General features: G+C 40.9%; 1 protein-coding gene and 1 long non-coding RNA gene across 2 annotated transcripts in view; one reads left to right on the forward strand and one right to left on the reverse strand.

Moving 5' to 3' along the window:
• LOC146499756 (uncharacterized) overlaps positions 1-1,241 on the reverse strand; it is a 4,119-nt gene extending 2,878 nt beyond the window's left edge. Inside the window, exons 1-2 of the mRNA XM_085137995.1 lie at positions 318-1,241; positions 75-213 (exon numbers count right to left, since the gene is read on the reverse strand). Of these exons, the coding sequence (XP_084994121.1) occupies positions 75-213; positions 318-663 (485 nt within the window). The 5' untranslated portion in view covers positions 664-1,241. The remainder of the gene's footprint in view (positions 1-74; positions 214-317) is intronic.
• Positions 1,242-18,774: 17,533 nt separating this feature from the next.
• On the forward strand, positions 18,775-54,885 carry LOC146499757 (uncharacterized). Its single transcript, XR_014870206.1, has 2 exons — positions 18,775-25,483; positions 53,979-54,885. It is a non-coding gene; the product is annotated as an uncharacterized LOC146499757 (long non-coding RNA).
• The last annotated feature ends 608 nt before the right edge of the window (positions 54,886-55,493 follow it).

Here is a 55,493-nt window from a genome sequence, read left to right on the forward strand (position 1 = left end):
ATGAGCATGGATAACACATGAAATGGCTTCTGCAATGAATAAACACTGTAGATAGGAATAACCCTGTGTCCTACCTTTGCTGCACTTCAAGGGCCTGCATCATTGATGTGTCAATGCCTGTTGGCAGCCCGGTGACACTGACCTCAGAGCGTCCCAGGACTTGAAAGACAGTGTCGGCCACCTGGGACAGCCGCTTTGCAGGTGGTCCATCCCCTAGAAAGAAACAGTCAATGAACACAGTACTTAGGCATGTAAATTAACTTTGCCAGCAGGAGCAAGTTGCCAGATTATGTGGTAGGCTATAATATTTTGCTCACCTGTGAGTGAGGATTCCCGCTTGTGTGCTGCAATCTCATCTTTTGCCTTGGACTGCAGCACATACCACCTTTTCTCACAATCGTCGCCTGTCCGCACCACCAGTGGAAAAGAGGCATTGATTGTTTGGGATATTGTGTCCCAGGTGCGCCTCTTGCCTTGGCTAGTGACAGTTGGGCCAAATTTTCCTCGTAACATACCTTTATGTTCATTCACCAACTGGGCCAGCAACAAACCTTGCTCCTCAGTCCAGTTCGGCTTGCGAGTCCTTTTTTTCTCCATTTTCTGTGTTTGTAGGATATTTGTTAACAAGCCTTTATAAATAGACCAGCCAGCAATCACAGACATTGATAAAAGCTGAGCCGTGTTACCCTCGTTAAGACCACACTGGACTTGTAACGTTGTGATTTCTACTTCATTAAGGACAGCCCCTTGAGATAGGCCATCTTGTTTTCAATGGGGTCCATATGGGAGTGAAAGTACAAAATATGCCAGCTAGGATATTAATATGAGCAAATAAGACACAAATTATTATTTGAACAGGGTGTAATGAGTTTAAGTTTTCACATATTTTAGATTCTAATGTTAGGCTATAACCCCTACAGCTTACTATTTATTTTCCAGATATTTTCTTGAATGTGAAATATTATTTACAATTACAGTCAGCATAAGATTAGAGTGTATAATTATGTTTATTGATTTGAGGGTACATCCTTTGCTCATTATCACCAAAAGCTCATTTCCATCAAACTTGTAGGATCAACCAATCACGGCTTTTGAAATGATGACTCATACCTAGCAACGGGGTCAACCACACCTCCTCACTAAGATAGGATTTTCCATCCATTTCTTGCTCAGAGTTCACTGAAAATGTTCTGGAATCACTTCTAAGCTAAAACTCCTGGCGAGGAATTTTTAGGTTAAGTTAGGAGCTCTCTGAGAGGATTCTCAGAATCTTTAGGGATTTTTTATTTTTATTTGAAAAGTGTCCTTGATCCAACACAGCTGGTTCAAATGGCTAAATGAACTCCGCAACATCTCTCGAAGTTCTCCAGAGGCCTGGTGATGAACTGATCATTTGATTCAGGTGTGTTGACCCAGTGTGAGATCTAAAACCTGCAGGACACCGGCCCTCGAGGGCTGGAGTTCGACACCCCTGCACTAGGATGATGTCGGGGTAAATGTGCAGTCATACTCATTGTGTTCCCAGTAGCGCTGTCAGCGTTAATCTCGTCAAAATGAAATTAACGCCGCAAATCTCCGTTAACGAGTTACCGCGGATCGCCCCGTGCGTGGGGCTGTACAGCGTCAATACGTTAACGAGCTAACTGCGCTAACGCACTAGTTCCCACCAGTGTAATTGAGCATTGCGTGGCACATCCGACATACTGTTTTACTTCTGTCCATGACGCGCTTACCATCAGGGTCATACTTCACATGAAAACCAAGATGGTTCCAAACGCCAGATCTGAATGAGGGTGGGGGAGGTTCAAGCGTTGAGGCAGTTGCCATGTTGCAACGTCTTGCTAGCTTGCCCTGCGTTCAGTGGATCTGCGCTCGACAGTGCAGCCTAGGCGGAGTAGTCGAACGCAGATCCGCTGAGCGCTCAACACAGACAGCATCGTCAGAAGAAAAGTTGATAAAATAAAATAAAAATTTTGTATTGATCGATACATATGCGTACCAAACCGAAAGCACTGTATCGAACGGTTCAATATCGATACGAGTATCGTTGCACCCCTACAAAACACATCACCTTTATCAGTGATGGATTTTGATTCACTTGGATTTCACTTGGTTCTCTGTGTGTAAAAACAAGCCAAACCACATGGAAAAGCTACTGCTGATTTGGGCCAGAGTAAACAAACTATAGGTGTGAAAACACTCAGACTTTCCAGGAGCCCTGGACAGTCAGACCTAGCCTCTGTTTGCAGCCTCTCCATGGTGGTGTCTCACTCCCTTTTCACTTGTTGGTCTTAAGAGTGGAGCTTTAATCTATTAGTGTGTACTATGTAGTCCAGGCAACATAATGTCATGTTCATATATTTAAAGATAATATAATATTACTTTGACATTTCTTTTGTCTTGTGCAGAGATGGAAAAAAATATTTGAAAGCTACTTAAGAGTTTACATAGAAATGTCCACAAGATGGCGACACAACCCACTAAAAGAAAGTAGTACCCACATAGCTCCTCCAGGCTGGCAGAAAGCTCACCACAGGGTACAGAAATAATCCCATTCAGCATTTATTATTTGTGATATTAATGCCTATTAGCATAGATTTCTATATTTAAAACAAAGGCATCTCAGTAATATGCCTTGTGTTGAACATCTACACTCAAATGTACAGGAAAACAGTACATTTCTTTTTCTCTTCTTTTTTTATGTCTTTTCCTGTCTGGAAGCACTTGCAATCAAATTTATGATCTGATTGCACTATTGTGGCGAACACATTTCGCTTTTCCGAGATGTTTTCTATAAGTTCTCTATAGGCTCCTCTTGTTCAGGGTTTATCTGCTTATTTCGTCATTTCAATTTGTGTTATTTCAGTTATTACATTATATGTAGTATATTCTGTGACAATGTCTAAGGTAGGACAGACAGGAGAAAAGGAGGAGGGGGGCACAGTAAATAGAAATACACAGCGTATCGCCAACTGCCACATCTGTAAGAAGAAAACAAACATTCAACACCTGGAGTGCAAAAATTAAAAAGCGCACAGGTACATAAATTAACAATCTTCTTGTGGTGTGTGTGTATCTGTGTTTGCATGTGTGTGAGAGAGAAAGATGGAGTATGTTTGTGTCTTTGACATGAAATGTGGGTGAGAAGCTGCAATAACGCCACCTAGGAGCCAGAAGCAGACAGAGATGGATCCGGGAGAACCAGGCCATCCGAAGCCCCCGAGAGTACTGAAGACCTCAGGCCACACATCTCAGCAATATCTGCGGGGCATGGAAAGATCAGGGTCCCAGTGTTCTAGGAGCCCAAGAACCACACTGTTTGCATTTGGTCACTCACTTACCCACTAATGACACAGAGACACATATATCACACATGCACACACATTGACCCTCCCCTTTGAGGTGCCAGCAAGCAGATGCCCCCCGAATAAGCAGTGAACTGAGACGCTGCCAGAGCATCGCATCAAACCACCTGTAGGCCTCCGTACCTGGCAGGGTGTATGAAACGGGTGCAGGAAGATGCTGACCATCCCCACTAAGTAATAGAATTGATCACTGGGGACCAGAGGGAAACAAATTCATCCAGTTAGTTTTGTGAGTTTAGTTTTTCTTTATTGAACAATACATAAAATGTTTCCATTTCCAGTTCATGAGCACAGTTTTCCTAGTGATGCATAAGGCAGTATGTATTTCACATATATCACCTATAATGCACAGCTGGGGTGAGGTTGGGATACAGTGACTAGACCATGTGGATGGGTAGGGTGTGCAGACCCATATAACATGCATATAGTTGTGAGCAGAGTTGTCTTTGCAATGGGTGCATGTATTTGAGTGTGTTCCACACCTTGGCTCAGGCGATTAGAGGATCATCAGGGGGTCTTTTTGTCCCTCTGTGGGGGGACACTCCCACCAGGTTTATATCTGGGACTCTCCACCATTTGACCTTAGAACTGAAGAAGCCTCTCGGATGAGAGGTGAAACGTCTTCAAGTAACTTAAAGAAGTCCAGACGCTTTTTTTTGCAAGCTCCTTTGACTACGATGAGCTGGATGACTGAGAACCTTCACAGACATTTGAGTGTGTGAGACCCATTTGGAACAACCGTTCTCCTATATAGTTTGTTCTGTAGACAATTTTATATTGTAAGTTGTAAGTTGGGGATTTCAGTTATTTTGAAGGTGTTCAGACAGTTTTGATCTGGACTGATGGAAAGATCTCGCTCCCAATTTATGGTTGGGAGGGGAAATAATTCATTAGTTTTAAATAAAAGTTTCCTTTTTTTGATCACCATTTGAGGGTACAAATATATATATTTTTTTACCCAAGTAGATTTTTCTGGATTTAGTTGATTGGGATTGAATTTGTCCTGTATGATGGATTTCAGCTGCTGATATCCAAGAAATGTATTATTGCTTATTCCATATTTTGATAAAAGTTCTTCAAATGTAATCAAATTTTTAGCATAGCATCTTAGCATAGCATCTTTATTTATAACGCACTTTACATCCAACAATGTTGACCAAAGTGCTACAAATATAAAACAGAGAGGAAACAGTTTAAATTACATATAAAATATCTTAAAATTAAAAATAATATAATTAATAAGAAAACATATTAAGAGACATCAACAAGCCCTGCTGTGCTAAAAGCCAAGGTAAGTAAATATGTTTTAAGACGTGATTCAGACCCTCTGAGCTTACGATTAGTCCTGGGTACACTCAGGAGGAGCTGGTCTGCCGACCTGAGGGACCGGGAAGGTATGTATGGATGAAGAAGCTCAGAGAGGTACAGAGGGGCAGCATTGGACAAACATTTAAAAACAAATAAAAGCAGTTTAAAAATCATTCTTTTATAACATGTTCTAGATTTCTTATCCCTTTCTTTTTCTGACACATTTCTGAATCGTTCCAAATGGGTGTTAGTTTACATGGATAAGTGAAGGTTTAGTTATTTTTAAGAAGCTATTTCTAAGAATTCCCACCAGGCTGTCAGATAAGTGTTTATGTTGAGGGGTTTAAAGCAGTTATGATGATCTGTAGCTGATGAAAAGCAAATGAGAGATTTTTACTTTTCCACAGAATGCTTGTTCTAAGTCCAGCCATGGGACGCCTAATAAGCTTGGTTTAATCCATTTTGAAACATATAACAATCTATTGGATAAGAAGTTGTGATAAAAATTTGGTAGTTTCAACTCCTTTGATAGGAGTTGAAACTACCAAATTTTGCCGTTAGTGGCTTGATGAAATTAAAAAAACAAAAAAAACAAACTTTTTTACTGGTGAAAAAAAGGTGTGATCCCTGACAGTTGGGTGATGTGAACGCCAAGCACCGCAAAGAGCAAAATCACCCATGTATTGTTTAAGAGTATCTGCCATTTACTTTGACTCACTGCTATATCGATCCCGTCAATTTCTGAATTAAATACCAGGTTGAAGTCTCCTCTTATTATAAGTGTGGTGTTAAAGCAGGGGTGGGCAATTTCAGGCCTCGAGAGTGTCCTGTAGGTTTTAGATCTCACCTTGGGTCAACACACCTGAATCACATGATTAGTTCGTTACCAGGCCTCTGGAGAACTTCAGGAGTTAATTTAGCCATTTAAATCAGCTGTGTTGGTTCAAGGACGCATCTAAAACCTGCAGGGACACCAGCCCTCGAGGCCTGGAGTTGTCCACCCCTGTGTTAGAGTGATCTGAGAGTGAAGAAAAGAAGGTATGAAAAAGCAGGGGTCATCAACATTTGGTCCATATATACTAGCAATACACAGATCCATATTTTGAATACATAAATTAAGTATTATAAATCTACCTTCTGGATCTATAATAGTGTTGCTAACAGTGAAGTGAATTTTGAGTTGTAACAGGCAGAGAGCGTGTGAAGGAACTGTGGAGAAGTGAGTGTGTGTCTTGGACTGTAGAAAGTAAAATCCTGTAGAAAGACAATGTTTATCGGTAAGACATTTAACCGATTAGTACTTTAAAACTTGACCTAAGCGGCTAAAGAATGGCAGGAGACAGATGCCGTCCAGTGTAGCGAGTGACTTTACAAAAAATAAATAAGAAACTCAACTCCATAGTTAACTCAGTTCAAATAAACATAAGTGAAATTAAGTTGAACATGCACACAGCTACACTGATCTGGTCCTTTTCCCTGAACACCTATGTTCATCTGCTTAAATAGTTTATTTACGCCTGGACTATTTCATTAGGTAGGTGAGACAAACATTTCTATACTGCTACTCCTTCCTAGCAGTAAAACTCTGCAGTGTATAGTCGATACATATTACAACAAATCCATTTCTCTATAAACACACTCTAAAATCAGCTTTATTAAATTACCAATATTCTCCCCCTTCTTCACCTGTGAACTCAGATTAGCCAGTAAGCTATAAATACAGGAAGTGAAACTATATTTCCTCCTTTTGTTCCTGGAACACAGGTAGGTAAGGTGAGTTCAAACTAAACCAATTAACAGGTGAAGTAAATAACATGTTAACTTAACAAACTTTGTCAAAATTGATTTAAACCAATATGTTATATAATCTGTAAAAGTGTAAAACATAAACAAATCTGGGATATTAGATGTTTGCCTACTACAGAATACATATGAGATATGGCTAAATCGAAAACAAGAATGTTGACTAATACTACAGACAAATGGTGTTCTCATCCACTTTGTCACAAACCTCTTTTCCCTGGAACCAACTCCACGTGTGACAAACCTCAGTGTGATCATGTTTAAACTAATTATTGGAGTGTTGAATGTTTCCTAAAGTGATAGTTTGAGTACCTAAAATCAAATATGACAACAAAAAAACAAAACGGGGCATGGCTGATTAAACCGGTGTTATTTGATCTATGTAGACATTTCTATTAGTGGGAAAGGAGAGCAAAGTAGAACGAGGAGTTGTCTGTATATACAGATTACCCCAGTTAATACAGCCATGGTGTGGTGTTTTGGTTGCGATAAAAGCGGGTCGTTGACGTACAGTTTATCGACTGTGATGACAGCTTGGGAGCCTCCTTGGATGAAATTCTTTCTTCTTCTTTGCGTCTCTCCAGGATCTCTTTTGGAAACTGGTCGTTGACGCTGAAGTCGATTCCTCTCAGCCATAGCTGGACTGGCCACCGGGCGTACCAGGCATTTTCCCGGTGGGCCGGTGGTGATGTTTTGTTTTTATGGGCCGATGATTTTTATTTATTTTTTTGGGTAATGGCATGGACAATGAGAGGTGGTGGATTGGCCAATGCTGGCCGATGTGTAAAAATAACTCAGTTGTTTGGTGTTGGCTATGGCTGAGCTTCCACAGAGGCCAGCGGGTGGATGAGGGGAGGCAGGAGGAGGAGAGACCCGAGACGGCCACCGGTCCGAGTGTCAGGTGACCTGAACTTCAGGTAAGAAGCTATGACCTGCAGTCTATCTGGGTCAGATATAAACCAAGTTTAGGTGGAGTTTATTTTCGTTGTGCTGACTTTTTACAATCAGTTACAATAACTCGTACTGCATACCAGCTAGCATGACGGAGTTTCTATACAGCTGGGTGGTGCTATGATGTTACTGATAGTGAACTTTATTCATAAGGTTAATTAAGAGTTGTCGTCCCATAAAAAGCGTAATCGTCCCGTATTCAGAGAAAATATTACACGTTTCGTTTCGTATTGAGCTGAAAAGGAACAGTTTGTCCCGGACTTCAGCTAGAATGGAAAAAGACACAAAGCTGGATTTATTCTGTTATGGAAATGTTAACAATAACCTGCAACACACCCAGTGAGCTTGATTTGAAGTGGGTTTAATAAACACATTGCAATGTGGAGAGAGCATCCCAGTGAAACACCAGGACCATCTCTGAATTGTGGCCACCGCCCTTACATCTTATATACAGACAAAGAACATTCCTCAAACTCTTACATGTTGGCCCCTCTCATGTGGGGGGGGGCTATACCTTCTCCCTCACTGAGAGAATTATGACCTTGTTTTCTGCTTAGCCATCACCTAAGGACTTACATCCCTGATAAGCAGAAGGAGCCTAACTATTTGTTTAACGTCTCCCATTACAATGGCCTCACTGTGTTAACTTTCCACATGCATGTAAACTGGTGATGGGAGTGCTCTTACTATACTAAGTGAGAAAGTGATATTACTATAACTAATGTAATATGATTAAATATGTGATTAATATATGAGAAAAGAAATCTGCCACCACAATTCTGTGTCTTTACGCTGTCGGCTGCTTCTTCTCTCCCTCTCCCCCTCCCTCTCCTGCTGCTACTTCAATCATGAAACTGATCAATGATCAGCTGATCGGCTTTTGTGTCTTGTTTGTTTATCGCCCACTTTGCACCACAAAGAGGAAACCAGTGGATGTCGTGCTAAACAACAGCAGCACGTTTAAGCTTGATCAGCTGTTGTTAAAATTTATTTAATTTTACTTTCTAGTATCAGCTGATGTTTGCTGGAGCCACAGCTGTAAAGCTGCTGGTCATGATATCGGTTTGGTTATCTGGTGAGAGGGAAACATGAGAGGGGGGCACAAAGAAATACTTTTCTTTCTTATTCTCATTTAAAATGTCTCGTTTTTATTAAATAATTATTAATTAATTTGGTAATTAATAATTACCAAAGTCTTTATCTGATGTAAAATGTATAGAAATCATACATATACCAACAAGACGGTGTACGTCATTCATTTCATTCAAAGGCTTTATGGCTTTTCCTGTAATACCTGGTGGGCCGGTCTCTAGTCAAAATGCCCGGGCCGATTTTTTTTTTGTCCCAGTCCAGCCCTGCTCTCAGCTCCTGGCTGTGGCTTTTCACCAGCTCTTTCTGTTTGAAGTGTTCGCAATTGGCCATGATCAGTGTGGGTCGACTTCCCAAATGATGGACATGATGAAAAGTGATGTTTTCAGCAACGGCCTCCGGGAGTTTCAGGTAAGTCTGAATGACTCACCATTGTTTCCGGGTCGTCTTCTGTCTTCTCTGGTAGTTTCTTTGACAGTTTCATTGATTTTTAACATTTTCTTCAGAGAGTCAGACCATTCCCTCTGTGACACACTCTTCACTCTTTGAGGGTGGCGTTTTCAGCACCAAGTGTTTCGACCTGCTGCTGGCTGAACTCCACGGACTCACGCATGCGTGAAAATCTTTATGGAGGATTTCCAAGAGGGCCCGGCATGCATCAAAGCTGGACAGTTTTTGTTTTGTTTGTAATCTATGGATGCCAAAATATTCACCATGTTGTTTTGTGGTGATCTCACTCAGCTTAGTCTGAGGATTGTGTTCTTTTGCTGCTGAAGGGAGTCGGCACCTTGTTACCTGGTTTCCTCATAACAACTTGCTCGCAACACTCGCTAATATGTGGCTGCAAACTGTCCAGGTCTTCTTTGCGGTTGTCCAGAGTGGTGAAGTTGGTTGGAATGTAAGTATAATTCCAATTGTTGTAACCTTAAAAGCTGTCAATGAATAGACTTGGCAAAGAAAAAAAAATATGGTTGAACACCATAACCTCTGGCCAACACCAGTAGGCGGTAGGGTAAAGTGTCTTGCCCAAGGACACAACGACCGGGACAGAGAGCCCAGGGATCAAACCGGCGACCTTCCGGTTACAGATACGCTTCCCAACCCCCTGAGCCACAGTCGCCCTCAAGAATAGCTTCTCCTCACTTACCTGTCACTTCCTCCAAATGGTGAATTTCCGAGGAAAACACCAGCTTGAAATGGGCTTTGACTGCTTTGCACCACTGAGCTTTGGGACTGCGGTCTTTTGTCATAGACAGCAGTTGGTTATGCAGCCAATTTTAGTTCTATAATTAATAATGAAATGGACAAAGGATATAACTTATTTAATAAGTGGCTAATTAAACACTATAAGCAGGGATTCTGTGATGTGTTTAGTACTGTGCAGAACTGTAAAGATGAGCAGTGAATACACAAACTTTTAATAGTGCATATGTTTACAGTAACCCAAGAGTTAAATTAGAAACTCAGTCATGCCTCACACCCCAAAACCAAACAAGTAATTTCTTACCATTCTCTTGAAGCAAATCAGGCCTGCCTTTCGTCTCCCTAATGCGAGCACTGTCTTATGCAGTCGAACAATTACAACAGCGCATTATCCAACTCGCTGACTGTAATTCAATTAACTTCCTCCCCCTGGCTTCATCCACCCAGATAATACACACATTAATTAACAACAGAATCCAATATCGCCTGTTCTGCGCCTCCACTTATTTTCATTTCCCATAAAAAGGTCATAGCAGCCACTTCCAGCTGAAGACAATTAGTGTAAGTGCGTAGTAATAGATTACACTTGTATATCACCAAGACCCACGCGTCTGTGACAGGGAGTGGTGAAGTAAGCCTGTTGGTAGTCAGAGGCTATGGCCTGGGAGGAGAGAAATGCTGACACAGCTGTGATGTGCATCCATCAGAGGTGTCATTTCGCCGAACTCATAAAGCCAAATCTCCACGGAGTGGATTTTTAACAACTATTTCATGCTTCAGTTAAATGGAAAAAGTCTGGTTGCTTTCTTCAGCATTTCTCAAGATTAGGGATGAGAATTGAGAACGGATCCCTGTAGAGAACCAGGTATCACTAGTTAAAATCTTAGGATTGTTAGTCACCTTGCCTATTGATCCAGCTTATAGGTTTCACTTCCACTTGAGCTACAGTCAGCTGATAGTTTGTGTGTTGTAGGAGGAAAACAGTGGTGCAGTCTGGATGTGGAAATGTGATATTTAATGTTTGTATTATTTAAATTTGTGTCATGATCCTGGGTCCTTTTTTTTTTTTTTTTTTTTTTTATAAATTTTATTTTCAGTCACAGCAGCATGTTAATAACAAAACATTGAACATACAGTAGTTTGCTGTTCAGTATTTACTATACCCCAAAAGATGACAGAAATAGAGAAGGAAAACAAACAAACAAACCAAAGAAACCCCTACAAAACAACAAAAAACAAACAACAACAAACAAATATAAAAATAAAATGTATAAGGGACATTCAGTGTACAGATAACTATGATAGTGATATAGAGATATGGCATCCGGTCATGATAAGGTGGTCATTTTAAGTTTTTCCATGTACATCAGGAATGGCTGCCATGCCTTAAGAAATTTGGTGGTTGAACCTGCCAGTGTATATCTCATCTTTTCTAAATGTAGATCCTGGGTCCTTTTGACTAGACTTGTAGTCAAGACCGCCTAATCCGAGACCAAGACAAGACCAAGACCAGAGGGTATCGAGACCAAGACAAGACCAAGACCAAGTTGAGACGAGTCCAAGACCAAGACCGAGACAAAAAAAGTCTTTAAACTGCAGCCAGATGCTGCTTCGTTTACGGGTCTCGGGCATATTTATGTGTTTTTGCTTTCGCACAGCCCTCCTCACCGCTGTCTACTGTCTCACTCACTCACTGAAAGGACTGACGCATGCTCCACTTGACTGTTGCGTCTCTCACCCTCTCTGTTTTTCACATAATGATATTATCCTATATCCTCGCATGTGATTGGCCACAATATGGAGGGATTGGAGCGTAGCTGAGCCACTGTGTGAGAGCTGAGCAGCCAAAGGAAATTAAGTGAGGGTAGAAATGACTGAAAGATTATTAGGCTCTGTTTTGAGCTTTGTTCAAAAAAGAATGACTTCACATATATATATATATATATATATATATATACACACACACACACACACACACACACACACACACACACACACATATGCAGGACACCTTAAACGAGTTTTTTAATTAAGCAGCAAGGCAGAACAAAGTCGGGCCTGTATCAAGACACAGGGACTAAACCCCAATTCAACCAGACCCAGAACTGATCCAGAATTAAAACAGGACTACAACAGTAACCAAGACAGAACCAGAATCAGAACTAGATGATAGCAGCACTAAAAATCATCTTAGACCTGCACTACACTTATTTTTTAATTCTACCAAAGTACACTATTTAGATTCTGAAAAGTTTATATAATTATTCAGCCTTGTTGAGCAAACAAGCCTGCATAACTTAATAAATATAGAATTTTAAAAGTAACAAACGCTATCTAAAAAGATACAATAGGTACGAGATACATGTTCTGATAGGTTTTTGGCAAACAACCATTTGACTAACTTGTGTGTCTCACCTGCTCTTGTTCCATCTCTGTTCTGTCGTCATTTTCGTCGTCTCTCTCCCTCTCTGTTCCTCTCTCTCCCTCTTTGTGCTGACAATCAAGCCAAACACAAATATACAGTGGAAACCAGATATTTACATACTCTTCAGATAAAAACACAAACACTTTTTAATTGTAACATCAAATCAGACTAAATGTTTCTTTTTTTAGATTGATAAATACAAAAAACATATTTGTTAACTTTAAGAGTAAAGAGAGAAACTGTCTGTATTTCTTAATTGTAAATGGCACCAAATTGTATTCATAATTGAGCCACACTTATGGAGCTCCACAATTCTTTTCCAGAATTCTTTTCCAGGTGTTTTGGTTGACACATCTTGATTTTTCAAAGAAACTTTCCCATTTCAAAGAAACAGGCTCTGTGTTTTGCCTTATATGCATCCACAGCTGTGCCACCAATTTACCCACATGGACTCTACTAACCAATCAGAAGCTTCTTAAGCTCAGAATGGAATCATCTGGAGTTTTCTTAATTAATCTTAATTAACAATAAACTTAGTGTATATGTACTCCTACATTTGATGAAAGTGGTTAAAATAGACAGCTCCCTCTTTTTATTCTGACATTTAACTAATTCAAAAGACATTACAACATTTATTTATCTAAAACAAAAGTTTACTCTAAATTGATGTTTAACAGTAAAAAAAAGGCCGTTCAATAGCTGAGCTTAATTGGAGAATGATCAAAGCTCATGTAGAAACAAACAAACAAATGAACAAATTTTCTCCTTCATGTCTCTCAAACAAAGCTGTATGAAACGTTTCCAGCTGTTAGTATCATGGTTGCTAGGCAACCTGGGCAGCGCAACGGAGGCTAGACCGTCCCATTTCACAAGCTTCGCACTTCCGGCCTTAGCGGTCTTTAAGTACGCGGCCCTTGAGGATCGTTGAGGCTGCGTACTTTAAGGCTGCAGACCCTGAACGGGGATACAGCCTGCGTCTTATGTGAGTGTTTTCAGTTTGCCTCCCTTGTCTCGTCATGTTAATCACTCCCAGCTGTGTCCCCCACCTGTGTGTAATCTCCCTGTGTTTCTCTGAGTGTATTTAAGTTGTGTCTTCTGTCATAGTCGTTGCTGGGTCGTCTGTGTTGTTTCCCCTCGGTCTCCCTGCGTCTCTCCGTATGTATTTCCCCGGACCTCCCTGCATCTTCGTTTATGGTTTGTTTTGTTAGTTTTACCCAGTTTAGATTCTAGTTTAGATTCAACTCCTTTAGCACATTATGATAGAGAGGGAAACATGTCTATGGGCGATCGTGGCTCAAGAGTTGGCATTTCGTCTTGTAATCGGAAGGTTGCCGGTTCGAGCCCCAGCTCGGACAGTCTCGGTCGTTGTGTCCTTGGGCAAGACACTTCACCCGTTGCCTACTGGTGGTGGTCAGAGGGCCCGGTGGCGCCAGTGTCCGGCAGCCTCGCCTCTGTCAGTGCGCCCCAGGGCAGCTGTGGCTACAATGTAGCTACCATCACCAATGTGTGTGTGAATGGGTGGATGACTGGATATATAAAGCGCTTTGGGGTCCTTAGGGACTAGTAAAGCGCTATATAAATACAGGCCATTTGCCATTTTACCATTTACCATGTCTAGTTTAACAAACAGGTAAGTTGAACAGGTGCTGCTCCACCAGTATTTTCAGGTTAACATCTCCGATATATCACTTGGTTGACTGAAGGTTCAAAGTTTACCCAGCTGTTTTGCTAACACACCAACTTAAGTTTTGTATTAATATTTTAAAAGAAAGCATTCTTAGTACCCTGCGTAAACCTGTGAGAAACTAAGGCTACGTTCACACTGCAGGTCTTAATGCTCAATTCAGATTTTTTGGTCAAATCCGATTTTTTTGTCTGCTTGTTCACACTACAAATAAAATGCGACCGCAAACGCGCTCCAGTGTGAACGCTCAAAGCGCAAAAGAAGACGTCACACACAACGTGCTCTGTTTAGACCCAGAGCAAACAGTATTGTTTGACAGATGGCCCTTAATATAAAGACTTCGGACTTTACGTTTCCCAATTTTTGCTTTAAGTTATTTTGTTATTTACATAATAATGTAAAACACAAGGCAGCACGGTGGCAGAGTTCAATTCCAACATCAGGCCGGGGTCTTTCTGTGTGGAGTTTGCATGTTCTCCCCGTGTTTGCGTGGGTTCCCTCCGGGTACTCCGGCTTCCTCCCACCATCCAAAGACATGCAACTTGTGGGGATAGGTTAATTGGATAATCCAAATTGTCACTAGGTGTGAATGTGCGAATGAATGTGAGTGCGAATGGTTGTCTGTCCCTGTGTGTTGGCCCTGCAACAGACTGGCGACCTGTCCAGGGTGTACCCAGCCTCTTGCCCTATGACAGCTGGGATAGGCTCCAGCGCCCCCTGCGACCCTGAAAAGGATAAGCGGAAGCGAATGGATGGATGTAAAACACCTATTATTGCTGTTTTAGAGGAGCGGTGCTTCAAAGGATAGTTGCAAATTTCTGTCAGAATCTGCAGATTATACAGTACAAATAAAATGTTCACGTTTCTCCAATGTTGTCTTCCCAACAGTTTCACTGACATCTACACGGGATGGCCGGGAAGCATTCCCGATGTCTTCTCTGGCGCTGATAATTGGCGTCTGTCTTGTGTCAGTGACGTAAAAGACTGATTTAATGCGACATGACCGTTCACACAGCAGTCGCTTTCTGAAACATCGGATATGTATCGGACCACATACGAAAGTGACCCAGGTTGGATTTGAAAACATCGGATTTGTGTCGTTCACACTGGCATACCATGATCGGATATGGGTCGCATAGGGTCAAAAAAATCGGATTTGATGCGCTTTCGCCTGCAGTGTGAACGTAGCCTTAGTACATCTTTAGAGCTTCTATAAGACTTTAGAGGGCAAGTAGCAAATCAAATACACATGATTAACTGATCATTGACAAATGTACCATCTCTAAAAGCAGATGTTTTTGGCAGTTTGTTTGTCTGGAACATTCAGGTGTTTGTTAACTCAATGACACAATCTTCCCAAGAATGTCATTTAGCAAATTAAATCTTACAATTCATAACAGTATAGTTAGAAAACCTCTGAACAAGTATATCTGCCCAGCATTTAAAGCTTGGCTGAAATTGGGCCATAACACAGGACAATGATCCCAAGTTTATCTTTACATTTACAGCAGAATTGTTGAAAAATCAAGATGCTGCAATGGCCCAATGGCTCTGCAACGCTGACACCTGTAACTTCCAATTAGCCATTGCAGGTGCCAGAGTACAATATAGAAATATGACCAGCTGCCTTTTATATCCGCAGATCAAAAGAAGATGGTACACATTTCACCTCAACCATCTTCTTGAAGATGCCTAAAACAAAGAGACAAGAAAGCAGAAACAAAAGCAATCGCACATCAGTGGATTGGTATTGAGGGGCGGGGGGGTAGGGTCAGGGCAGTCTCAGTCATCCCTATTCAAAGCAGCAACCTAATTACCAGAGGAGAGGGAAACAGTAATTAGCAGCGAGTCTCACCTCGTTAATCACAAAGGGCTCCTTCGCTCTATTTATATCTGATTAATGGCTTGCTTAAGCATGACAAGATATTTAGGTTTCTGTTAATTGTGTGCAGCTTGTATCCTCCTCAGTGCGCTCCTGTGTGTTCACACCCCCAACAGATACACACTGACACACCTCCACTACACCTACCACATCTCATATCATTCTCATTACTACTCACTGTCTGCAACAACAGTCAGAGCTGTCTGAAGACTGTAATTTGTTTCGTACCTGATTGTTTCATAGTTATAATTAGCCTATTAGCCTGGCTACCTTTCCTGCAGCTGTAACAAGGGAAGCCCCTTTTTTCACCTTTGTGTTCTTGTTTTGGATATACTGGTGCTGCTCGGTGAACTAAGCTACACTTAAGAGGAGGTAGAAGCGCAATATCATGTGAAACTGTAAGCAGGCAGGGATTTTGTGATGTGTGATTTCAGGTTTATTACCTTTGTTTTTGCAAGCCAAAACATAACCCTCATTTTACTGTGGTGGCACAAATGAGGGATAACCAGGGAAGGTGAGTAAAGGATGTTGACAACGCCACCTGAGGAGAGAGTTACACCCCAGGAAAGATTTTTATAGCCAATGTAGATGCTACCAACAGTTATTAACAGCTGAGGTGATGCAGATCAGTTTTATGAATCAAAATTTATTAAGAAAAACTACTAAAAGCATAGAACTGTAAAATCAGAGAAGTTCTTAAGGTAGCAGGGCTGAGTCTGCAAGACTGTTAATTAAAACACTTTATTAACAAACAATGATTAAAACGACAAGGCTCGCTGCCCTAGTAAAACAACTCGATAAAATAACTAAACAAAATGGTGATGACCGGCCACTTGAGGAGGAAACCTACAGAGAGGAGTGCCCAAGGGTGCCACCAATTACTCACCCGTGTAGTTCCACTGCAAACCTCACTGTCACTCACACTGAAATCAAATCAGGGGTGTCAAACTCCAGACCTCGAGGGCCGGTGTCCTGCAGGTTTTAGATCTCACCCTGGGTCAACACACCTGAATCAAATGGATAGTTCATTAGCAGGCATCTGGAGAACTTCAAGACATGTTGAAGAGATAATTTAGCCATTTGAATCAGCTGTGTTGGATCAAGGACACATCTAAAATCTCAGGACACCGGCCCTCGAGGCCTGGAGTTCGACACCTGTGATCTAAATGGTGCAATCTACCCATGCCCGGTGTGTGCACTCTCATGCATCGGGGAAGGGATTCCACCTCGCGTGCCTAGCCCCTCAACAGGCGGCCGCACCTCTACTAAAGCAATAAAACAAAGCATAAAACATTAAACAAATTAGTAAACGAGATATACATAAAACGAATACACCCTAAGTTACAGTTCTATATAAAAGTATGATTAAAATGTATAAAACAATTCTGAGTAAAAGACCATAAAACCAGGAGTCAGTCGAGGCCAGTTTATAGATGTTTGTAAGATGACAACAGGCCAGAACGAGACAAAACAAGACAGCAGCAGTACGGCACGATCCTGTAACAAAAAGAGGGAAACAGTCGTCAAAGTCCACCCTGCTGTATGCCACAGTATAACAAACACAAGAGTCTCACTCACCACTCTCTAAAGGGCAATACTAAAATGAGCAGCTTTCCTGAGGAGCTCTGCAGTGCTTAAGCTGCCTAACGCTCTCAGCTACCTTGGATGGGAAAAGACTGCCAAATGCCTCCACGTGGTAGTGAAGGCAGCTGTTTCTTATAGGGCCTCTAATTATCAGCTGGGAAGGTGTGGATGTTAGTGCTGCATTCGTGGACACCATGTAAAATCCTACCCCAAAATCTACTTCACTAAATTACAGAAAGCTGACACAAAACAAAACACTGGCATCTAAAATTATAGTTTAACAATAGGAACTTTTGCATAGTTTTAGTGAATGCTGGAGGTAGTGCCAGTCATTCCCAGAAGTCTGTTGTAGGGTCTTTTTCTGGATAAGAGGAACTTTGAGTGTATTGCAACTATACTTGATTGTTCATGTGCATACAAATTTTAGTGACTGCAGAAACGCCATATGTCATATAAACATTGGTAACACATCACTTTGGAATTTGTATTAGTAATGTGAATGCAAACAGGAAAAACCTTGGAATGTATGCAGTTCCCTGAAGACCTACCTCGGTGACTATTTACCTCTAAATGGTCCCCACATTTGTTAACGTATAATTTCCCATTGGTTGTAAAATTAGTTTGAGGGTCTGTTCCAGGGTTTTAATAGTTTTGCAATTTTCATTAGTTTTTATTTTTATTTAGTTTTGACTTCAAATTTTCAATTTTATATAATTTTAATTAGTTTTTACCAATTGTTTGCTAGTTTAGTTTAGTTTTTATTTTTTTTGAAAATCCTTAGTTTCAGTTATAGTTTTAGTTGTGTTTGCAATAATTAAGTGTAACAAAATCCCAGTTTCATCATATCAGTCATTCTCTTCTGCTCATCCTTTAGTATGTTGCTATTCCAGCTACCATACTGCACCCTGGACAGGTCGCCTGTCTGTCGCAGGGCTAACATGCAGAGACAGACAACTCACATTCCCACCTATGGGTACTTTAAATAAATAAATAAATAAATAAAGGCAGATGAACAACCATTGATACCAGGCAACTATAAAATGTATATCTTGGCCCCAATGAGACTATTAACTCTCGCAGCACCGGGTGTTCGTAATTTTGGTTCAAGTGAATTGATACATTTTTGAAGGTAATTGACTCACACAGTTGTGTAGATATCCCCGTCCTGTTGTCTCGGGATGCATCACGCTGCCTTGCCTGGGGTTAGCTTCTGTTTTCTGGGGATGAGGGTTGAGTGTGCTCCCTTACCTTCTCAAGCTAAGCTAGGTTAGCCTTCTTGTGTGAGCTTTTCAAGTGCACTTTAAGGTTTGTGGGATTTTTTTCCCTTTAGAAATGTCCCTCATAATTTGTCTGTTTCCACTACAAGACACTTGCTTTATCCAAAACACAGTCATATTCAAAGTAATCCCAAATTGGACTCTGGCGCTTTCTTCCGACTTTTCCTGACATGATTCTGCGCGTGGACGGAGCAGCAACACTAGTGATGTGCGGATCGATCCTGAAATATCGATTCCTCCGATACCAATCATTGATGTTCTAGAATCGATTCTCACATTAAAATATCGATATTTTAGTAATTTAGGGTAAATTTGTAGTTTTTCATTAACAGGAACACAGTGGAAAGAAACTACGTCTCGCAGCCGCTTGCGTGCGCACTCACAACAATGGTTGAGCGGAATTGTAGTCACGTGCAACATATTTTACCTCCACAAACAGCTGAGACGTGATTTGCGATACATGTGGCAAAAAAGTGCGGTGTTGTGGCCATACTTGCCAACCTTGAGACCTCAGAATTAGGGAGACATTCAAAGTACATTTTACAGTGTTTATTTATCGGATAAAATACATTAAATGTCACCGTTATTATTGGCCGGCCTGGAAACAGCGGGGGTGTCCAAATTCAGAGGCTGCTTCCACCTGAGGACCCGACCTTCGCGGTCTAAAGAAAGCCGGGTAGTACGTCACAGGCTCCCTCGGTGGAGTGAAACTCTGCTGTCTGCTCCTTGCTATCTAAAATATAACAGGGCACTGATGTAAACTCTCGACTGTCTCACACTTCTGTTTAATCAGTTTTCTGTTTGACGTTTATTCAGCTGTGTGAAAACCCCGGAGGACCCCTCCCGAGAGATTAATAAAGTTACATTTAATCTAATCTAATAACTTTAATCTCAGCCAAACCGATTTACTCACGAACAAATAAAACACTGAAAAAGCCAAACAATAACATTTTTAAGTTATCAAAGTGACTTATATATCATGTTTAACCCAAGTAGTGAAAGACCGCGGGGGTTTGAAAACGATGTGTCGGTCAGCTCAGATATTTGAAGTTTACACAGCTACATTCTCACCTGAAAATATGTTAAAAGTTTTTTTGCGACCCAGAAAGAGAAATAAGAGTAATATTAAAACTAAGCAGCTGCCGCCATTGTTGGAAACTGGAATTGGCTGGGCCGCGCTATAAATTCTGCATATGGTTTTTCAATTTTGTTGTCCGGGTGGAAAATTGGGAGAAATTCGGGAGGGGCACTGAAATACGGGATTGGATTCGGGAGGGTTGGCATGTATCGTTGTGGCAACATCACTAACCTTGTCAAACACCTCAGAGTAAATCATATCACAGAATATGACGAGCGTATTTTGAGACGAACTGAAGAGGAGGAGAGGGACAGGTGCTGCTACAGCGAGACAGACGTCTCTCATGGAGTCTTTTAGTGCTGCAGGCAGGCAATGTGTTCAAATAGCGCACAACTTCAGTTTTTTTTATTTCTATGTGATGAACTCTGCGTTATTAAGTGATAAGAACGAGTAATCTGATGTCCTGTAATCATTATGACGCTATAATTTGAGATACAATAAATAAAATACGTTTTTGTACAAAGTATCGGTATCGGATCAGTATCGTCGATACCACCCTGAATATTACTTGGTATCGGATCGGAAAGGAAATCAGTGGTATCGCACATCACTAAGCAACACAGACGACTCGACTAACGTACTGCCACCTGCTGGCATAATGAGACACAGCAAGAAAAAAATCTGGAAACTAAACTTCATTTTCACCCTTGACTCTTGTATGACACGCACACATCAATGAAAACTAAACACATTTTTGCTATAAATTCAGTTAATTTTAGTTAGTTTTGTGAACACTCATTCCAGTTTTAGTTAGTTTTCCTTTTTTTGTTTTTATTTTTATTTCCGTTAACGAAAACGTTTTTTCACTTCTAGTTTTCGTTATTTCGTTAGTTTTCGTTAATGATAATAACCTTGGTCTGTTCTCATTATTTTCAATATACTCCTAAACAAAAATAAAGTTTGTCCATCCATCCATCTTCATCCGCTTTATCTGAGGCCGGGTCGCGGGGGCAGCAGCCTAAGCAGAGAGGCCCAGACCTCCCTCTCCCCAGCCAGTGTCCCAGGGATCCCAGGGGCTATGTTGGTAGGGTCTCCCATGGCAAATTGGTCCTGGGTGAGGGACCAGACAAAGAGCGATTCAGAAGACCCTTATGAAGAGAACATCGAGGGAACAGTTTACCCTGCCCGGGATAGGGTTACCGGGGCCCCGCCCTGGAGCCAGGCCCGGGGAGGGTGCCCGAGGGCGAGGGTCTGGTGGCCGGGCCTTAGTCTATGGGGCCCAGCCAGGCACAGCCCGAAGAGGAGACATGGGCCCACCACCCGCAGGAGGCGCCATAGGGGTCGGGTGCATTGTGTGCCGGGTGGCGGCCAGGAGCGGCCCTGGCGGACTGATCCCCGGCTGCCAAGACCTGCCAAGAGGAACACAAAATAAAGTTTGTGTTCCTCAAAAAAGTTTTCAGTCCCCCAACAAAGCTGATAATAGGCTCAAATATGCAAATCCACCAGTGCAACAACATTTTCACCAAATGTGTATTTTTAAGGTCTAATTTCAGCTGTGGTATATTCAGCCATGACCATGCTGCACTTCACTTCCTTTAGAAGTTTCTTACAACAGCGTAAGTGCTGGTGTGTCACATCAGAGCACAGAACACTTTAAATGAAAAGTAAAGCGGGTGATATAATATGTGCATGTCACTACGACCGTGTTTCTACTTGCCTTTGGTCATGTAGCAAGGCCAGTGCTCCCCAAGTATCCTGCACACCTGTGGCATCCCGTGACTGTGCACTGAGCACCACTGATTCAACCACACAGCTTCTTTCAATGTCGTGATTGCGCCTCACACAAAGACTGGAACTTAAACCTTGAGCTGAAGTGATGTTAACCACTAAGCTTGCGTCTCGGGGAATGGAAACCTTGCTCTTAACCACAGCCTCTCGGTGAGACTCTGAATAGAAAAAAATGAGAGGTCTGTCAGCTATAAAGGGAGAAGCATTCTTCCTGTGTTATTTCAGAGGACCTGTGTGTGTCTGTCTTCACTCCTCTGCTCCTGTCTGTCTGGTGTATGTGACAGGTGTAAATGCACAGTGAGAGACACGTGGAAAGACTGTAAGAAACATCTGTTAGCTGGAGGGTTTCTGATGGGAGCACTGTGTGTTTTTCCCCCTTCGTCTTCTCTCTCTTTCTCACTCTGTTTTCCTGCTATCTATCCAACATTCCAGCACAGCTTTGCCAAAGCTCAGTCGCTTGTTGCGATGGAAAGGGAGGCATAATGGGAGAGGATCAAAGAGCTAAACGAGGGGCTAAAGATACTGAAGCAGATTAGCAGCGCTTCCCACAATGCCGACAGCTGCTCATAACCACGCTGGGCCTAAAGATATTGTTTCAGATTAGCGGCAGCGCTACAATGCCCAGGCAGCTGCCGTCTGCTGCCCATATTACAATAGGAGAGGGAGGATCAACGCACACACTGAAAAACATGTGTTATCATCACAAAGGGATTGTCAGCTTCAAACGCCTTACATCCCTCTGCCATCCCTCAGGATCAAACAGGCTGTTTGCTGGCAGTTATCACAGAGCTCTCTCTTCTAGTCTAGTCACATCTATTCTCCACTCTTCACTCTTCTTCCCTCGCTCTCTTTTTTTTTTCCACTCCTATTTTATTTCGCCCCCTCTTTCTCAGCAGGGCCCTAATCTCAATCACCGTTATCCTCGAAGCCATCGCTTTTCATAATATGCTCCTGCCATCGCTGACAGACAAATAATCAAGACAATCCCTTTTGTATGGAGTTTGCTTCAGTCTCCCCCGCCCCTCCCTCCCTTTTCGAAATTATCAACAACACAGGATCTTATTGTGGGGCTCTTGATATATCTCAAAGCCATATATTGTTTGTCTGAATTCTCTGACAACCTCAGAGCCATACTCAGCATCATAAAGAGCGAAATGTCTGAAACAGATAGGGGATCGCTTTGTTCTTTATTGTAATTGAACTCTCTAACTCGATCCGCGGCATCCTAAACAGACTGCCGCTGAATGCATTCGCTGATATGAATGTGTCACATTATGAGGCAACAATTACAGGAATTGGATGAGAATTGTTCTTGAGGGGGAAAAAATGACAGCAATTCGTTCACGCAGGAAATGTTTTCCGTCACTGCTCATCTGATTGTTCTTTTTTGTTTTTTTGTTTGTTTGGTTGGGGATTTTTTGCCTCTCCTCCGCAGGGAACCATTTCCTAATTCACACACAGACATATAGATATTTAGACAGACACATAAAAATGAAGAGGTGAGGGATGAGACAGACTAATAAAAAAAATTCTTTGGCTCACTCGCTGCACTTGAAGCTGCACGGACAGAAAACATTTTTGTTACACGATTGCAATTATGGTATCTAAATATTTGTAACAATGTTTTACGGCACGTTTAATCCCGGCGTGCCTCTGTGCAGCTTGCAACCTTTAAACTTTGGTAAAAGCGGCTTTTTTAATGCTTTTACTCACAAAAAGTCACATGCGGCAGACGTGGATATATTTCAAATGATTTTTGTCGCTTTCTTTATTTTCCCAATGAAAACATTTTCGCACATCAATTTGGGATCTTTATGATGAAAAGCATGAATGAGCTGAAGTGATTTTTGATGTTTATATTTCTCTGCATCACGGTATTCGATCATGTCTGCCAAGAACATCGCGATGAAGTGAAACACCTAAATCCATCAGCAGTTTAAAAGTGATCTTTTTTCACTTTTAATAACATAAAGCGTTAGGAAACCAGCTGTGGGAAGCTTAAAGTGCAATAAGTGACATTCAAGCTCTTGTTCAAATTCTGTATCCAAACAAGAAGTTGTTATGATCAGGATTTGTAGTTAGTTTTGTTTTGCTTTGTAAATTAAATCCATATTAAGTTATTGATACAAACTGACTGGTTAAAGTTAACTGGTGTTAATAACAATAAGAAGAGATGCATTTTTTTATTTTTTCGTTGTTCTTCTTCATCAGACAAATCTCCTTTATGTTTGGATGAGAAGTTGAGCTACAGTATGATTCACTTACCAGTGTTTTTTTTTTCTTTTTTCTTTGTAGCTTCACCAGAAAGCCGGTGTTTTAATCATATATCTGTCATTTAGTGTAATTCATGTCTTTGCCAAACCACATAATGGGTGTTATTCGTGGTATGCGTGATGCTGGAATTGGAGGTTATGCCTCATCTGCGGAGTTACTCATCGCTTTGGAAGGCGAGATGAATGCCTCTGCGAGTAAAAAAGAGCGAGGGTCCGCTGGGTGCCGTCAGCGCCGGGACTTCCCCGTCTCTCCAGTAGATGCCAGCAGTGAACCATTTAAAAACACGGCCACGTCTCGCTCTCTCTTCCCTCTCTCGCTCCCCCCCTCTAAATTGTGAGGGCGCTCTGCATCTAGCTGCTTTGGAGTTGGAGATGGTACAGATGGCTGGCCTAAACGCAACACTTATCCAGACATTTCACTGTTCGCAGAATGATATCAAAGTCAACTCAAAATGGAGGCTGTGCCATCAACTTGAAACAAATTCTAACACTTCCAACAGAATTGTATTGTGAGTAAAGTCGCGGTGGATTTGGTCAGCGTTCAGCACAGATGTCCCCCCTGTGTGTGTTTGCGTTAAATAAAAACTAGTGCTCACATCCTCTTAAAAATTCAGCTGTGGGATTTTCGGGGATAAATGCTCACAATTATAATGTTTTAATCCAGATTGAATTCAGACACATTTATTTATTTCAGAGCGTGAGAGTTTAAATCGTGCTTTAAAACATTAAAAAAAAACGACAGAGTGGTGGAGGGAACACAAATGCCCTAAATTATGGGAAATATGAGGAGCTGAAATAGCAACGTGTGCGCTTTTGTTTGAAGTGCTGAAGAAAACGTTAATTAAGGTTTATTTACATTTTTACACGTACATTTAGTACAATTCCGGTGCAAAAAATAAAAATAAAATGTAAAAAAAATGTTTTTCCCTTATTTCTGCCCTTTGTCCTCATCCTGACATGGATTGCAGTCACACAAGCTCAGATCAAAGTCATCAAATTCCCCCACGTGGGCACGCAGACCTGCTGTCATTTTAATGTTACAGTGCAAACGTCACATCACATTGACGCGCGCGAATTAAAGAACACAAATTTATCTCTCAATAGGCTCCCTTGTCCCCCTCAAAGTGTGTGCGAGGAGCGAAGACGCACGCTTGTAATGTGACATTACATTTACCAAGAATACCTTTTATTTTTATTTATTTATTTTCCTCTCTCACAGCCCGAGCGCCCTCTCCTCACTGTCTTTCTCTCCTCTGCTTTTTACTCCCATCCATTAGTTTCCATTAGTTTCTCGGTGCGCGCAACAGTTTTTGGGATTAAATCGCTGTGAAAACACTCGCAGTACCTGCCACTCTCTCAGATCCAGTTTTTCACAAAACATGTTTACAACTGGTTTCGCAAGTAATGCTCACTCTGAATGTGTGTTTTTGTGCGTGAGGTCATCCGCGAGTGTGTGCGAGTCCACTGTTTGCGCTCCAACAATAGGTTATCTGTGCCTATTTCGGAAGGCGGGGCCCCAGAGACCTGGCTCCTCTGTGTGATTGGCTGTGAGAAGTTTACTTTGGAGGGTGCTGTATGGTGTTTTTTTTTTTATACTTCCAATTAAATGTGGAATGCAGGACTCTTGAAGGCCATTTGAAGTGTGCTGTGTTTGCATGTGTATGAGCGTGCGTGTGCATGCATGTGTGTGTATGTTTGTTTGTCTCCCTAGCCTTCTCTTTCATTTCCACACACAGAGGTCCGTCTGTGGAGACGAGACAACCTCCCAAGCAGGTAAGATGGGACCCGAAACGCGCTCAGTTATTTTTCCATGTCAGTTTGATTCCATCTGCGTTTGCTGTAGTGACCTTAGGTGGAAACAACGAGGCTGTGAACACAACCGCAAATTATTTCTTTCTGTGGCAAAATCTTCTCATCCAGAGAGGAATAACACTTTCAGCAAATGTGTGTGAGTCCCCTGTGAGTCATGCAAGACTTCTGGCTCCCTGTTTACTGTTTGTCAGAGGTGTCTTTTGTCTGGATGTGATTAGTAGCAGCCTTTTTTCCTCTTTCATGCACAGGAGTATATGCGGCCTGCTTTCAAAGGGCCCGCTCGGACCAAAGACGACTATTGTAACTGTAATGTCAGCGAATGCTTCAGTTTTTTTTTTTCAAGAGAACTTGAACACAGCGCAAACACAAAAAAACACAAATATTAGCACCCGGACTCAAATGTGAAGAGGAGGTGGAAATAAAAGAGAATTTAAACTTAATGAACATGCATTACTGGCATAGAAGTGCTTTCATCAGACTCCTTTTCAAACGTGTTTTCACATCCCCTCAGATGCAACATCACAGCACCAGTGAATCTGACAGAGAGGAGAGAAAGTCTTTATTTAGACTCAAATGGGTCTCATCTGAAATAATGAATATGTCCTTGAGAAAAACAAAGAGCCCCACAAAACAGGCTACTCTTCTACAGAGGCAACGGAGATGGCAGATAATTGTTTTCAAGTCTGGCACTGCTCTGTAAATGAGTTTGTTCTGTTCTGCAGGCGGCTAACTGTGGCTTTCCTTCCTTTCATTTCTCCCTTTTTCGCAGACACACACACAGCAAGCACACTTTTTGATTTTTCTTCTCTTTGTCTTTGTTTTCTTGTTATCTGGCCTCCATGTTTACCCTCTCCTTGGCTCTCTTGATGCCCTCTTTCTTTCTCTTCGGTCTTTCTTTTCTCCCCTCTTTTCTCTCAGTTCGGCATTCTTTGGAGCGGCGGACTTTTTTACATCTTTGCCGTACTCGTTGTTCCCTTTCTTTGTCTTGTTTGCTCACTAAGCACTAACAACAGAGGAATTCTCTATTTTGCTGTGCGTTCTTCACAGCAAATAGTTTACCTTGACTTCAGCTGCCTCGTCCTGCTGCTTTCACGTCTAACTGTTGTTATTCCTCCACAACAATTGATCATTCCCTCAAAACACAAGATCAGTTGAGCTCTGAGCCACTGTGGACATTTGAGTTGTGAGTTGTGGAATAAACAGTAGACAAGTGATAAACATGGAAATAATGACAGCTATACCTATTACAAAGTACACTGTGCAGTAAATTAACTTTTCACTTTTTTTCCACTCTGGCATATTTCTATGTGAAAATATTGCGCATTGTATTTCTCAACAACATGGGTTCGTTAACGTTTAAACCATCCAAATCAACTTAGTTCTACAAAGGTGTAGGCCTTTTTCAACTTCAGGATTCAACTACAACCATAAATTGTTGCATCACCAAAAGCACACTGACTAAAGGGGCAACAAAAAAGTGTTACTTTGTTTCCAAATTTCAGTATTTGGATTTGAGAAGAAAGCAACCAATCAGAACAGGTTTAGAAACTGGTAGTTCATCATCCTGCATAATACATGTAGACAGAGATGGGCAGTAACGCGTTACCTGTAACGCGTTACTGTAATCTGATTACTTTTTTCAAGTAACTAGTAAAGTAAGGGATTACTATTGCAAAAACGGTAATTAGATTACCGTTACTTTCCCATAGGAACGCTGCGTTACTGCGTTACTAAAACGTGTTTGTAAATAAACCTTAAGCTCCTGCTTTACAGGTGAAAATAGAGCAAAATGACCGCTAGTCTTTTACTTTATTTATTTTCTGCTGTGTTTTACTTGCATCTATTTGTAAGACTGAGTGTAAACACAAAAAATATTTTATTTTATGTGCTGGAATGTGCAGAAAATAGGTTTAAATGTTAAACTAATTTCTTCCAGTCAGAGAATGTTGCATATAATTACATTTTTGCTTGATGCATAAAGTTAAAAGATTAAAACTAATAAAACAAGTTAAAAAAAGATACTTTTCCATTTGATTACATTTTGTATGATGGATTATGTAGAAAAAGTAGAATTGGGCTGAAAGATCTATCGCTTTATCACCTATTCAGGTTGTAAATCGTGTTTTTAAAAAGTAACTAAGTAACTAAGTAATTAATTGCTTTTGAAAATAAGTAATCAGTAAAGTAACGGGATTACTTTTTTAGGGGAAGTAATCAGTAATTAGTTACTGATTACTTTTTTCAAGTAACTTGACCAACACTGCATGTAGAACAGGAAAAATATCAAGAAAACCTGAAGTAAATTACTCATCTCATCTAATATAAGAAACATACCTGGACTAAGTAACCAATCAGCTGACATGTTTTTATTTATTAGGACAAAAATATAATATTTATTTAAACATTTATGCAACATAAAGAAGGTTGAGTCTATAAATGAAATTGAAGTACACTCAATCAAAAATAAAAGCTCATCCCAATAATTAGATTAGCACCATAATATTTAAAGTTTTATTAAAGTTTTTTATGTGATATATATTATTATATGTCACTTTATATATCAACAGTACTATGATTGTTACTTACTTTTTAAATAAGTAGTGCGTTTGTTCACTCCTTACTTCCCACAGAGAGTACTCATTATATTACTGTTGTGTTAGTTGTGTAATTGTCAGCATAACATCAAACTTTTCACATGCCCACATATCATCTCAAATCTCTGATCAGTGTTTCTATACCAAGCACACATTTTGCTCTTAACCATTACATCCTTGGCCCTTTGTGCAATAAATTAGAAGTAATGTGCAAATCACTCCTCCTCCTCACAAGCTGTAGATCACTCTGCCATTTTTGTCCTGTCTCCCATATGAACCGAGGTCTACAAAGAGCAAATGAATGTTGCTAGTCCAAGTAATTGCATATTTCTTTGTGAGTTACTGTTATTTGAGAACTAAATTTGGTACAGAAATGAGTTACATTTCAATAACACACCCAACACTGGTCAACATTGTCAACAACTGTAGACAACTGAGCAGTGAAGCGCAGAAGAAACCTATTCTACATCAACAGAATTGTCAAAACCTTCTGGCCGGGTCAAACAATCGCTAGCATTGCTAGCATGTCACTCTAGCATTAATGAAAACTGTGGGGTTTGAGAAAAAACAGCCCCTCGCCCATTAATGAATCACAGGAAAGTAATATATAAAACGTAAACATTTGCAGCTGAAGGGAATAAAACTTTTTTCCATACCAAAGTTAGCAAGTTGCCTAGCTAGCTAACTAGCTATCATAGCTACCATTCTTGCTAAATTCTGAGAAAACAATGAAAGAAAAAACAAACTCAATTCAATTCATAACTTGTGAACTTTGGCTAAAGGTATGGCTGTATTTACCCGTGTCTCATTCATATAGAGAGTAGTTTAACCTGAATGGGATATTTAGACAGGCTTCCCAGGATTATTTTATAATCACAGGAAAATGCAAACTTACACTTAAAGGTAAGGACAGGAGTATAATAAAAGAAGTACTGTCCTTCCTCCCTTTTCTTTTTCCTTTCCTTCCTTCCCTTCTCATTCTCATGGGGTTTTTATTCCCAGGGTCCCACTCTGGAGTGCCTGCTGTCCCTTGAGAACCCTATGAAGCCCTCTCTGGCAGGGTAATAATGGCTTTCCAACATCACCTATTTAGACTGCAAGTTTCCATTAAATCTCACCATGTCATTACAGTTCATATTCTTAATTATGCAGCAAATGTCCCCAAGGGAATATCATGGAGGCCACTACTCCACAATCTGTCCATATGGCACTTAATTAAAAGTTTTCTTAAGAATAAATTGTATTCAATTCAATTAAAACTGTAATGTCATACCAAAATAATGGGCATAGCCTCCTACAACGTGCAGCTCAGAACACACACACAAAAAAAATCTTTTCTGTCTCTCTCTCTCTTTTTTTTTTTTTTTGCAATGTTTGCAATGGGAAAAGTGCATATCTCCCTTCCAAAAAGGAAAAAAAAACCCTAGTAGAAAATATGCAAAAAGCAAATATCACCAAAGCCTCCTACATGCCACCGAGCCCCAGGCAACAACCGCGCTTGAACACTCGAGCTATTTCTAGATTCCACTCTTGGAATTCACACCATGACAAATGAACCATTGGAGTTTGGAATTCCTATTTATCTGCCGCGCACAGAGGCACTTGATTTGGGTGTGAAGAATAAAGGAATTATATGGACAAAAAAACAGACGACTTAAAGGATAAATGATAAAAAATAAATAAATAGATTGTGCGTGTGCTTTTCCTCTGAAGCCAGAGTTGTTTGTTCATCTGATTGAGGGCGTTTAGGTGGGCGTGTCCTTATCATCTGGATGCTCTGATCTCAGTGAAGCAAAGACAATTTCAAATATGCAGCATCTGATATTAAACATCCAGCGTACCTCCACCAAGCTCTGCAGGATTATTTCCAAGAAAAGATAGTTTTGCTTTGAACAATAAATGACATATATATATATATATATATATATATATATATATATATATATATATATATATATATATATATATATATCTTTTCCCACATTTCCTTTTTTGACAACCAGCCTGATGTCACAACAAGTTCAGAGCGACAATGAGCGCCAACGCACACCTCAAGTAATCACACTTTTGATTCAAAAGGCACCTTCCGTAACCTTCCACTCACATCTCAGAGGGTTATCACGCAGACGATGAGCATTGATTAGTAGACCGGGAAAAGGGAAATGAAGTCCATTTGGTAAAGTAGGCTGCTGTTCCCCGCACCCCATCTGTTGGGTGTGAGATGCTGACTTCATCTGTTGACGACGCAGCAGTGGCTAGGGAACCAGGGATGAGTTGATTTCCCTCTTTCACTGGTTGAGCAGTGAAAGGCCCTAAAGCGTAAACAAAGTGTTTTTCTTGTTCTAAACACAGTCTTGGCTCGGGTCTGGCTTGGACTTGGCTGCTATGTAGGTGTGTACGTGTGTGTGTGTGTGTGTGTGTGTGCGTGTCTGTCCCTCTCACTCAGCCTCTATCTACAGACCTGATCAGCCCAAACACAGCCCCCCACTCCGAACAGGTAACAAATACACATAAAACGTCCGTACGTGCGTTCCAACTGACAACCACACCCACATTCCCGCAATACACACGTGCACACACACCACACACGCGCGCACACGGAGACCAGGCTACTTTGTGAGTAATCATATTGCTGAATGTCAACACATTGAAAGCTTTCCTCTGAATGAAAACACGCATATAAAGATTTTAAGGTTGAGGGTCACATCATTTTTGCTCCAATCATTGCATCTATTTTTCATCTGCTGCCTACACACAAATAATCTGACTCACAGGGAAGAACAGTGGGTTTCAAATCAATCATACAATCACATCAATCCATGCCTTAGCTACATAAAAAATACAAAAAAAAAAACATGTCTTTCTATCATCGCTGCTATTCACTCAGATGTGAGAGGGAAGAGAGATTATTAGAGCCCGTGCTGAGGTGGCAGATGATAGCCCGTCAGAGTTATGTGGCCTCGACCTGCCCTCGCTCCACTGGAAATGGGGGTGAAACCTGGACAAAGCATTTATTTTTAAATGGCTTCAAATATTTCTTCTGCTAGAGGTATGATTGATTTAACTTAGTAGCCGGTGCACCAGGAGGACAGAGAGTTTGTATAAGAGAAACAGTGGCAGCGATGGAGAGCGAGAGAGAGAAAGAAAGCGAAAATGAATGCATCCTCTTCCCTGCACAGGAGTATATGATAACTCACAATGTGGGCCTGAGTGAAAACATTTGCTGTCAACAGCCAGTTTCACTGTACTAAGCCAGTCTAACAGATGTGCGCTTACCCAAAGACTTGTGCAGCTGCTGCTGCTGTATATGTGTGTGTGTGTGTGTGTAAGCCCACTTGTCAATGTGTGTATATGCTTGTGTTTGTGCACCGTTCTGCAGGGTTTATGCGCCTTCATACCTTAAAAAAAAAGAAAGAACCATAAATAAACTTAAAAAAACAAATCTGTTCTTCTTAGATTTGATGTTGATTGAATTACCAGATGAACACATTCTTGGCTATTGTCCTGGTCCCTGGGGCCGACTCAGGCTCAGTTTTGGACCACACTGAGATGGCCTCCGTAGTCTCTCCGCCCTGGGAGAGGCATTCAACAGACCAGGGGGCATCCTGCAGCCCGGTTTAGCCTCTCATTCTGGTTCAGGGCACCTGGGTCGCTGCCCTAACCTCCCCCTTGAGGTCTGGACAGAACTGGGATTCAGTGCCTGCTTTGTTTCCCCAGAATCTTAAAAGGTAAACATGCTTTTAACAGTGCTTGTAGCTTAGTTCCATGGATTATCTTTTTAGGGTTTTTTTGTCATTGTAAGTTTATTATTCAAATGTGACATGCAAATTTGTGCATGCTAAGGAATATGCAATAATAGGTACATATGCAAAATGTAGCTGCTGTTTTAAAACATTCATCTAATTACCCAAGTAAGGAGCTATTTGAATTACTTTAAATCGTTTTTTATAGCAGAAACTGACATCAACAGACTTTTCAAACATTTTCTACATATGCTAGTCAACTAAAAATAGTTTCGTTTGATAAAACAAGATATCCAAACATGTCACTTTGGAATCTGACAGAAATAGTGAAAAATACTCACAACCAATCATTTAATTAACAGGTGCACTTCTTTTGCACTTTATTTTCAAACAAAGAACCTGCAACATAACAAGAAACAGAGACATCCATCTGTTGCTCTTAGATCATTCGCTCAGCTGCAATTGATCGTCATATTATTTCAATACCATGGAAGGTAAACAAAGAAACTGCAGCAGTCCTTAAGCTAAATGCATTTTACAGCTCTGGTAGCTCCAAGAACGAGTGTGTTTTGTCTCTTTCCCAGTTTGGTGGGCAGAATTCAGCTAAATAACCTGCTAGTGAGTGAATCCTTATTACCTTAATGAGATCAGAGAATCTTCATTTTAAATAATAAATTGTGCAATTGAATTGATAAAAGGAGACCTACGCTTTTGATTTTATTTCCTGTTCACTGGCTCCAAAACAGTGAATTCTCATACAGCCCCGTGATAAAACTTTGCAGCAGAATTTAAAAAAAAATACATTTCTGTAGTCTGATGCAAAAAAAAAATTCTTCATCTCTTTAGCTAATTGCTCTTTAGTTAATTTCAGCTAATTTTTTTATTTATTTTTTTAATAATAAGGGTTAGTTTCCACGTTTAGGCACGTGGCTGCTGTAAATGAAATGTTAGTATTTGTACTGTTTGCAAGGTGTTAAATAAGCTAATTTGAAGTCTGAGAAACTGAGAAAGTCTGCATTACAAGAGTTTGCTCCTTTTGTGGTAAGTAGAATTCTAGTATTTCAGTTCAATTTTACCTAGCAATAAGTAGCATGTATTTGCATCTGTTTATAATGTAGATGTAGCAAGATGTAGCTTGCTAACATAGCTTGCTAACATAGCTTGCTAACATAGCTTGCTAACGTAGCTTGCCAGCGTAAGTTATTAACTAAATTTCATCTATCAACGGTCTTTTCTTTTTTTGGAAACAAGGTGATTTCAACAAATCCAATGTTCTTATAAAACACAAAACTTCTAAATCAATAGGTGACATCCCAGTAGCTACATCTGTGTTTTATATACAGTAGGGTTGCCAACTCCCTGAGAAATAAATAAGGGACACCTCGCGACCCAGTTGTCTTCACCCTTCCCAGTGTGGTGAATTTTTTAGCTCTTTTTTTGTGTGAAATTATTTTTTTTAACCATTTGACTTGAATTTGATTTAAGTAGATGCGTATTCTTTGTGATATCAACACATGGGAAACAAAAATCATTTAGCCATTTATTTTTAGCTCAAAATGACAACATTAACACAATAAAACAGGTCTCTTTCTTAAACAGAAGCCTGTCATGCTTAACTTTTGATAATAAAAGTAAATCTTTCTTTAAAAGAACTCTGTCCTGCTTAACTTAAAATTATATAAATTAATAGAAAACAATAGAAAGAAAAATATTCTTGTAACAGTGCACATTTAGTGCATTTAGTGCAATTGGCTTCAGTAGAGGCATTATTTCAGCTTTTGCTCCCGTTTGTAAACCCACTTGTTCCCATGATTACGCGTCATAACTCATCATCATTATTCATCTATGTATTACTTTTATGTATTACTCATCTATTTGTTGTAATCATCTATCCTTGCAGTTGTTTATTACACAAAATAAATTATATTATCACACTTCTGGCCACATAGCGCTGATATTCACTGCACATGCCCATTTTAACCTTAACCAGAGGGTTTAAAAACAAACAAACCAGTGTTTACCATATCTGGTTCTCCGAGGCCTGGTAGACAAAAATTGGTTAAGGGTTCCCCGAGCTTTCACGCCCCTCATGTTCTTCATGTGCTCACCATTAGAAGCACGCCTATGGAAAAAGTGCGCCGGCACACAGTGCAGTGCGCTTTATAGATGTTATCGTGCACTTTTCCAGCCAGGTGTTTTCCTTTTCCCATTCTTCCCTGCACTTTTGCAGCCTTTTTTTCTTTCTCTGAGAGGAACAAACATTGCTGGTCTAATGCCTGGCTCACACTGTGCGATTTTTGGCCCATTTTGAGCCGATTTTTGAGTCGTGCGACCAATTTGGTGATCGGCCCGATTTTGGCCTTCATCGTGCATCGTGTAGTATACGTGGGGTAACGAGAAGCGATTAACACCTCACGACCAGCTCCCGATCATCAATCGCTCGTGAGGGTGTCACCGCAGCCGCTCACACTGCTCACGCGCAAACACGTAAACGTCGGTGAAAAAGACGGAGCAGCACGGCTGTGCAGCGTGTGATCTGGACTCAAGCGATGGAGGCACAACTTGTAGAACTTTGGAAAGCTCATCCGAGCCTTTTCGATGTGGCATCACCAAATTATCACGACCACAACAACCGTGAAAATAGTTGGATTTACATTGCTGCTCAATCACAGCTGCCTGATCATGTTTGTCATTAGTAATTTAGCAAAGTTGATGGTGGTGTGTGTCTGTGTGAGTGAAAGACAAAGAGGGAGAGCGAGCGACAGATTTTCTGTTATAACCTTCATTTTATGGAGGCACAGTGTGACTCAGGTCGCATCAGAGCATCGGGCGGTATAGTGTGAGACCTGCATCGTGACCTACGAACTTATAACCCATGCGAGCCAATCGTGCAGTTTGAAAATCGCAGTGTTTGCCCAGCTTCAGGTGTACTGTCGTCTGAGACTTGCACCGCAGTGTCGGCGTTTGTTTCCCTGTTGGCCATGCTTTTTGTTGTGGTCATCTGTTGTCTTCCGGTATTTTCTCCGCAAGCGACCTTTCCTCAACCAATGAGATGAGCGGTAATCTGAATTGTCATACTCGAATTGTCATACGTGTGCTGTCAGCTCATTGGTCACAAAGCAGGGGCGGGGCTGGGAATTATGTTTTCAAACAAAGCGTTAATTACATTAAAACTTATAGACTACTTTTGATTCTCACTGTATTACGGGACAAAGTGCGTCCCTTATTAGCTCAATACGGGACGTGTACTTTTGTTTCTAAATACGGGACGATTCCGTTTTTTAAGGGACGGTTGGCAACCCTAATATACAGTCCAAGGTTTTTTCTTACCAATTATACTGTCGTCTTTGTGCTAATATGTAATTCCTTCAATTGTAATAGAGATTTTTGTTAATATGTGGTCATGTATAAGGTTTAGCACTATATTGTTAACTTGTAATTCCACAATAAATTATCACATGATATTTCAGAGTGAGCCAAATGTATTTTAACGAGTAGTGTGAGATGTTACTTTATCCATCCATCCATTTTCTTGTGCTTATCTCGTGTAAATTAGTAAATTATTCTATTACTTTTTTAGAAAAGATAACCATTAATGTATAATACATTTTCTTAAAAGCAGCACACAAATCATACACACACACAGGAGTGCCATCATGCATGTGTGCGTGCATATGCATGACTGGCACGCACACACCAGTCTTTCTTCTTGTCTCATTGGCAGACTCATATCCCATCTGCTCTCCAGGGGGGCGGACAGAGAGATAGTTGTCATTGTGGAACATCTCTGCACATGCACACACACACACACACACACACACACACACACACACCCCTCGATACCAAACTCATCGACACATACACACCGACAAGCGCACCCCATCAACCCCCTTACATTCACTTTCCTGCATCTTGAGTCCGGCTGTATTCTTCTCTGCTAATTGACTGTCATAACGGCGGGTGAGATTAACTTCAGCTCAATCCGCTGCAAAAGATAAAGGATAAAGATGTGGGGGCCAAACTTGGCTGGGACGAGGGTGTGGCGGCGGCGGTGGTGAAACTGGGTGAAGGGGGCTAATACCAGCACATCTTTCTATTTGTTATTGATATTTACAGCCTGCTGCTAGCCACTGCCCCTCCTTTGCTCGTCACCCATAAGGATTAGTGTTAATGGCAGGCTTATAGAGTAAGCGAGCCCCTGTCAAACCGATGTCCCCTCTTAGCCATCTCTCAGATTAGCTGAAGCTTTGTGATGGGCCGCCTCTGCAAGACACAAGCCCCAAAGTATAAGGAGAAGGAGGGAACTTTGTTTAAACTTCTCTTAAAGTGGGAGAAAAGGAGCTTGTGGCTGTGTTTTTTGTGTGTATGTGTGTTTGTATTTGTGTGTGTGTGTGATGAAATCATGCTTTTTCTGTGGTATTAACTTGCGCTTATAGTACATTTGAAAAGTGCTTTTTTATTTTGTGGCAGAGTGAGTGGTGGCAAAGGCTTAAAGCAAATCAGGGTACTGCTTTTTAGACGGCATTTACTGGATCCTCTGGATTTCAAAATGCAGAATTATGAACTAATATGGATATAAAGAACAGTAAATAAAATGCATATACTGTATGCTTGATGTGGTTCAACAGATAAAAGTTAGTATCAGCGCGAGCTGAACAAAAACACACTTTTATCTATCTTACAGTTCATATATAAGACGTATGATCACTCTCATAGGCAGATCATATTAGGTGGTGATGCCGCTCCCTTGATCTGACTCCCCTACGAAAATCTTTCTACAAAACACTTGATCACACATGTTAGTTCTTCTTTATTATTAAAGGATACACACAGGGCAAAGTATTGAATCCTCGTGCAAGAAGTTAAAAAGTGTACAGGCATGCTTCTCAGGCCATTTAATACTGGCTGTATTGGGGTCCTTTGTTGTCACATTTAAATGGGTGGCTGTAGCTCAGGTGGTAGAGCAGGTCATCTACTGATCGGAAGGTTGGTGGTTCGATCCCTGGCTTCCCCAGTCTGCATGCTAAATATCCTTGGGCAAGATACTAACCCCAAATTGCTCTCCGATGCATCCATCGGAGTATGAATGTGTGTGTGAATGTTACTTAGAAAGCACTTAGAAAAATGTGCTTGGGTGAATGTACAAGTTATGTACAGAGCTTTGAGTGCTCAGAAAGAGTAGAAAAGCGCTATATAAGAACCAGTCCATTTACCAAATGCATGCCATTTTAAACTACCAGGGTTAATGTTAATAACAGGCATATTTATTCCCATATTTTTAACCTGACCTAATAGGGTTGTTTTTGCCTAAATCTGGTAAGCAAGTGAAAGTGAGCGTATAAAATCAGAGCAGGACAAATCAGCAAGTAAAAAACAAATGTCAGGCGCTGACGCCAAAGAATGCCTTGCTGTGTGTCTGTTACGCCAGTGGCATCTGACACAAAAGCAGTATTTGACATCCTGGGATCCGAACTTGTTGGTAGAGATTTGACGATAAGTGGCTTCTTCACCACAGATGCACAGTCACTGTACCGGTTCTAATTAAGATTTATTGTGTCAGTAATGCTTTCCTTTGCAACACATTGGTAAAGAGCAAGATGATGCAAATGTGACGCGTTGTCGTAAAAGACAGAAAGTTAAAGCTAATTATTTTATTTCCTTAATTGGTTATTTATTGATTCTTTGCATTGATTTGCTCTTTTATTTCACGTAACTGATAAAAAATGACACTCAGCAGACCAACACATGTAGGAAATTGTCATGTCATCCTTAGCTGTTCTGAAAAGTCAGGAAACTGAGTTTTGTGATTATTTGAGATAAGATGAGGTTGTTTTCATGCATTTTATTAATTTTTGCAAATGCTCAATTACATTTTTAATTCAATTTTATTTATACATTTGCAATTCACAAATGCAGTTAGCTACAATATTGGAAAGAAATTTCAACAATCACTACATTGACCCCCTACGAGCGAGCACACAATGATTAACTATAGCAGTGATGTATAAACAGTGTTGGTCAAGTTACTTGAAAAAAGTAATCAGTAATTAATTACTGATTACTTCCCCAAAAAAGTAAACCCGTTACTTCACTGATTACTTATTTTCAAAAGTAATTAATTACTTAGTTACTTAGTTACTTTTTAAAAACACGATTTACAACCTGAATAGGTGATAAAGCGATAGATCTTTCAGCCCAATTCTACTTTTTCTACAATCCATCATACAAAATGTAATAAAACTTGTTTTATTAGTTTTAATCTTTTAACTTTATGCATCAAGCAAAAATTTAATTATATGCAACATTCTCTGACTGAAAGAAATTTGTTTAATATTTAAACCTATTTTCTGCACATTCCAGCACATAAAATATATATTTTTTGTGTGTGTGTTAACACTCACTCTTTCAAATAGATGCAAGTAAAACACAGCAGAAAATAAATAAAGTCAAAGACTAGCGGTCCTTTTGCTCTATTTTCACCTGTAAAGCAGGAATAGGTAGGCGGAGGTTTACCCTGGTGCAGGTGTGCAGCGGTCAGTGGAAGAATCCGCGAGTTTCTCTGTGAGTTTCCCATTACGTCGTAGCTACTCGGTGCTTGCTTGGAAGTTTAGGGTTTTTTGCTGTAAAAAGAAGTTTTCTTCCCACGCACAACGGACACTAATGTTTTTGTCACTTTTTATGGAATCAAACTCAAAGTAAGGTCAGTACTTCCACGCTTTAAACGCTGCACGCTCATACTCTCTCCCGCACTCGATATATGATCCACTGTTGATCTGCACACAGCTGTTGTCACGAACGTCGCACTCGCTTACGTCACTGTCGTGAGACATTCTCGCAAAAAAATTGCGGTTTTAGTAACGCAGTAACGCAGCGTTCCTACGGGAAAGTAACGGTAATCTAATTACCATTTTTGCAATAGTAATCCCTTACTTTACTCGTTACTTGAAAAAAGTAATCGGATTACAGTAACGCGTTACAAGTAATGCGTTACTGCCCATCTCTGTGTATAAATATGTAGAGTTTGAAAAGAGGTAAGTGAAGAAGAAGCACTCATTATGCATTATGGGAAGCCCCCGCCAGCCTAGGCCTATCGCAGCGTAACTAAAGGATTGTTGAAGGTCACCTGATCGAGCCCTAACAGCATTATCAAAAAGTAAAGATGCTGTCTGTCTCCTCAATCCAAACTGGGAGCTGGTTCCACAGAGAAGAGGCCTGAAAGCTGAAGACTCTGCCTCGCATTTTACTTTGGAAAACTCATCCAATTCTGGATGTAACGGGGAGCCAATGAAGAGAATCTAATAAGGGGGAAATCTGCTCTCTCATATGTCAGATGACATTTGCAGTCAGGTGCAGTTATATGTATTGCATGTCTTTTGTTGTGTCTTTTCTGATAGAGAGAGATTACATTTCTCTTGGCATTTATTAAGCTTGTCACGGTGAGTGTGTAATATGCAGAGTTTAGGATACTATAAGTCCAGACAGAATCAGTATGTGGTGCAGCCACCACTACTCAGTCCAGCTGCACAGAGGTTTTTAATGTGGTTCCATCACACTGAACTTCAGTGTGTCTCGTTTGCTTGTGTTGTCATTTAGTTTCAGACTGATTCGGTGATGTCAAGATCAGGGCTCAGCATCTGTTGCGGGACTGAAGATCGTCCTCTAGTTGGATGTTTAAGTTTGTCATCTCGTGCTGCAGACTGAATTTGTGGCTGATGAGACAACACAGTTTGTGTAATAGTCACAGCCTCTTCTGTTCAGTCAAGCTGATGGACACAAATTGTGCTTCCATTACCACAGGGGGCGTCAATGTTTTTACACTTTATTGCTTTTTCATTTGCTGTATTTCTTTTCACTGTTTTTTTTTTTTTTTTACATTAAAATCCTAAATTTCAGAACATTTGGGAACAAAATATCCAAGTTAAGGCACCAGCCTACAACGGTCATAGTTTAATTACAACATTTGCCTCCTGTTTCTGGTTTTCGTAGCGTTTGTGTGTGCACGTGTCAGTCTGTGTGTAAACACGATAGCTCAAAAAGTTTCAAATGGGTTCTGATAAAATGTTGTTGGGGCGTGTAGTGGGCTCATGTTAACCATCCATTAAAATGTGGCCTTCAAGGTCAACTTAATGATTTATTGTTTAACCCTTTAAGACCTACCATAGAACCAAGTCTGCCAGAGCTTATATTATATTTTTACATGTTGTGGAGCCATTTTTGGGAGCATTTCAAGTTGCTATACATCAATACAACCATTACAGCCCAGATTTTAATAATATGTATGCATTAAGTGCATAGTAATTACATAAATTGCAAAAAAGTGCAATAAACTACAAAAAAATTGAAAATCGTTTTTGTTTTTTTAACATATATTTCTAGTTAGAGAAATTTAAGAGGTTTATCCCTCAAAACTGTAAATACAAAAAAGTTGCACAAAATAGTTTCCCACCACAGGAAATTTATTTTGAGTGTCTTCATAGTTTTATTTTTGAAATACACCAATATTTATATACTGCAGGAAAAACGAAAATAAATATTATAATGCAAATTTGCAAAAAAGCAGCATATGCATCAAAATAAACTATTTCCAGCAGTGCAATATGAGTCCTAAGCATCCCAGAAACGACACAGAAAGTCATAAAGTCAAACATAACTTTTAAAAACACCAGTATAGGCTCATGAGGCCCGGATGGTAAAAAACTACATTTTTTGCGAAAATGACGTCACTTCCGGTTTCGGGCAGGTCATGGCAGACACACTATAGTTTGCGCTGACGTCTATTCCAACATAGGAAGTGTTATGAACAGCTGATCGGATCAGCAAAGTGTGTTTCTGGAATATTATGTTTTTGTTGCTGCAAGCGCTTTTTATGCAGTTTTTGCAAAGCTATATGTGGAAGGAAACTGTGACCGAGGACAAGCTGATGGCATAAGATGTAAGTACAACTCCTCCGGTTTCATATGCAAAAAAAATTTCTGCGCTAGCTCACGTGGCTGCAGATCTACCGGGATTTAAAAATAGTTACGCAAAACAGAGCGTGCCCGCTCCGACTGGTTTTAAAGGGTTAAAAATTGAAAAAAAAAAAAAGCCTTATAACATAGAAACTATGACACCTTACAGGTGTGGTGTGAACTGTCAAGATATAGAAAGAGTTAAACTATCACGTCACATTTAACCTCTGATGTCTCCTGAAAGTGATAATTGTGCCACATACAGCAATTTCTTTAAAGAAAATTTTAAAAAACATTTTTTCAACTGATATTTATTACCAAACATTTAAACAAATTTTACTAACCAACGAGATGAATGCTATGCATGCACTGCAGCAACATAAAATTACTGACATAATCAAAATAATGTCAAGTATATTACAATAGGTTTCAACTATTACATTTCAAATAACAAAATACTGCACATTGCACCTGTTTTTACTGCAGTGTTAACTTCTTAAAGTATGTTTAAAAAGAACAAAGAAAACAAACTAATACAAAATATGATAGAATTCCATTTAAGTAAATCCTGCCCGGAGACTGAGCTGCCTTGGTGGAGGTTTGCACTCTCAGAGTGCTTCGTGTTAATGGTTGGGGATAAGAGATAAGAATCCAAACATGCTGAGCGTTTAAACCTTTACACAGCACTGCACATCAACGCCACATACAGACAGAGAACAAGTGAGGAACAGTGAAAATTATCCCCAAAAATCTGATTATATAGATTACAAGAAATTTAAATTTCTACTGTTTAAACAAGGATCAGGGTTGTTGTAGGTAATTACGGCCAAGTGATTTCATGAACACATTCACAAAACGCTTAAAAGGAAAACAGGATTCTTTCAGAGTACAACATTTAGAGGAGGTGAGGGGGATTATTTCTTTCCACTTGTCTTTATTATTTATAATTATTGCACCGTGAAGTGTCATGATGCATTATGTGTGTGCTTTGTCAATCACTGCAAGAGTTTTTAGACCAAGAAAGTGAGAACGTTCTGCCTTTACTTCACATTTAAACTCCTAAAAGTTTCCTCTTCGCTTTTCTTTTTCCCTTTACCTAAATGTTCCCTGGTCTCCTCCATCCCACGTCCATTTCATTCTTCATTACAATTTTCTCCATTTCACTAGCCTTCTTTGCCCCCTTGTCTTCTTTCCTTCACTTTTCTCCTTCCACTCCTCTTCCCTCTCCTCCCTCCATCCTGGCTGTGCAGATGACAGCCGTGCTCTCATGGCATCTGTCTGCTGCTCCCCAGCTTGTCTGTGTGTGATCAGCTCCTCTCCAGCTCTCCTCCACACTTTATCTCCTCGTCTTAGTGCTCCCTTTTTTTCACAGACCGCCGCTCAGCTGCCTCGCTGCCAACTCACTGTCGCTGTTAACTCACATACCATCTTATGTATTGCCAAAGCAGATTGTGTTTGGAGGGCAAGCAATTAAGGGGGAGGCAAGCGCAAAACTGTAATGTAATTTTGGCTGCGATATTTACGGGGGAGAGGGGGAGTGGGGTGGCGGGCTGTGGCGGCGGCGGTGGGGGGGGGGGACGACAAAAAAGCACAGAGGAGGGCTTAAGCGGGTCGGACATTGCAGAGTCAACACCGTCGAGAATAATGATTTTGAGCTGAGATTTAGTGGGACGGAATCTGGCACTTCCCTAATTACGAGAGGCCAAATGTCAAGCCTGCTCGCTGTCAGCTTGGTGGCGGGCGGTGCTGCTTTCTCTCCTTCTCTCGCTTTCACTCCCTCCCTCTGTTTCTTTCTCTCTCTCCCTCGCACGCTCTCCCTTTTTCTGCAAGTTTCTGCATGTTTTATGAATCTCATTAAAAGTCATTAAAAGTGTGGTGAGATTTTCACAGCCTCCACTCCGTGGCCCTGTAGTCCTCTTTCTATCTGTCACAGATCTGAGAGAAAGAAACACACAGAGGGAGAGAGGATTGGGAGGGAAGAGGCGGGGGGGGCATAAAAACTGAGACAGATTTGAGTCGGAGAGAGGGAGGCATTCGAGGTAAACAAGACATAGGAAAAAGAAAAAGAAAGGAGAAGGACTCGAGGGCAGGGTTTCTAAGTGGATTAGGTGCTAAGCTTCGCTGGGCTAACTCTCCGGAAGGTCTAATTTTTTTACAGTGCCGCAGCATTATCGCCACTTTTCAAGAAGCGAGCACTCTAATAAAATAAGAAAAAGTGAGAATGCGAACAAAAACCTTGTAGGAGGGGTGTTTACAGACAATTTGGCCTATCTGGTGATCAACATCTTTCGGGCACAGCATTCTTTTCAATGAAAACTGTTCTGCATTTACAGCTCCCATTTTGGTTGATGCCCGATACAACGCGGGGTCAAAGTCAAGGTCCCTCTGCATCGCTGAGTGGGTGAAACTTCAGATCTTGCTTACAAGCCGATACAAAGGCCTTTTTTTCCTCGTTTTGGGGTGGGTCGGGTCGGGGTGAGCGGGCCCTGCTCCCTGTACGCAGCGCGCAGTCTTGGCGAGGATGTGCGGCTGACAAAAGAATGAGCTTCCATCGCCATTCAGGAAAGACACGTGGATGGAGGGGTGGGAGGTGAAAAGCGGCAATGTAAAGTGATTGGATGCGAGGTGCAAACGAGAGAGAAAGGGAAAGAGAGAAGGCACTAAAAGCAGTTAGTCTGACATATAGCATTCCAGTCCCTACACCATCGGTCATGCTCCCAATTACACCACTTCAATAGAGAGGCTGAAATCACATTGGCCCCCTGTATTTGTGCACTCCTGCTACAGTGTCTCCTTCAGAGCACACTTCCACACCTACACGCGCACACACCGAAAAAGCCTCCTGCCGCCATACAAATACACACACAAAGCCGCACATTGTTGCTGACTGTGTAGCTAATTGAAGTGTGCGGCGCCTGTGAGAGGTAAAAGTAGTTGTGCAACTGCAAGGTGACTTGGCTCACAGCGACAGCATACAAAGGCTCCACAGATGGTCCGGTGCTGGCGAGGTGGTGACGTCCGGTTTTTGTGTGTGTGTGTGTTTGTGTGTGACTTGGCACTGCCAGGGGCCCCCATGTATTGGGAAGATGTAGTCTTTGTGGGCGGTTACCGGCAGAGGTATGAAATTATTTGTAGAAGATGGGGGTCATGGTTGTCAATGTATGCAGCTGTGTCAACTTCAAATATCTGCTCAATTTATCAAGACATCACATTTTTGCAGAAGCTCAACTCGATAGCTGACTGCGAGGTCGAGGCTCACTAGAGCCGGCGAGAACTCCCGCCACATCGTTTTCAGATCCCCGCGGTCTTTCGCTACATAGGTTAAACATGTTATATAAGTCACTTAGATAACTTAAAAATGTTTGGCTTTTTGTTGTGTGTTTTATTTGTTCATGAGTAAATCGGTATGACTGAGATTAAAGTTCTAGTTTTCACACAGGTGAATAAACGTCAAACAGAAAACTGATTAAACAGAAGTGTGAGATGGTAGAGAGCAAAGAGAAGACGGCTAAGTTTATTAAACTCTACTGAGACAGCTGGTGACGCAAATCTGAAGGTTAGACCGTCCAATTTCACAATCTCGCACTTCCAGCCAGTGTTGCCAACTCCTCAGTAAGGAAAATCGCTATTGGCTGTCCTAAAAGTCGCTAGAAGTCGCTAAATGACGTCATCACCTAATTTGCATAATTGGTCATGCTAATGTAATTGTAACCTACGTTGTTGGAGAGAGAAATAACATCGTGGAAGAGACATAAAGTGAGTAAAAAACGTCCTAAATGCATTTAGAATTTATTTAGAATTACAAATTAAATTTCTTTTAGCAATTATTGTTTTTTTTAATGTCACAATTCCAACCCTGCTCCTTAATCCGGGCTTGGACCGGCAAAAGTGACCCGAAATAGGCACTCTGGTGGAGTTACTTTGTGTGTGTGTGTTTATAAGTAGTTTTAAACCTTGTGATCCACAAAACAGCATAACAGTAAAAGAGTAAAAGAAGAACTGACTGCGTTACAGCACCCGCTGCTTGTTGAGAGTAAAAGCGATATGCGCTTTCACGTCTTTTTTTAGCTAGGGGGTCTGAAAACTCGCTAAATATAGCGACAAAGTCGCTAAGTTGGCAACACTGCTTCCAGCCTTCTCGGTCTTCAAAGGACCCGGCCCACGTAGGCCGCGAAGGCCGGGTCCTCTGAAGGATGCAGCCTAGACCTGGGACACACCTAGAGAGGGACGAATGTGCAGGAGACCAATGCCGATTTGCACCACTGAGGTAATTGCTAAAAAATTACTATAAATGTGATAAATTGAGCAAATATCTATACTGGAGATCTGAATGGACCTTAGAGGAACTGACCAAATTTCTTATGAACATTTTGAACTTTGGAACCATCGCAGTGAGTCAGAAGGAAGGGTGACTGTTAAGGTAACATTGAAGCTAATAAGTTAAAAAGACATTAATGGAGGATTTAATAGCTCAATTCTAATGTTGTAGATCTGCACTGGTGCGGGTGAAGTAGACAAGATCCTCTCTGAGAGTTGAACATTAGAAGTGTGCTGGTGAGTTAAACTGACACTGGGCAAATCAGGCTAATTTAAAAGCTAACAAGGTTCACAGTGTTCCACACACCAAATATTTAAACCATTCAGATAAAAATCACTCTGACGTCAACTAAGATTTCAATTGGTACATTCATTTTTCATAGTGATTCATTCAAACAATGCAGCAGTACATCAACCTCGCGTGTAGATGGATCACAGAAGATGATCAGATGATGTGTTTTCTCTGCCCATCGGGAAGCCTCACATTAAGTTTTATTGAGGAGAAAAAGGTTACTGCTAATCCTTCATCTTCGCTGTGTTAATGTGATTATATTGTGCTAATCGTAGCTGGGCAGCACAGTGGCATGGTGAGCACTGTTGCCTTACAGGAAGAAGGTCCTGAGACTGACTCCACCATCTTGCGGGGGCCTTTCTGTGTGGAATTTGCATATTCTGTGTGGGTTCTCCTTGGGTATACTGGGTTCCTCCTACGGTCCAAAGACATGCAGTAAGTTGGGCTTAGGTTAACTGGTGAATCTAAATTGTCCATAGGTGTGAATAGTATGTGTAGAAGTATGTGTCAAGTATGAATACAAGAAGTTGAAGAAGATGAATAGATGGATGGAACCATAACTCTGTAGCTAGCCACCAGGTAGCGCTTCATTATATGCAAGCTAGCTCAACTTCAGTAACCTTTCAAGAATTGCTGCTGCTTAGTTTCTTTCTTCGTTTATGTTTGAGGTGAAGCACAACCATAAGTTTTAGTTTTTTAGAAATCCCTCAGTTAGATGTTGGTTTCTCACTTTTAGGTGGAAATTAGCAAGCTAACATCCTGCTAACTCCATTAACCTTTGTAAATTCTGTTTTTTATGGATGCCTGGATGTTACACTTTATTGTAACACTGTAACCATACTGTAGCATGAAAAAGATCCTAAGCAGAAAGATTTACCAGTGGATGGTTCAAAGGAAGAAATGAAGGGTTATGGGATGGCAACTGTAATATATTTCAAAAATGAATAAAAATGCTTTAATTTGAATGAATAAGTAAGTAAGTTCTTCACCTTAAAGCAGCGGTCCCCAACCCCCGGGCCTCGGACCGGTACGTGAGTCGTTTGGTACCGGGCCGCGAGAGTTGAGGCTCAGGTGTGAAATGTATAGTTTTCAGGGTTTTTATCGGTTTTCAGCGTTATTTTGTTATCGTTTTTATCGTTAACTCGGTTTTCCTGGGTCTTTTCACATGTGTTATGAATAAATCTTCTTTTTTTCGGTACCGGTACTAGTTTTATTTTTTTGTATTTATCCGCGACACCTTAAAGGCCGGTCCATGAAAATATTGTCGGGCATGAACCGGTCCGTGGCGCAAAAAAGGTTGGGGACCGCTGCCTTAAAGGAAGCACTAAATGCTTCTTGTGAACTTTTACTACTGGAAAAAATTACCCTGTGATGTTGTTCAAGTGTGCCACTTATTATTTGTCAGTACTATTTTAAAGAAGATTAAGTGTTACTATGGAAAATCTATATTTTTTGCACATATGCATTTTAAATGCATATGCGAGAAGGCAATGTGGCGTACTGAAAAAATCCTCATGAAATATTCATCATTTAACTTTTTTTTGAAATCACAAGTACTTTAAATTATAATGGCAACTGTATTTGGTTAAACAATAGCAAGTGCCTGTTTATTTCCCTTTTTTTGTTGTGACGAAATGTTTAGTTACAGAAGCAAAACAGCAGCTTGGCCCAAGAGTGATGTCAGCATCAACTCTTTATATCACCTCTGTTACGATCAACCAGAAGACCATAAAATTGATAGACTACAGCATGTGGTGACAAAATAGAGGGACAAATGGCAGTCCATAAAAAAGAAAATGGAAAAAAAAGAGGGCTGATAAGAGGGTAATATTAAAAGAGGCTTGTGTGTTGTGTTTCCTCTAACAGTGACTTGTTCAGTTTATTTGAGCTCACTACATGCATTTAAAGAGGGGTCAGAATAGTTGATAATAGCCAAAATAATAATGCAACAATGACTGGGCTCCAATAGATGGTAACGGTGAAAGATGTGTTTTAACATTGCGCCTTCTTGGTTATACATTTGACCAGAAAAATCCATGAGCATCCCCAGAGTAGATAACCATAGTATTTTGTGTGACTACGTAAAGGATATGCAATCAGTTTTGTTTTTGTTTTTTCACTATACCTAATAGATTTATGTGAAAGTAGGAACAGTTCCACTCTGGTACTTAAACCTGTTGTATAAAATTTGAGGTCCTTGTTTTGGTTTTTCACAGTGCAATTTTACTGCTTGGTTTACTTCCTACTGCTCGCATTAGCTGCTAGCTAGCAAACATAGCTGAACATTTACTTGCTAAAGAGTTTATTTATTATTTATATTATTTATATATTTATCAGGTGCCCAACTAATAGTTTTAAATAGAAATCTTCATGCTGATAAAATCACCATATCAATATAAAAAGTATGCCAGATTTATGTTTACAGTTTGTATAGAAATCTTTAATCAGGGGCTTATCTAGGATTTTTTTTAATGGCGAGGCACAGAAACAGCCAAGGGTCCCATGGAAAGTGAGAAAATTCTAAAAATCACAAAAAAATATCGCTTGAACATTGGTTTCATTCACATATGACATTTACACTTTACACATTTACACCTTCTTTCTGCATAAATTTAGCAGCATCACATTCAACTATTTCTAACAAAATTCATTCTGGCCACAAAAACAATGTCTTACACATACTTTGTTTTATTTGCAAAGTAAACGAGTTGGTGAACTGATGATATATCAACCTTCTTCCTACTTCCTACTCCTACTCATTAAGGTGTAATGTAAATGTGTTGTAATGTAATTGCACCTTGGTTTATTTCGTATAAACAAACCCCTAAAAATAATCAGTCGCCATTGTCAACCTCTGTAGCACTATTCGTGTGCAGCATGTTATTATGCTTAAACCTTACAGCCCATCTGCTCACAGTTCAATGACTCTGAAACTAAGATTTCAATCAGTACATGAAGCTCAGAATCAGTAAGTTTTCATAGTGATGCATCTTACTCCTTTGGAAATCTTCAAAGCCACCTTCAGTTTCTTTTTGGTTTAGAGATGTGATGTCATTTCTTAAATTGCAAAAGATAGGCCTTGTGGCGAAGGGCAAATACAGAGAATTTTATCGTATCTGGGGCCCCTTCATAAACTATTGCAAGTCATTAAACGCTCTACCAGCTGATTAATATCATATCCCCCCCCCCCCTTTTTTTTGTGTGTGTGTTTTGTGTGTTTTGGGGTTTGTTGTTTGTGTTTGTTTTGGGTTTCTTCTTAGGTTTTGTTTTGTTTGTTTGTTTTTTCAATTTTATTTAAGCGTGGGTGTGCCTGTGCCTGTGCCTGTGTGTGTGTGTGTGTCTGTGTATTATCGTATCTGTTCATGTAAGAAAAACTAAAAAATATGTGAGGGGAACAGATTGTATTGTCATTGTAAACTAATGTACACTTGTCTCTCAATAAAAATATGAAGAAAAAAAAAGTTTTCATAGTGAGTCATCTGAACCACACAGCAACATATTAATGACTAACCTCGTGCTGTGAATGGATCATCTCCGATGATGACCAGAAGAAGTATTTTCCCTGCCATATGATTGCATTTGTCTATGCCCATTGGGGACCCTCACATTAACTTTAATTAAGGGAAAAAAGCTCATCTGCATCAAGCTGCTAATGTGTTTATAATATCCTAACCATTGCTCTGTAGTGAGCCACTAGGTAGCACATCATTATATACCAGCTAGCCCAACTTCAATAACCCTTCGAGCTTTGCTGCTGTTTAGTTTTCCATCATCATTTATGTTAGAAGTGATACCACACATCACATGTTTAAGTTTTTTAGAAATCCAGTCAGAACATTATGAAATTAGCAAGCTAACTTCCTTCCAACTCATGACTCTGTTAAACTTCATAAATCCTGTTTGGATTCCTGGGTGATCACCTGGGTTATCGGCCACATTGAACATTTTATCGGAGATGAAAGAGTCTGGGCCATTTCAAACTCTCCATGATGCCACAGTGTTTGTTTGACTTTGGGCCTAGAAATGACTAATGACAACCGGTGGATCAAACCACTATGAGGTTACAAGGGGGAGACCTTTTTTTTCCCAAATTCAAGGGCCAAATTTACTAATGTGTTGCACCAGCACAAACTGGATTTTGGTGTAATAAGTGTACTGTCTGTATTTGCAAAAAAATCACAGTAACAAGATGGCATGTCAGAGGTGGGAACTCAGAGACTTTTGTGACTGACCCTGTTGCTTATGGCATTTACTAACATTGTGACACGCAATCTGCTGCTAATTGTGTCAATATTTAGTCATTGAAATATACTGAAATAAAGTGACTGCTCCTGTATTTAGAAAACAACCCAACTTTTTAAAATCATCCCTAAAACTGAACACACCTATCAGCACTATTTGGATAATTGCCTTAAACATGCTATTTTGCCGTTTGGTAAATCTTGCCCGAAATGTATCATTTTGTTTATATAATTTAAAAAAATTAACATCATATAGTGACCCGGACACCTCTATTCTCACCCCCAAATTATTTCCTCCTTCAACAACACAATCTTGGGGCAGTACCCCAGGGCCCCCTTTAAACCACGCCCCTATCCCACGTTGATAAAAAGTCATCTGTTTCAGAGTTTTGTTTATCGATCCTTCACCCATGACACACATTCCAGTCTCTGGCTATTTGGGAAAACATTTTACAGTTTTTTGGTGATAAGGTTACTGCTCTCAGGTCTAGCGATGGGTATCGTTTAGGTTTTATCCGATACCGGTGCCAAACCGGTATTTTTGAAACGGTGCCGGTGCTTAAACGGTGCTCAAACCGGCGCTTAAAGAATGGAGAACACAAAATTGGTCCAAAAACCTCTCATGGTCAGCTGTTTTTTTTGTAAAAAGATAACAATGTTAGCCTTTTCTGCAGCTATAGGGGATTTATGGCATCACTCTTGGCTGGAAGCAGTGCTTAAACAATGGAAAAAACACAAACTTTGTCCAAAAACCTCTCATGTTTAGCTGTTTTCCACTTTTTCTTTGGTCATTTTAGCCTTTTTGGCCAGGGTGAAGGGAGTATCTGCCATCAAACAAGAAGACAGCCGCATGTAGCTATGATGATGTTTGCTAGTTCACCTTACATGCATTAATGTAATAACGTGGTTAGCCTACTCAACGTAAATTACACACGAACAACATTAAGCTACTCACGCAAAGAAGAACGGCTGCTGCTGCATCATCATCCTCATCATTTCTGCTACACTGGCAGGGCTAGGGGCCAGGACTCTCCTCTTCTGGTTTTTGGGGGATGTTGCTAACTCTGGGTCCGATAACAGGCACCACACCCGCAGTAGATGTGCTCGGTGTGAGGTCTCGCAGCAAGCTATCAAATACAGCGCATTTCTCGGCTTTTAAAAAAACCGCTATGTGTCGCCAGGTGTTTCATCGGATTTGAGGTGTTACCTCCTTTGACAGTATCACAGTATCACCTTAAAGCACTTGTTGCAGGCTGCTGAGTTTGCATATTTTGCTGTGAAGTACAGCCAGACTTTTGACCGCTTCGCCTTGGGCATTTTTAATCTGTAGCTCTGCTCTAAAAGAACGTACGTACCTGGACCCGCCTACTATCCTCGGAAACGTATAATGATTGGCTAGAATCCAAAGTGTATGACATCTCAGGAAAAAAAAGCACCGAAATAAAGCACCGAAATGTGCGCTGCTTTTCGGTCTGGTTACTACCGTTTATGTCAGAACCGGTGCCATCATGGCACCGGATACCGGTACCCATCCCTACTCAGGTCTCAGATCACTTCTCCTGCTAGAGTCTTTGACTCCATTGGGCCTAGCGTGCTATCCATTATTAACGCCTGTTTTATGACACTCTCAAAAAATGTAATCATGATCTGACAGTCTAAACTCCCTTTTCTGTCCAAGGTGCTAGAGCTCCAGGGATTTCTAAAATCAAATGGTGTTACTGAAATCTTTCAGTCTAGTTTCGAAGCATATCATAGCACAGCAAAAGGTACCTTTTAGTTTTTAAGGATCTTTTATTAATTGCAGACTCAGGTAACTCTCCCATTATTGTGCTATTACATACAGGCTGGGTGGCTTTTCATCAACATCAGCTCCTGTTACATGTGGAGTCCCTCAAGGACCTATCCTCAGCCCATTGCTCTTTTATCTCTACATGCTCCTGTTAGCTTCAGTTGTCAAAAAATAAATGATCTCATTTTACTTTATGCCAATGATTCTCAAATGAACTTTCCTCTTAAAACGAATACTACAACCCCTTTAAAAGTGTTGCTGGACTGTCTTGCCACCATAAAATTTTGGTTTGCACTGAACTTTTAAGTTGTTTTAAATCTTGAGAACTGTTTCACATTTGAGATAAAAAATAACCTCTGTTGTTAAAACCAGGTTCTTTCAGCTGAGGGCCCTTGTCAAGCGTGAAAATGTTCTTTCATCTGCTAACTTTGAGAAAGTATTTCATACCTTCATTTCATCTAGGCTTGACTATTGCAATAGCCTTTATTTTGGAATCAGTCACATTCTTCTTGTCTGCAACCTTTACAGAATGCGGCAGTTCGGTTCTTGACAGGCGCATGTAAAAGGAGATCTTATTTCCCCTGTTTTAGCTTCTTTGGCTTCCAGTATGTTTTAAAATTGATTTTAAGACTTTATTGGGGTTTTTTTCAAGTCACTATGCATATTCTCAATGGATTTTTAAGGCTAGCCTCTGGTTTTCCATGGAAGCAGACTAAAGCAGTGGTCCCCAACCTTTTTTGTGCCACGGACCGGATTATGTCTGACAATATTTTCACGGACTTTAAGGTGTCGTGGATAAATACAACAAAATAAAACCAGTACTGGTACCAAAAAAAAGACGATTTTTAAAGCCCAGAAAAGACTGTCTCTTTAAATTAGGACCTCTGACACTTGACATCTTCAAAGCTGCTTCAAAACAAATCTTTGCTGCCTATTTTTTAAATGTGACTGATTTCTGACACTTTTCTTTTCCTTTGTTTTCTTGTTTTGTTTTTTATTTTGCTGTATTTTCTTGCTCTGTCTTGTTCCATTTAGTTGTACAGCACTTTGCCCAACCTGTGTTGTTTTCAAAGGCCTAATGTAGTGCAATTTTTCATGTATGTTAATACGACAAACAATATAAATCTTTAATACATTAGATTTACACCATCAAATAAAATGATCACAAAAACACAGGAAATATTGTGGTAATATTAAACATGTGGACCATCAGAAACCTTTTATTTTATTGTTATTTTACGTTTCTATCCTAAGTTGGATGATATATATGTGCAGTCTAGTTACTATGTTGTTACATATGAGTCAGATATGTTGCTACAGGTGAAGTTAGTCAAGTTTCCTTTCCTTCTCGCTCTGTGTTCTTTTATAGTTTCGACTTGTTTTTAATACCAGAGCACATTTTTCTCCAGACAGCGTGAAACAGAAAATGTTGTAAATTTAGATCAACTGAAAATAAAAGAAATAATGTTTAAACAAGACACCAATGTATCACCCACTTAGTCTGGCAGACATCAGGATCATCTGTTTTGGTTGCTTCAGCCTGCCACCTCACCCATCCACACCACTATCCACACACACACACATCCATCGCTCCACTCCTTAACCTCTGAGTGACAGCAAGCTGGAGAAGTGATGTGAGGAGCAGTGGAGAGGCGAGAAGTGGGAACATGTGGGGGAACCCCTACTGGGCACGACGACACATACCCACACACGTATATTATACCCACACACACACGTCAGACAGAGCCCTGCAGTCCCACCTTTGACACTAAGCTTCCAGAAGCAGGGAACTCTGGCTCATCCTCACTAACACAGATTGGCAGGTGAAGCTAAGCGCCCTCTCGTTTCTCCTCCACTTCTCTCCCTTTTTGTCCGTCTTCTTCTCTTTCTCCTACCTCTGTGCGTTTATTCTCGCGCTCACTTTCGCTCCTAGTCCTCTTTTCCTATAGCCATCTGTTTCTTTCTCATACCCCACCACCTCCCTCCTTTCTTTCTTTTCTCTCTCTCCTCTCCTCTCTCTCTCTTCCCCCCTCGGAGGCTGCAGGCTGGGGTTTGAACTCATCTGTCAGGATCAGAAAGGGTCTGGAGTGACGGGAGACTCCTGTTTCAGGAAGATAAACAGCCAGCACAGATCAAAAATACTCTCCCTTAAACAGGCGAACACACACATTCAGACACGCACACCTACTCGCACGCACAAAGGTTCACACGGAACGATCCATCTCGTGCGATGTCAGATCGAGGGTGTTAGCTCGTTGTCAGCTTAGACAAGGTGCGGCATCCAAATTCAGCAGGCACCTGGTTATTTACAAAGTTAATCGCAGAAGATTCTGCTAAACTTGGCCAGAGAACTCAGGCGGCCCGTGATTGACGGTGACCGAGCAGAGACGCTGATATAGATCTTTAGAGGAGGCGAACATATTTTTGGATGAGACACAGAGACATCTGTATTGAATGATATGTCGAGAGCAGCTGAATATCTTAAAAAAACTAACTTCCTGCTCTCTCTCTCCTTTTTTTTCTCCATTGCAGACGAGAGCTACTTCAACACTTGCCAAGATGACAACGGTTGCCCAAATGTTCTATTTGATGTTTCGAGCCTCAAGAGCAAGTGGGAGAGAAAGAGTGATACAGAGGGGAGAGGGACCGAGGGAAAACAGAGAAAATAAATGGCAATAAGAGAGAGAGGGAGAGGGAGGGAGAAAGGGGAGAGTGAAAGCAAATGAGAATGAGAGGAGTGGAAAAGAACATTAGCTCGAGAGGTGCCAAGTTCACTATCTGCCAGCCTGAGGTGTGTGCAGTCCCGGGTGTCGTAGTGGCAGTGGAGGGGCGGGAGGGAATGGAGGGAAAAGAAGGGAAGGAGGGGTGAGGCAGTGGGTGTCAGGTATGTCTCTCTTTCTATCCAAGCATTCCAGCGTGCGCTTTTTTCTCCTTTTTTTTGCTGCAGCTGCTGCTTGCCCGGATAACAAATCATTCCCTACAGCGCCTTCTGGTAACCTCGTCATTCCCGCTTAATAACATTTGGAGATGCTAAGCTTGTAAATTAGCGAATCTGGACCGAGGAGATATTATTTATGCTTGTCTCCCATCCTGAAAGACTTGTCTTGATGGGTAAATTGTGTTTAATTCTTGGAGGAAGCCGTTTTTTTCTGCGCCCCAGCGTGAGATGAGATTAATCCCTTGACAACCTTTGCGGGCGCACTTCAAAATTGCTCCCAAATGTCACCACAGCCGCCGCCGCCGCCACTGCTGCTCCTGCCACCGCTGAGATTTGCAGAGGGTTGGAAAGAGGGAGGGTGGGGGGGCACCGTGCAGAAATCGGGGACACTCACGTTCCTCCCCTCGCGCACGCGCGCATGCACATGTTTTCTTTAAGTGTGTTTTCGTTCCTTCTCCCTTCTTAGCATTCACAGAAGAAAAAAAAAAACACACACACACACGCAAAAAACTCGAGGCACAAGCCATCGCCCGCCCACGTCCACAGACACACACACACCTTGCACCCTCCTATAGATTATGTTCTTGTTACACTGACACACACAAATAAAACTGTCTCACCTCGAACTGTTTGAGCAGCAACAGCAGACACACGCGTTCGCACGCAGGAGCAGTTGTCCTAACGCACACACACACACACACACACAACACTTACAGCTTGTTCCCCAGATTGCCTTTTACTAATTTGTTCCCTCCGAGTGAGAGTTTGTCTTTGATTTAATGTGTCTTTATGGCTCTTGGTGAGAAGACAGTTTTAGATTTATTTAACAAGAAGACAGACATGGTTAGAGAGGCCCCCGCAGCCTGGAGTTGCTTTTTTATTTTGCACATAATTTCAAATCCTGACACACACAAAAAAAAAAACACCTTCAGGTCTCTCCACGCACCCTTGGAGTTTGGGGGGTTTGTCCAGAGGCTTCATATCCCTGATCAAAGTCATCCACCCTGTTTGCTGAGCAGGGTGGCCTGGATGATGAGTCTTGGTCGTTGTTCAAGCTCCTCCGGAGGGTCGAGATCGGCACCCCAGAGCAGAGCTGGGCAGCGAGGGAA

This window comes from Neolamprologus multifasciatus, chromosome 17 (genome assembly GCF_963576455.1).
Source record: "Neolamprologus multifasciatus chromosome 17, fNeoMul1.2, whole genome shotgun sequence".
Classification (NCBI taxonomy): Eukaryota; Metazoa; Chordata; class Actinopteri; order Cichliformes; family Cichlidae; genus Neolamprologus; species Neolamprologus multifasciatus.